Here is a 72,089-nt window from a genome sequence, read left to right as displayed (position 1 = left end):
GAAGTACAGCAAACCCATGGGGCTCCAGGGGAGTCTCCACCTCCATCAGACACTGTGCACACGCATGGCTAGAAGTTGTCCAGTTTCACATTAGATGAGCTCCATTGCTTTCAGTGACATTTCTTTCGATGCTGGGTTTTCTGTGGTTGCTGTGATAAAGGCAAGTTCTGTGTAAACATCAATGTAGAACAGGTATTGAGGGTGTCAGTTTGAGAAGATGGGAGAATTTGTGAAATGCTCAAGGCTCCTATGTCCCATAAGTAAGTAATTGTGTGGTTTTTTTTAAAGAATGAAATGAAAAAACTAAAATTTCTTTTAGTTTAGGTGTAGTATTTTTTCAAATAGTTACTAAGTTTGAAGGATATAAATACTTATATTAAGATGTTTGTACCTAAATACTTGTTTCATGGAACTGTTTGGTATTTCTCCAGGCTTTGGAGCATTATGAGAAAATTACGTAGACTTAAGGGCACTGTGAACCAAGGTGGTTTGGGGATCTCTGGTCTAATCTATGCTGTGGCTGTATTGGCCTCCCTTCTGGATGGGAGACAGCGCAGAGCAAACATCTGATAGCGCCGCTCTCTCCTTCTTTCTGTGATTCTGCTCCCCTGGCTTCGAAGCGGCCACACTGCTCGGGTTCTCCTTTGACCCCTCATCATTCTCAGACTCTCTTGGGAATCCCTTCTTCAAGCGTTTCCCTGAGATTCTGCTCTTGGCCTATTTCTCTCTCTCTCTCTCTGGACACACTCTCTGGGTGATCTCGTCTCCTCCTTCGAGTTCCATTCTCACATGCCAGTGACTCTAGACAGACGTTGCAAGTTCTAACGCCATTAGGGCCAGGCCATGTATTTGTGGGACAGGGACAATGGTATGTCATCATTTATTTCATTCAGCTTCCAAAAGAAACTATTGAAATTTCTATTCTTTTTTCGGTTTATTGGGTTTTTCATCATGTATCTTTTTTTTAGTTAAATTTTTTAAATTTTATTTTAATGGGGTAAGAACAGAACTTGAGATCTACCCTCTTCATAATTTTTTAAGTGTACAATACAGTATTGTTAACTATAGTCACAATGTTATACATCAGATCTCTAGAATGCATTCATTTTATACACCTGACATTTTATACCTGTTGATTAGCCACTGTCCCTTTCCCGCCCCCCGGCATCTGCAACCATCATTCTATTCTTTGCTTCCATGAATCTATTTTAGATACCTCACACCTCATATAATAAAAGTGGAATCACACACTATTTGCCCTTCTGTGACTGGCTTGTTTCACTTAGTAAAATGTCTAAGGTTAATACTGTGGCATTTTGCAATATGTCTGTCTTTTTTTTTTTTAATAGGTTTTTATTGATTTTTAGATAGAGAGGAAGGGAAAGGGAGAGAGATAGAAACACTGACGTGAGAAAAACATGAATTGTTTGCCTCCTGCATGCCCCGTACTGGGGATCGAGCCTGCAACCGGGTATATGCCCCAACTGGGAATCAAACCTCTAACCTGTTGGTGCCTGGGACCATGCCCCATCCACTGAGCCATACTGGCCAGGCAGATGTCCTTCTTTTTTAAGTCTTATTAACGTTCCACTGTGTGTATACACACATTTTTGCTTATCCATTCATATGTTAATGGACAGGTTGTTTCCACATAGTAACTCTTATGAATGGTGCAGTAATGAGGATGAGAGTGTTAATATCTCTTTAAGATTTTGATTTCAATTCTTCTGGATGAATATCCAGAAGTAGAATTGCTGGATGATTTGGTAGTTTTATTTTTAAATTTCCAAGGAACCTCCATACTGTTTTTCCAGTTTTTACATGGCCACTGATGGTATAAAAGGGATCTAACTCCTCCATATCCTCACCAGAACTTGTGGTGGTTGTTTTTTATGGCTATCCTCATAGGTGTTGAGTGATATTATGGTTTTGATTTGCATTTCCCTGATGATTAGTGACATTGAGCATCTTTTCACATACCTGTTGGCTGTGTGTATGTCTTCCTTAAAGAAATGTCTATTCAAGTCTTTTGCTCATTTTTCATTGGGTCTTTAGTGTTTTTGTTATTGAGTTGTAGGAGTCCCTTATATATTTTAGAAATTAACTCTTATCAGATACATGATTTACAAATACTTTCTCCCATTCTGTGGGTTGCCTCTTTACTCTATTGGTTGTTTCCTTTACTGTACAGAAGATTTTTAGCTCCATGGAGTCTCAACTGTCCATTTTTGCTTTTGTTGCCTGTATTTTTGGTGTCATATACATGAAATTACTGTCAACACCAATGTCATGAAGCTTTTTCTCTATATTTTCTTCTAGGAGTTTTACTGCTTCTGGTCCTTCATTTAAATATTTAATCCATTCGGAGTTGTTCTTGTGTATGGTATAAGATATAAGTCCAAATCCATTCTTTTGTATGCAGATATTCAGTTTTTCCTGAAGTATTTATTGAGGTGATTATCCTTTCCCCACTATGTATTATTGGCCTCTTGTTGAAGATCAGTTGACCATATGTGCATGGATTTATTTCTGGGCTCTCTATTCTGTTCCATTGGTGTACGTCTGTATGCCAGTACCATACTTTCAAATTACTATAGCTTTTTCATATATTTTTATTACACTGAAATTAGGAAGTGTAATGTTTCCAGCTTTGTTCACCCCACCCCCAAAACTGTTTGGCTATTTGGAGTCTTTTATGGTTTTATATGAATTTTACAATTTTTAAATTTTTCTGTAAAATATGCCATTGGGATTTTGATAGGGATTGCATTGAATCTGTAGAATGCTTTGGGTAGAATGGACATTTAAACAATATTAAAGACTTGTATGAAAACTAGAAAATATTGATGAAAGACATTAAAGATGATACAAACAAAAGGAAAGTCATCATGCATCTTTTTCCATCCTCACCCGAGGACATTTTTCAATATTTTGTTCAGATAAAGTGGGAGGGAGAGAGAGAGAGAGAAACATCGACGTGAAAGAGACACATCGAGTGGTCGCCACCTACACAACCCATCCAGAGCCAGGAACAAACTGCAACTGAGGTACGTGCCCTTAGCGGGAACCAAACCTGGGTCTCTCAGGACCGCAGGCCGACGCTCTAACTGCTGAGCCAAACCAGCCAGGGTATGCATCTTTTAAATATAGCAGCCACTGCTTTTAATATGGTTTATTTCATAATGGTGTCTCAAGTTTAATTGTTTCAACAAAGATATGCTTTATTTGCACATCAAATATATGGGAACTTTTGTCATTTCTCACGACCATTTTCCTCGAAACACACAGTCATTTTGGACTATATTCTACTTTCTACTTTTGGTTGAGCTAAGGGAACAAGAAAAGTTTACTTTCCTCTTAACTCTACTATAAGAAAGGCAACAGAGCAATTGTTATGATAAAGTGGCAACCAGTGCTGAGCCTCAGTCTGGGCTGGGGTCCAGCCAGGTGAGGACTAAGGCTCCCGGGAGAGCATGTGCCTCGTTCAGAGAGCACAGTGGCTTCCCATTGCCCGCTGACTGTTGCCATGGAAGAACAGAAATGCAATTAAGTAGAATTTTCAAGAGAGACTAGAAATGCAGAAATTTTTTTTTTTTGGGGGGGGGGGGTGCAACTTCCTGATTTTTCCATGTTTTTCACTTAATTCTAATTTAAAAACATTATCACGAAGTTCCAAACAAAACACATCTTCAGGATAGATATGACTGCAGAAGAAACTATTTTCAAAGTTCTGCTTTTGAATCTTTATCACTTGTCTTTATCGCTTTTCTGAGTTTCTGCGTTATAAACCAACTGCTAGACACCTAGATATAACCCAGGTGTCAAATGAACTCATCTTCCCCACCCCAACACCCAAATCTGCTGAGTCATAATTTTAATGAATGGTCCCATCATCCACTCAGTTCCTTAAGCTAGAAATTCATATGTCATTGTCCCGGTCTCGTCTCTCACCATCCAATCATCTGTTGACTTAACCTTGAAAATGTTTCTCCGACACATCTGGCCTTCTCTAACCCTACCTCCCCTTCCTTGATTAAGGCACTCATTATCTCCCACATAAACCACAGCATCAACCTCCCAACTGTTCTTCCTATTTCAACTCTTATCCTTTCAAATCTCTCCTCCACGCTGACCAGATTGCTCCTTTTTCTTGCAGAGAACAATCAATGCCTCTCATCCTCTGATGGATGAAGTCCACAACATGGCGTTTATTTAAAGTCTCCCTCTTCCTGGCTTGACCTATCTCTTCAGAGTCATTTCCTGCCACGCAATGTGAGTTCAGAAGGAAATGCTTGATGTTCCATCCACACGCTGTCTATTTCATGCCTCTTTGCTTGGAATAACACCACTCACCCTTCTCTTGCCTGGCTAGTTCCTACTCATCCTGTAAGAACTCAGTCTGGCATCACCTCCTCCGGGAAGTCTCCCCTGACCTTTCCAGTTTCCTTTTTGCTTCCTGAAAACCCCAAGGTTATCTCTACCTGTATATTTTTTACAGCATATTGTCCTTGATGTATATATTTCCTACCCAACAGACTGTGAGCTGCTATAGGACAGAACCTAGGTTTTAAAATGTCTGCACTTCCAGCACCCAGCACATGATAGAGACTCAATACAATTTTTTTTTTTTGCAAACAATTATGTCTGAACTTGTGTGTATGTTGGGGTGAGGGCCAGTTAGGCTGGCCATCCTTAGCTGAGAATTCACTCCTAGTGTCAACTCTTCTATATCATTCCTACTTTTTTTTTTTCCAGTCCTCACCCAAGGATATTTTTCCATTTATCTTCAAATAGAGTGGGAGGGAGGGAGGGAGGGAGGGAGGGAGGGAGGGAGAGAAAGGGAGAGAGAAACATTGACGTGATAGGGACATACTGACGGGTTGCCTCCCGCATGACCCCAACCAGGGCTAGGGACGAACCACAACCAAGGCACGGGCCCTTGACCAGAATCGAACCCAAGATTCATTGGTGTGCAGGCGGACGCGCTAACCGTTGAGCCAAACTGGCCAGGGCCATTCCTACTTTTTTGAGTTTCTTTCCTATCTTCATTTCTGGTTCGGTTTAGTTGTGTTTTCAGAAAACATTTATTGAGCATATACTATCACATGCCAGGATGTGGCTATTTGAAGAACTGACTCAGGATAGAGTCAGAAATGCCTGAATTTGAATCTGTTAGGCTTTGAGCAATGATCTAAGGATATGTCTCAGCATTGTTTTGGAGATTAAATGAAATAATAAAGGAAGCTTTTTGAACTAAGCTGGCATACAGCAAGTGTCCATTCAGTACACTTTAGTTCCCCCTCTGCCCACTTCAAGGAGCCAGCACAAAAGTTTCTTTAAAGGCTCGAAGACTTGGTCACCTCGGTTGTCATGGTAACGGCAGTGTCCTGTGGACACTGCTCTGTAAGCCAGGCCTGCCTGTTGACATCCTCCTGATAAGGAGACTTGCGGAAGAAGGGGGCGGTGGATGTGAAGAAACTCTTTAAACAAGAGCATGAATCTTTTCTCATGAAAATAATACAGCTTTTCTTTTCCCCTCCATCCCAGCCCTCACCTCTTCCCCATCAATGTCCTTCCCATGGCTGTTCTTTGTGCCTCAGCCTCCTCCCCGACTCTGCTCTCTGAAACCTCTCCTGAATAATATTCAAAGCTGCTGCTGCATCTGCTTTTGGCCTCCGCCAATTAGCCCTCATTGTCAGGTTGTAATAAGCTTCCCGGAGAAGTGGCATGATTGTTGTGCGCTTTCACTTGGTGCTGCTTCCTAGCACTGCACGGAAAACACAACAATACCCCCTCATGCCCTGCTGGAAGCAGCCTGGGTTTGAAAAGCTTTCAGAAGGCCATCTGCCATCTCCGCATACGAGCAGCAGATCAGACACAAGGCCCTGCATTAGTTAGCACGCCAAGTAAAAAGTATCAAGGGTCTGTATTCCTTTTCATCTCACCCTCCATTATCCACAGGCTCAAGGAGGAAATAGACTTGTGGCCACCCAGCTGGGAGACACACTGGGCCAGAGCAGGAGTCTTGTCCATGAAAGGGAGCGGGCCTTTCTTCTCGGGCAGTACATGGAGCCGGTGTTTGCACCTCGCACCAAGCTCCCTAGTGCCTGCTGCACTGTGGCTTTGCCGGGTTACCCTGGACCACTTGGGAGGATTCTATGCAGATGAGAGCCCCGGAGTGGAGGCATCATTACTAAGTGCACAAGGATGAGGCGAGGGCTGCCCTGTGCTGGTTAGCAACAGTGAAGCGCTCCCTCCATCAGCTCCGTTTACACCCTCCAGTGAATTTGGCCATGAATATTAATTTAAAAGATTATTCAAACATCCTTAGGGATGTCAAAAAAGATCATCTCAAGTAGAACAGACGGTTTTCCCTTTTTTTTTTTTTTTTTTTAGTGGAATCGAACAAAGCACATTCATTGTACCATCAATGGCCAGAAGTTTCAGCAAATCTTAATTGGCACTTGGGATCCACATCAGTGCAGATAATGGCACCGGCCGAGTGACTATCTGTTCCTGTGAGCTGAAACTAATATGGGCAGTGGCATTAGGATACCTCCCTGGCCCAGCAAAATGCCTTGGAGACTTAGCCTAAGAGATTCAGTGAGAAAGAAGGAGATGAACTCTGTCTCTCAGTAGCTGCTGAGAGTGGGAGGGCTCTGGGGTCACTAATGTATTGCTAAAAATTTTAAGTGCTCTTTCTGTGAAAATATCTTCAATCAGAGGAAATCCACTTAACTGAAATAAATGATCTGGCATAATGCAAAACCTAGTTTTAATAAACAAGCTTAAGAAATGGAGCGTTCGGGCAGTTTCTAAATGTTTTCAGTAATCTAGAGTGTTCTCTAATTTTCTCATCAAAGGATAAGTATTAATATTTTGACTCGTCCCTTGAAACACAACCCACCCATCGGATGCCTTGTACCAGCACTGTGTTTTTCTTCTTCATTCGACTGTCCCCGAAAAAGGGAGTAACAATGTTTTATAAATGTATATGAAATCTTCATAAAAGTGCGAATTCATTTTTCTAGAGAAAAATCCAGAGGAGACTCAAAAAAATCAGAGGTGAATTTTATTTACCTGAGCTCATGAGCTAAGGAGATGCTGACTTTTCCCAGGTGCCTTCCTGCTGAGAAGGAAGCCAGGTGGCTGTTTTCCCACAGGGAGACCTTCAGTTTATAAAGGCCCAGCTGGATCGGATCAGCTTTGGGTACACCAACCCTCAAGGCCTTCGTCTACCTGATTTGTTCCGAATATGAGGGTCCAGGTCTGTTTCCTTAGATACCCCAGGGGTTCCCTTGAGAAACACTTTAAAGGTTGGCTGAGAGAGAAGATGGTGTGGCAGAAGAGGAGAAAAAATCAAAAAGAGCAGGACAGCCTGGATGAACCAGCTTCAGCTGTGCCACAACCCGAGGAATAAAAATGTCAAATGGCCCCAAAGCTATGAGGGACCCTACTAGAAATAACATGTGCTCTAGTGACAGAGTGACTGGAACAGCTGTCCAAAGACATGCTTTGTTTCCAGAGATGCTTTAGGGTTCACTTTCAGTCCTCAACACTGGACACGGAAGGGGCTCAGTGGCGGCCCCCATGAATGGTCTGGGAGAGCAGTGTCCTCTGGGTGCCTTTCTGTTAGAGGGCGTGACCTGGGTCTTCCTCCACCAGCCTCCCTGGGATGCACACACCAGCCAACAGCCGCTGCTTCTCAGTCTTGACTGCTTTCTTCCCCAGTCATTCATTGCTCCCTTGTGTCTCCTCACGCACGTTCCTGTTCATTGTCAGCATAATGCCTCTGGCTCAGAGTCCTTGGCTGTGCACATACGTGGTTCTCTCATTGCTGGTAGCATGACATGAGCAAACGCTGTTGGGAAAAGCCTGCATTTAAAAACCCATTCTTGCCCTGGCCGGTTTGGCTCAGCGGTTAGTGCATCAGCCTGCGGACCAGAGAATCCTGGGTTCAGTTCCCGCTAAGGGCACATACCTCAGTTGCAGTTTGTCCCCGGCCCTGGTTGGGGTCATGTGGGTGGCAACCACTCGCTGTGTCTCTCTCACATCGATGTTTCTCTCTCTCTCTCTTCCTCCCTTTCTCCCTTCTGCTCTATCTGAAGATAAATGCAGAAATGTCCTCGGGTGAGGATAAATAAATAAATAAATAATAAAAACCCATTATTCCTTTCTTATCCTTCAGAATCTTCACTACCTTTTCCCAGCAGACAAAGGATGGATTTGTTCACCCGGGTAATTTTGCTTTCATTTTCGTTCTTGGTGGCAAAGTTGGTGGGTTTTTCTAAGGTCACAGTAACTAACGCTTCTTTTATAAAAATATGTAGAAGATATTTTTCACTGATGTTTCTTATCTGTTTTCATTTCAGAATTTTAAATGGCTTGAGCTTCATGATATTAAATGTTCTTCAACTTACATAATGGATTTCTGTCCCTTCTGCTTTAAAACAGTGTAAAGACAGGATTTCTGTAATACGAGGTCATTGACATATACTAGGAGAGACTCAGTCACACTTGACAGTAACTGTCGGCCCCTAAACACAAAATTTCTCAGCCAATGCCTTTCTGTGAAATATTCAGGGATTGCCCAAGGAGAGCCCACATTTCAAGGAATTTCTTTAAAGAACCATTTTTGTAGATTTTTTTTTTTTAACTAACATGAGCAGTAACTCCTTTATTGGTCCATTTTGTAAACTGGGACATTATCCTTTTTTCCAAAATACATAATCACTCAACTGTGCAAGGAATTTGGAAAATTCAGGCTAACTGATCACTTTTTAAAAGCAAATTCACACAACCAATCGACACAGACATTAGGTTGTGGAAAGCAGGAGAAGGGTGGGAGCGGGGAGGGGGGTCAATGGGGGAGAAGGGGGGACACCTGTAATACTTTCAACAATAAAAATAAATAAATACAAGCAAATGCATAGCACACCGACCATATTTTAAAAGCAAACTGTGTGTGTAATATTTATGTTCCAGTGACTACGTCTTTAAGGATTTTGGCTTTTTTAAACGTTTTTTTGGTGGGGGAGGGGAAGGGAAAAAAAACTAAAGCAGGTGTTGGAGAAAGATGACTAATCAGCCGTCACTTGTTTTCCTAAGTGTTCTCAGTTCTGATGATGATCAGAAAGTCAGTTGGCTTCTTTAGAATTTCTAGTTAACTCTGGATACGAGACACTACCTAAAAAACGAACCCATCACTCATCATAAATAAAACTAAAAGAGTCACAAAATTAAATATTTGGAGTAAGCCCAAATTTACTAACTAGCCATGCCTCTTAGATGAATACTAATAACAACAAACATTTATTGATAATTTATCACGTACCAGGCACAGTGCTAAGTACGTCACATTCATTTTCTCATCTAATCCTCACAGATATCATGTGATAAATATTACCCCTGTTTTTCAGATTGAAAACTAGGACTCAGAAAGATTTAATAACTTACACAAAGCAGAGCTGGAATTCCAGCCCAGGTCTGCGTGACTTCAAAGCCATTGTCAAAGGGCAGTGCATCAGGATAGAAATTACTAGATAGACAGCGTCACAGTATATTACACCGACTAGGTAAAGCAGCAAGGAGCCTGCATTATGGGTATTGAATAATGAAATATGGTCCCCTAGTTATTACACTTCACATCAAACTATTTATTTATTTATTTAGTTATTTATTTATTTATTTATTCATGTATTTCAGAATAATAGACTCAGGGTTCCTAATTCAGTGAGTGGACTATAATCCTCAGTCTATCCTTAGAGAAGGAGAAGAAGAGCTACATAGTATCTTAAAATCGTTTCTGTGTAGCATTTTAATCAAGTGTATAGAGATTCTACTCCTACTGTCTTGAATTATTAAAATTCTCATACTGACTTCATTTCTTCTTGTCTTGTAAATTAATCTCCAAAAGAGAGACAGGGAAGGATGGCCAACAAGGAAAAATGGAATATTCCTTTATTCATTCGAACGCTGAACAAGCATTTCACGAGAGCCTCCCATGTAGCAGGCTCTCAGTTCCGGCCGTAACCGCAGCGTGTCGCAGATGGAGGCAGCGGGCTCCTATTACCATGTGGCTGGGCTCCCCACACTGCCCACTGTCACTTCAGAAGACTCTTCCTCCTACCTTTGTTGTAAGAACAACACCAATCCGCTTGGCTTCATTTTTCACATTCTAATTAGAGGTAAAGTCATAGTAGCATCTTTAATTCATTGTACCTCATGCCGTCTCTTCTTCTCCCGTTTCGGTCGTTCCTTCCACAAATCTTCATCCACTTGTCCTTTCTCATTACCTTGTTCTTGATTCTCTACTGATTGCCCTGTGGCCTGTTCTCCCTCCCATGCCTCACTTGGTCTTCCCTCCCCTCTACCTTCTCTCTCACATCTATTTTGTCTTGGGTTCTCCTCCTTTTCTCTCCATTCTGATCTCATGGCCTGACCTTTGCACTTTTTGCTCCTAAATTATACTGTTGGCTTAAGGATTTGGAGCTAAAGCAACACCTTGCTAATCTGAGTTGAAAAAAAAAATGTTTTAAACGTTTTAGTTTTATTATTTTAAGTACACAGAAAGGAAGTCTTTGGCTCAGATAAATTTAGGTTTAAGCATTTACAATTTGCATTATTACCGGATAGTTAGAATCATTGCCGCTAAGTCTTACTAACTGTTCACATACAAATACTGCTTCTAAGGCTAGTATTTCTTTTGCTACTCATTTACAGAGCATGATTTTCCCTCGGTAGCACTGAAATAGAATATTTACATAGTCTCAAAACATCTAACCCCTCAAATACTTGCTAATTATTCAAAGAAAAAGGAGTAAGACACCACCATACTTGAGGCATCAAAGTTAACCGCACCAAGTGAAGAGACAGAGATTATGGACCAATGATAGGATGCAATGAGAAGAACACAGCATCACTTCTGTGACATTCCTGCTGACTTACTGATATTAAGAAACATTAAAAAAATAACTACCCCAAATCTTTAGAAGCATCAAGGTCATGGAAGTCCAGTAAGGACTGAGGAATTGCTCCAGATTGAAGGAAGCTATAGCCATATGACAAGTAAATGCAATGCATGGCTCTGCACCAGGTGCTTTTGCTGTAAAAGACATCGTCAAGGCAAGCAGTGAGACTTCAGTGTGCTTTGAAGATGAGATGATGGTCACGTGTGCATGTCATTGTCCTCATTTTGTCAGCTGTATTTGGATTGTGAAGGAGAAAATCCTTGTTTGTGGGAAATGCATGCTACAGTATCCAGGGCTGGCAGGGCATGGGTTTGGCAACTAAGTCTCACGTTATTCAGAAGAAAAAAGAAGAATCTTTCTTGGTGTACTTGTAAGTTTTCAGTAGTTGAGACTGTTTCCAAATAAAAATAAAATGACAGCACAGTCTGACTGGGTGGTCTTTACAATGTATGGCCTATCTTCCCTGCTGCCTTCCCTCTGTGCCTTGTGTGTCCTGGAACTAAAGTTGCCACTTTCGACACTCGATTTTTCTAAGATAACTTTTACATGCATCACTAAAGCCGCAAAAGGCAGTAGTGATGGGTTGATAGCTGTCCCTCGTCTCAGCACCGGCATTTTCACAGGCCTCTCACAATCAGCACTCATGTTGGGATTCATAGCTTACCTCCACGTATGAGAAAACTTATTTTGAATCAGTTTCGCCACTAGAGGTCAGCACTGTACCATCTCAAAGAGAATCTAGAACTGATCAAGTCCTTAGCAGTTTCCTACCTGTGCCCTTAAATGGCATTCATGGTGTCTTTGAGTTCATTCCCCTGACAGTTGTCAGACGTGTTATGAGGTGACATTAGTTGTCACTCTAGGTGATGTTCCATGTATCCCTAATGTTCTGGAAGGGTGAAGAGACATGACTGCAACCACGAGGAAAATTACTTCTCGCTGGGATATGATAGGGGCCATAGACAATTTGTATAGAAAGTAGTGTGAGTTTTGAGGTGAAAAGAGACTGTGGAAATCCAGGCTCATTCTGTAAAGTAGCTCAGACATGTCTACTTTTTATGAGATAAAAAAAGTAAAGACCCAGAGCATACATTAATTAATTAAGTCATTCAACCAATATTTATGGGCATGCTTGGCAAAAAGGCTACATTAATGGAGACCAGTTGGTGCCCCCGAGGAATGTAAGGAATCAGGCTCAGGAGGTCTCTATTCAGATACAATTAGTGCTGACAGACCACCGTGCAGGGTGGCTTTCCCTCAGATGTTCTTATTTTATCTTCCCAACAGACATATAGAGCAAGGGCTGCAATTCCTGTTTCTGTAGATGCTCATGGTGGCACAGCTAAGGCCAGTGGCTTTGTGTTGATGACACTTTTCTGGGGTGATGTTAACAGTAGACTGCGCAACCTTCACATAAAATCCAGAACTGAACTGCAGAGGAACTTGCAAGAACATGTTAAAAAGCTGAGCTGGGTTGTGGCCAATGATGCTTGTTAGAAAAAAAAAAAAATTAAAATGTATTTTAACATGAAACTCTTGGATGAGAGAAGCAACACTCTAAGTAACACGAATGCCCAGAGCCACAGGGAGCTCCTCTGAAGAAACTTCTAGGAATGAGAAGGATGACTCCAGAATACCTCTGAAGGCCCCATCAGTTTTCTCACAAACTGAATACTCCACGATCTTCTCTTATAATTCGCTTCATGTAGCACATAAAGAAAACCGACTTCAAACTCCAGAACTCACAATTCCGTCATCAAGGATGAGAAGCAAGGAGTTCTGGGTCCTTTCCGTAACTTGAGGAGCTATTTCTTCTACAGCTGTAAAGGGACTTGAACGGACTTAAATTCATTGTCATCAGCTTTTACACCAGACACAAAGGCCATTGCTGAGCAGGACACAGGCCCCTACCCCATAGGACCAAGCCTTTCTCTCCTTTTCCTGCATGACAGCAGAAGCCAGGGCACCTGGCCAGGGCTCTGCCTCCAGCTGCCCCCTGATCTGCTTTTGCTGGGATGAGTGTTATTAAGTAATAATCCACCCCCGGCATGATTAATTGTAACCATTTGTTTTCTCTGTACCGCAGGCCGACGCTCCAACCGCTGAGCCAAACCGGCTAGGGCGTAACCATTTGTTTTCAAACAAACCCCAGACATGCTTGGCCTTCATTCTGATTGTTACATTTGGTGAGATAGTGAAAAAGAAAGGGGGGGGAGGGCTGCAAAATATGACTTGATTTATTTTTAAAAACAACATTTTGGTGCCATTGACTTCTGATGCTCCTTCCATCACAAGCTAGTATGGTTCTCTTCTTTGTTGACTTCTAGGCATCCCACCAACACTTTACGAGACGTTTTCTAGTATTTCTCTTGAGATAATTGTATGAGGAAGGAGGAAGAAAAGTAGGACTTTGTCACAAAACTAAAGATTACTCAGGTTAGAGGTTTGGGAGAGGCTGTCTGCCATGGGCCCAGAGTGTCACTGGTTGTTTTTACTGGTATGCCAAGGACACAAGACCCTGCCTGGCTTTACCTGGGCCGGTTCTTAGGGTGTGTTTGCAGAGAAAAACAAAGGATGAGGTAATGCCCTGCCCTGTTGATGAGTGAACTTGCTTCCACTTGCTGTAAGAGCAGTCGATTCCCTGTACCATACCCACCGCGTGTGCACGCACCTACCTGGGGAGCCGACTCTCCACCAAGGGCCTTGAGGGGTGGGGCGCAGGGAACAGACACAAACCTGCATGAGGCTCACTGGTGAGCAGTGAGGAAGGGTCCTAGGACTGTGACCAGGCATCTCATACCCTCTCCCAGTAGTCATGAAATCCCAGCAGGCTAACTTGTTAGCCAGGAAGTAGTGCAAAATCACAGACCCAGACAGCCTTACAGAGGAACTCTCCCAAGTTGATTATTTTTAGCATAAGTGGTTTCCAGAGAAACAGAAAACCTATGAGGATTATGCTTGTGTATTATTTTAAATTAATTAATTTATTCTTGTTACAGATGTCTCTCCTTTTTCCCCACAGACTCCCCCCTCCCCATCCCGCTCCCCCAAGCATTGTTGTCTATGTCCATTGGTTACGCATACATGCATATACGTTATTTAACAATTTTTTTTTCTTTATTGATTTTAGAGAGAGAGGAAGGGAGAGAGAGAGAGAGAGAAATAGAAACATCGAGAGAGAACATCGATTGGCTGCCTCCTGCATGCCCCCCACTGGGGATTTGGCCCACAACCTGGGCATGTGCCCTGACCGGGAATTGAACTGGCAACTTCTTGGTACATGGGTTGATGCTCAACCACTGAGCCACACTGGCTGGGCTGCATATAAATTCTTTGGTTTATCTCATTCCTTCCCCCAACCCTTCCTCTGAAGTTTGTCAGTCTGAACCATACTCCTTTCTATGTCTCTGGATCTATTTTGTTCATCAGCTTTCTCTGTTCATTATATTCCACAAATAAGTGAGATCCTGTGATATTTGTCTTTCTCTGATTGGCTTATTTCGCTTAGCATAATACTCTGTAGGTCCCTCCATGTCGTCTCAAAGGATATGCTTGTGTATGGAGAGTAGAAACATCGACTAGCAGCCTAGCATTTTGGAGCCTTGCTAGCAACTCATGTGTGTTCTTTTACAGAATGTTAGTGATTACTGTAACTGTCCCCTGTGCCCTTCAAATAATTAAAACAGAACCCCCTTTATGCTCACAGAACCCAGTGATTATTCTTGATTTTACGGCAGATTATTTTAGAATAATTTAGTGGCAGATATACTCAGCTGAAATGATTGATCATGGTAGATTCATATATAGCAAATCAGCGAAACCCCAAATCATAGAGGCTGGAATGGAGCGGCTCAAAGACAACTCACTCAAGACAGTTTTCAGAACCTGTGGCAGGCATGTTACCAGGGGCACAATGGTCAAAACCAAGCAAACCATTCAAGGTTCACTCTCAAATGTGGGGAACCACTGACTATAACTCATTGGTATTGGTATTTGACAGATTTCTCAGTGTTGTTTTAGAGAAGCAGAATGAACTCTATCGCAATCCCTCATTTGAAGAAATAGGGGTCTATATAGTAAAGTGACTCATCCACCACAGGCTTATGGCCAATTTCAAATATCTGGTTACTCTACATTATCTAGCCAATAATAAACACGAAAATAAACTTTCTAACTACCAAACAGATGAACAGTTGAGTGAACAAATATAGACTGAGCCAGAACTGGAACTCAGGTTTCCTCTTTTTCAAACCAATGCTTGTTGTACTTTTGACAGATCAGGGCTTTCTAAACCAATCATTTGCACACCAACATCGAAGTGTTTGCCACATTAAATTAACCATTTAATTAACATCATTTTTGAATGTGGATTTGTTCTAGGCAGCATCTGCAAATTGAGAGTGGTTTTTTGATTACATAAAAACGTAACTATTGTAATTATTTTTAAAAGCTCATTTTCTACAACCAGAAGTATATACACTTTGGGAAACACTGATTAGACAAGGCTTTGGCTAGAGAAAAATAAGCACCAAGACTGCACAGTCATTCCCAATTATTTTCATTTGTGTCACAAAATTCAAAGCTTGATTCCACAGAGACTCTAATGTCCTTCTGAATTCTAATTTGAAAAACTATAAAAATACACTGGGGATTTCTTTTTACCTATTGAACAAATGAATGAAAATGACCCTGACCAAATTAGCCCACTACTGGTTATTACCAGGAAATTATAATCTTGAGAGAAGTATACATAAACAACCTAACTTATCAAATAGCACTATGGTATACTATTAAGTCTAGTTTTGAAATCAAGTTTCAGGAAATAGAATATATTCCTTACTCACCCAATTCAGGACAGCACTCATTCTCCAGAGAATTCAGTAACCTTTCAAGGGAAAAAAAATAAGTAAAAAGGAAAATGTGAGTTCTTATTTAGGAATGAGATGAAACACATTTTGCAAATTAATGAGCTTAAAGTATCAGGGAACACACCTGGTTACACTTGAAAGTTATCAAAATGCCTCCATTTAGCATATTTCACTTTAAAATATCCACAGTATGTTTAGAACCCTCTAATTACTTAAGACAAGTTAAAAGTTTTTATGTGCATAATGAGAGTATGTGAGACTGGAAGATCAAAATGATCTGGAAGTTCTCTATTTTCTTATTTAGCATTTCTTCCTCCCATAATTCATTGCTTTGTAACAACAGCTTTCAGTCTGGAGTTTCCCATTCTTTATGAAAAATATTTTAATTTCTGCTTTACTTAGATAGTTTGTCATTAATATATGCATATTCCAGATCACATGACTGTTGATCATAATTAAATATTTCTATGCAATTTCAGTGGTTTCTTTTTGTACTTGTATGTTTTCCTTATTTAAAAAAAAAACAACTTTCTGCCTATTTTTAAACGAGTTTTTATTGAAAAATATAATGAGCCCTAGCTGGTTTAGCTCAGTGGTCAGCCCGAGGACCAAAGAGTCGTGGATTCTAGTCCGCTCCAGGGCATGTACCCAGTTGCGGTTTGGTCCCCGGCCCTGGTCAGGGTTGTGCAGGAAGCAACCAATCGATGTTATATTCTATCTCTCTCTCTCACACACATTCTATCTGAAGATAAATGGAAAAATATTCTCAGGTGAGGATTTAAAAAATAATAATAATAAACTAAATAAATAAATAAATAAAATGAAAACTTATCAATTTATTTTTAAAAAGAAAAATATTATGGTATTATGGAACTCTGCATAAAATAAATATATAGTTTAATGAATGTTCGCTTCGACTGGTTTGCCAAAATTTCAACTCCCTTTTTACATTCACTTGGGTGTTCTGTTGTTGTTTTTTTTAATCACATTTTTGTTATTTCCAAAGCAGATTTTATTTATCATCAACACTGTTTTATCCAATCTGTGAATGTTCTATTGCTCTCTAAACTTTTGATTATCTTTTGGTATGTTCTTTTTTAGATAGTTTGTCTTCACCTTCTTTTTTTAAAAAAAATCTTTATTGTTGAATGTAGAATGTATTACAGATGTTCCTCATTTTTCCCCCACTGACCCCCTCCTCTCCACTCCCGCCCCCCCTCCCGCCTTTTCCCACACTGTTGTCTGTGTCCATTGGTTATGCATATAAGTTCTTTGGTTTATTTCTTCCCACCCCCCAACCCCTTTCCCTTTGAGGTTTGTCAGTCTAGCAATGGATTTGTACTTCTTAATCCCTTCACCTTTTTCACCCATTCCCCAACCCCCTTCCCATCTGGCAACCAACAAAATGTTCTCTGTATCTATGAGAATGTTTCTCTTCTACCTGTTTATTTTGTTTGTAGATTTAATTGTTGATAGCTATGTATTCATTGCCATTTTGTTTGTTCATATTTTTTTTAATCTTTTTCTTCAAGAAGATCCTTCAACATTTCATATAATAACGGTTTGGTGGTGATGAACTCCTTTAGCTTTTCCTTGTCTGGGAAACTCTTTATATGGCCATCGATTCTAAATGACAGCTTTGCAGAATAGAGTAATCTTGGTTGTAGGGTCTTGCTTTTCATCACTCTGAATATTTCTGGCCACTCCTTTCTGGCCTGCAAAGTTTCTTTTGAGAAATCAGCTGACAGCCTAATGGGAACTCCCTTGTAGGTAACTAACTGCCTTTCTCTTGCTGCTTTTAAGATTCTCTCTTTGTCTTGAACCTTTTGCATTTTGATGATGATGTGTCTTGGTGTGGGCCTCTTAGGGTTCATCTTATTTGGGACTCTCTGTGCTTCCTGGATTTGTATGTCTGTTTCAAATCCATTATTCAAAGGCCATTATTGTTTCAAACAGGTTTTCGATTTCTTTTTCTCGCTCTTCTCCTTCTGGCACCCCCAAGATGCAAATGTTAGCACGCTTGAAGTTGTCCCAGAGGCTCCTTACACTATCCTCATTTTATTGGATTCTTTTTTCTTTTTGCTGTTCTGATTGGGCGTTTTTTGCTTCCTTATATTCCAAATGGATGGTTTGCTTCTTGGATTTACGTACTCTACTATTGAATCTGTGTAATTATTCTTTATTTCAGTTAATGCCTCCTTCATTTCTGACTGTGTATCCATCATTTCTGACTGGTCCTTTTTTATGCTCTTGAGGCCCTCACTAAGTTTACTGAGGTTCTCACTAAGTTCATTGAGCATCCTTATAAGCAGTATTTTGAACTCAGCATCTGTTAGGTTGCTTATCTCTATTTCGCTTAGTTCTTTTCTTGGGGTTTTGTTCTGTTCTTTCATTTGGGACCTGTTTCTTTGTCTCCTCATTTTGGCTGCCTCCCTGTGTTTGTTTCTGTGTATTACTTAACGAGAGATACGGGGCTCGCTGAGACCAGATGCTGCTTGTTTGAAAGAATTTAGGAAAACCTGAAGCAGGATCCAAGACAGGCCAATCCTATGGTTAAGCAACTGGCAACAGCTTGGGTGGGCCTGAAAGTTGGGTGGGGCGGGGTCTCAGGGAGTCACCACAGTGGGGCTACCAGTGTGAACCAGTTTACTGGAGTCCCAGGTATGGTGGCTGTTTCATAGATGGTGGGACATCTTTCTTCCATCAGAAAGTAATCACTATCTGGGCGTTCCCTTTGTGATGTTAGTGATGTTGGCATTGCACCCTACCTTCAGAACCTTTTAGACATTATTTTCCTAATCATCCCTTCCTTTTGTGAAATTGTCTTTTCCCAAACTTAGAGATTATCTTTTCATTTTCTCAATGGTTTGTTTCAAAGAGCAGAAATATTTTAATTTTTATAAGGTTTAATCAGTTTTTTTTTCTGTTATAGTTGTTGGGTTTTGGAGGGACCTTTGTCAAATTTTTCCAACACTAAGGGGACAAAGGTTTTCTTTTCTGTCTTATTCTAGAAGATTTTATAGTTTTAGCTTTTATGTTTCAGTCTGTGATCCATTTTGAATTAATATTTTTGTATATGATCTAAGCTGATATCCAGTTGTTCCAGCACCATTTGTTGGGGAAAAATCCTTTCTCATGGACTTACCTTGATGCCATTGTGAAAATAAGTTGATCATATTACGTGTGGGTTTATTCCTAGATTCTATTGTTTCACATTTCTGTGTGTCTATCTTTTTACCAATTTATTTACCCAATTTATTTTATTGATTTAGCCCTATAATAAGACTGGAAATAAGGCAGTCTAAGTCCTCTAACTTTGTGGTTCTTTTACAAAATTGGGCTATGCTAGAGTGTTTGTTTTCCTACATGAATTTTAGAATCAGTTTTAGACTGTAATCATTGAGACAAGTGAGACTCATGGGGCCAGAACCACAATTGTCCAGGCTTTCTGTCTTGTATTGTATCCTCATCATTGTGTCCTAATAATTTGTTAAGGATTTTTGTGTCTATGTTCAATTTTATTTCTTTTAATGTCTTTGTCTAGTTTTTGCTCTAGGGTAATGCTGTTCTCGTAAAATGAGTTGGAAAATGTTCTTTCCTATTTTATTTTCTTGAAGAGTTTGTATAGAATTGATATAATTCTTCAAAATATTTGGAAGAAATTTCCAGTGAATTCACTGGGATCTGGAGTATTCTTTGTGGGAAGGTTAACCTAACAATGACATTTTATAGATATAGAGCTATTCATATAATCTATTCTTGAGGGAGCTTTTGTATTTTTTTAAGGGATTTGTCCATTTCATCTAAATTATGGAATTTATTGGTATAAGCTTTTTAATAATATTCCCTTATTAGCCTTTTAATATCTATAGGATCTATAGTGGTGTCCCCCTTTTCATTCTTGCTGTCTGTAACTTATGATGTTCTCTCTCTCTCTCTCTGGCTCTTTTTTTTTACAAAGATAATCTACTCAGAACTTTTAATTTTATTGGTCCTTTAAAAAAACCCTACTTTCTGTTTTCATTAATTTTTCTGTTTGTTTGTTTCATAGTTTTTTAATGTGATTGGCTTTTGCTCTGTTGGGGTGTAGCCTGTTCTTTGAAATTAAGAGATTCCCTGGTGATTCTAATGTGCAGCCAAGTTTAGGACCTAGGTTCTGTACCCTTACTGATTTTTTGTATGCTTATTTACAAATTACAGAGAGGGGAGTGATGAACTCTCCAACTACACATATGGGTTAGCTTTTTATTTCAGTTCTATCAGTTTTTGCTTCAGTGTTATTTTATAGCACTATTAGGATTTTGCATCTTCTTAATGAATTGACCCTTTTATCTTGTTTTAATATGGATTTCCATGATTGCTCATAAAGGCAAACATTAATAAAAATCTTTCTGGTCAGTCAGTTTTACTCGTCTTTCAGTTGCCTATTTATGTTATTTGAATATATATCTTTTTATCTCGAACTGTCAGTTTTCTTTATATTTTCAGAGCTTTAATGTCTTTGTCTAGTTTTTGCTCTAGGGTAAGTAATGCTGTTCTCGTAAAATGAGTTGGAAAATGTTCTTTCCTATTTTATTTTCCAGCCTGTGGTTTGTTTTTAACTTGATTAAAAATGTCTTCTCAGGCCCTGGCCGGTTTGGCTCAGCAGTCAGAGTGTTGCCCAATCACCAAAGGGTCTTGGGTTCCATTCCCAGTCAAGGGCATGTACCTGGGTTTGCAGGTTCGATCCCAGCTGGGGTTGTGCAGGGGGGCAACCAATCAATGTTTCTCTCTCTCTTTCTCTCCCCCTTCCTCCCTTCCTCCCTTCCACTGTATCTAAAAATCAATGGAAAAACAGCCTCAGGTGAGAATTAATAACAACAACAACAACAAAAAAGTCTTCTTGGGGGTTTAAAACTTTTAGCTCTTCTGTTTATAAAACAATCAAAATTTAAAATATTTTCCTTAGAATGGCACTGTTTTGCCTGGTTTATCAAATCCTTCCCTATGGCGATGTCATAAAGACATCTGTTTTCTAAAAGTTTAGTTTTGTTTTTCACATTTTACATTTACTTCACTTGGAATGTAGTCTTATTTGTGGTGTGACATCAGTATCTAATTTCATATTTTTATATGACTAGCCAATTTAACTAGAACCACCATAATTTTTCTTTTCCAAAGCCAATTAACAAAGTTATTGTACCATATACACTTCCAATAGTAATGAAAAGGCTTTCCCCACAACCTCACCATCATACGTTCCTTATCAGTCACCTTTACTATATACCAACTTACAGGCATAGTACTCTCTTAATTTCCCCTTTGTCTACTCTTGTGTCAATACCACATTTTGAAAAGTTGCTTTTAAAGTAATTACCACATTATCCAGTAATATATACCCCAAAGAATTGAAGGCAGGATCTCAAAGAGATATTTGCACACACTATGTGTATAGCAGCATTCATAATAGTTAAAAGGTGGAAGCAACCCAAGTGTGCACTGACAGATGAATGGATAAACAAAATACATGCATACAATGGAACATTATTCATAATGGCTTAAAAAGGAAGGAAATTCTCACACATGCTACAACATGTTATACTAAGTGAAATAAGTGAGTCACAAAACGACAAATACTGGATGATTCCACTTACATGAGGTACCGTAAATAGTCATATTTATAGAGACAGAAAGAATGGTGGTTGCCAGGTGCTGGGGGAGAGCAAAATGGGGAATTGTTGTTTAATGGATATCCAGTTTCTGTTTTGCAAAATGAAAAATAATTCATGTGATTGGTTGAAGAACAATGTGAATATATTTAGCACTTCAGAAATGTACACTTTCTTAATATACATTTTTATATAGTCCTTAAAAGGATTAAGGCCATACCTCAGCAATCTGTACCTGAAGTAAAAAAGCCAAGAAATAGGTAGTCATAAGGCTCACCCCTATAACTCAGGAGAATGTTACTACTGTGTACTCAACAAATATTGAAAATAAACAGGACCTTTTTTTTTTTTTTGTCAATGGCATCAAACCAGATTAAATTACACTCCAAAGCCTGGCACAAAACATTTCACACTGCGTGTATGACCTTGAGCAAAACATCTGTTTACTCTTATGCGTCGGTTTCTTTATGTGGGTGGTTGTGAGGATCAACATGGAATGCGGTGAGAGAAAGCGCTAAATACCAAAGTACTATTAAGGTATTTTCTCAACTCTAAAATACTATTAAATGGTCAGGTGCACTATGTATTTGGAGGTGTTGCGGAAAGGAACAATCTACTAGAGGTACACTTAGGGGCTTCCCGACTTGGGAATTTAAAAAATATGGAAAAGTCTGCTTTTAGAATTAAGGAACCACAGAACTGCATTGGCTTGTTTTATCTGTTATGTCCACAAATGCTCCTTTCTTATATTTGAATTTCTCTCTTGCCCGGCGTTTCTTTTTACCAACCTCCTTCCTGACAGCTGTCAGAATTTTCCATACTGGATATGCGACCTCAATTTTCAGGCTCCCGCAGACTGAAGCCACGCTGCGCTCGGATCCGCTTTCTCACGCTCAACTTCTCTTCTATGCTGTCATTGGTTGTTGCTTTTCCAGGACCCGCCCACAACTACCTCAATTGTGATTGGATGCCAACGTCCTTTTGTTATGGCAAAAGGTGGATCCCGGAGCTTGGAGAGAAGATGATTGGGGCGCGGGGCAGCTAATGCGCAGGCGTACCTTCTTGAGTGGGGATTGGCGGGACGGGGCGGGACTCCCGGCTCGGCGCAGGCTCTGTGGGTGGAGAGGGAGGAGCTGCCCATGCCAGTTTCTCCAAGTGTCCCGGCCTGAAGCATCCTCCAGGTGCCTGCCCCTCCCGGAGCCTCAAACAGCAGGTGAGGGCAGTCGCGGGCAGCAGAGGGCCTGGCCCTGGTGACTGGAGTGCGGCCTCGGTTCCACCAAGGGCCCAGAGGGCGGGGCGGGCTGGACTTGGCCCGGCGCACCGGGAGCCCGGGAGGATCGGCCACGGGCCTGGGCGTCTGGTGGGCAGCTGAGACCTGGCTCCCAGTAGAACTCCTGCGCAGCCTCTTTTTCTTCGTATTATTGGGCCCAGGGATTCCTTTAGGGGCGGGCGCCCGTGTTCCCTGACACATCCTGCGCCTTCTCCCCGCCATTCCTGAGTCAAAGGCCGCTGTCCAGCATCCCCGCCCTGAAATGGGGTGCGCGAGCGGCGTTTGGGTGCGAGGGGACCTGGCACATCTGGACTTGGCCATGGCTGCTGCTGTGGGGAGAAGAGGCCGAGGCGGGGTGGGGGCAAGTGAGCGGTACGGTGAGGGCTGGCGACGTCTTTCCAGGCGTTGAAAGCAGCTCCCGGGTTAGTTTCTTCATGGGCTTCTCTCAAGGGTCCTTCTGAACAAGTTTTTTTAGGGGGAGGTGGAGGGGTTATGATTGGTACCGAGAAAGGATACATTCTTGAAAGGCAGGGCTTTTGTTGTACAATGTATCGATTCCACTAGTATGACGTAACGATGTTAAAAGGACACGCTATGCCTTGGTCCCAACACTGTATCTGCACCTGAGGATCCACAGCTCTGTGTTCAGTGCCTGTACTCATTAAGTTCAATATAGATACACGTTTTCTGGGCATCTAGCTCCCATTGAGATCCTCGTTTGGCCAGACAGATCCTTAATTTGTGGACTTATGTAACCAGAACAAGTCAGAACTTGAACGGACCTGAACAAACCATGTTGACAGTGCAGCTTGAAGGAAATGAAATTTATCTACAGTTGCTTAGGTAGTAGTAATAGCAAAGGAATTTAGCATCAAGAGTTCCAAAATGTTTGATAAAGTTAGATTAGGACCATATTAAAGTTTCTTCCATTGCATAATGGAAAACGGGGCTTTATAGTTAGACCTAGGTTCAAATAATTGGTACAGACATTGGCTCAGAAATCTAAGGCAAGATACATAACTTTTCTGAGACAGTGTCCACATCTGTAAATTACAGTGTCCTTTTGTTGATTTGATGAATAATATGTGAAACATTTAGTATATTGATGCACAATGCCATTATTTTAGTAGTTTTTCTATAACTGCTAGCATTGATTATTATCACACACACACACTAATTCTCTAGAGGAGGAAGGGATCAGGGAGGAGAGAGAGAGAGAGAGAGAGAGAGATTGATTGGTTGCCTCCTGTACAAGCCCTGATGGGATTGAACCCAAAACCTCAGTATGTGCCCTGACTGGGAATCGAACCCTCGACCCTTCAGTGCATGGAACACTTTAACCACAGAGCCACACCAGCCAGGGCTGATCATTATCTTTTAAAATAACTTAATAAATGTACAGTTGTATTTTATTATGTATTTCTTTGATAACCAAAAAACTCTTGTTTACTTCTCTTTGTAAACACTTTGTACATACCCTTTGCTTACTTACCCATTAGGTGTCGGTTCTTGGAAACAGTAAAGCATGTGAAAGAGTCCTTACTGGGTCACATTATTTTAAAAAACAAGCTTATATTTTATTTCTCTATGTGTCTATGTTTCTTTTTCTCATTGCAGACCAGTTACCAAGGATTTTGTATCCAAGGTCCAAAAGTTTATTACCCAAGATGATGAATGCTGACATGGATGGTATATTCTTTATTTTCTTTTTGTATGTTCCTGTTTTTGTGGATGCTTTTGCTTTATTAAGCAATGAACAGAAAAAATATTTAGAGTTTCTGATTTGACTAATTTACTTATTTATATCCCTTCTAGTTCTGGAAAGAATTTAAGGCAGTTTTTGTTGTTTAATTGAAATGTTGGCAAGACACTTTATCTTTACCTTGGTGTCCTTATCTGCAATGTGGGGAAAGAACTTTTTACTTGACAGGCCTCTCGTATAAGTCAAGTTAGACAATAAATATGAAACGTTTTGCAGATCTTTAAGTGCTACACTACACAAAATTGTACATAATGTTAATAGTAAATTTAAACCTTTTTATTACAGCAGTTGATGCTGAAAATCAGGTGGAACTAGAGGAAAAAACACGACTTATTAATCAAGTGTTGGAACTCCAACACACACTTGAAGGTTAGTTTGCATTTTGTAGTTTTCTTGAATAACATCAATTAATTGAAATTGTAAGCCTTTGTGTTGCTAAATTTTGTTAGTGTGCACAGTTTTAAAAAGTATAAATTTCAAGACCATTTCAATAGTTTCCTACCCCCCTCCTGCCTGTAGCTTTGGCTGGTGATTTTAAAGAATAGATATGCTTCAGTAAGGAAGTCATATAGTGTCCTTAAGCTTCCCTCTTTAAGGTCTAACAGAATCCTACTTAGTACATGAGAGCTCCTTTTAATAAAGCCTCTACACTGTGTTACTAAGTCCACTTGTATTAAAAGCAGGATATTAACTTCAGAGATTAAAGGGGAATTGATCTGAGTTTTTTCATTTTCTAAATGCCTTGCATAAAATTACTAATACAGAAACATCTTTTGATTTTTAATGCAAATAAGAGGTTGAGGGGCTTTTGTTTTTGTTTTATTTGTTTATTTATTCATTTATTTATTTATTTTTTGGTATGTGCCTCTAGCGGGAACCAAACCCAGGACTCTCTGTTCTGCAGGCCGATGCTCCAACCGCTGAGCCAAACTGGCCAGGACATGGGGTTTTTGTTTTTAAACACCAGAATGAGTAGATCATGTTAATAAAAGCCATGTGATTCTCTGGAAGTCTGTTACTTCCCTTTTACCTTTCAGAGCCATGTCATTCACAAGGCCTCATACATTCACATTCTATCTCAGACACTCCGCCCCCACTCCACCCCTGCTGTTTTTCAGTATGCTTCTACTCAGGGTCTTAGCAGTCGCTGTTCCCCTCTGCTTTTGCTGTTATTTAGGCTCATTACCCCACTTTAGGTTTCCGGTCAAATTTCCTAGATCAAAATGGCTGTCCCTGACTATACTGTACAAAAGGGCAACTTCCTTTTTGCTTTCTATGACCTTTACCCTTCTTGTTTTTTCTTCTGATCCCCACATGGAGCATCCTAAATGCAGGTTAGAAATGTAAGCTCTGTGAGGGCAGGGACCTTTCTTTTTTGTTACTGTTGCCTCTAGAACAGTGATTGCCTGGCTCTAGAGGGCACCCAATACTTAACTGAGAAATGAATGAATGGAGGTGGTTTTATTTGATCATCAAGAACTGCATCTTTTGAATTTCTTGCTAATGTAAAAATACAAAGTGTTCAATTGCTTGGAAACTGGCTTTCTATATCCAGTATATGAATTCAGTTGTGTCCACCTGCCCCATTTTCTTAAACATTTCTAGTTGAAGACATTATGGTTTTGTATTGGTAAGACATGAACCAAATTCACATTTTAAAAACAAAGCCCATATTTAAAAAAAAAAAAAAAAACATTTTAAGAATTAGTCAACATAAATGCTTTTTACAAAGAGTAACATTTAGTCTACTATGAAATATCATTTTAGGAATTTTGGCTATTTGTACTGTTTACTTTGTATACCTTAGCTTATAAAATAATCTGAATTTAAAAATAGAAAATGTAAGGATTGTGTTATCTTAAGAATGAATCTTAAGCATTTTATAATGTGGAATCACTGCCATCATGTTACTGATAATGGACTTTTTTATTTTTAATATAGATCTCTCTGCAAGAGTAGATGCAGTAAAAGAAGAAAATCTGAAGCTAAAATCAGAAAACCAAGTTCTTGGACAATATATAGAAAACCTCATGTCAGCTTCCAGTGTTTTTCAAACAACTGACACAAAAAGCAAAAGAAAGTAAGGATTGATATCCTGTCTTACGGAATTGCTGCTGCTTTTTTTTTTTTTTTTTCCTTTAAAACTTGGATAGATTCCAGAAGTTATAGTACTTTTGTTTGTGGCTTCATTGAATATTTATGAAGATAATGTCAGATCTAGGCAAAATTAAGAGCATAACAGAGACTTCCATGAGTTTGTGTATTGTTAGCCTATGAAAACGTGAAAATGTATTGTAGAGACTTTATAATTAGAAATGCATATATTTATGAAACTTGATAATGTTTTATCAAATTTGCTTTGATTTATAGGTTTAGTACTGTCTTTTATTATATAGGAGATACAATAACCACCATGTTGTGAAAAAGTGACCAAAATCATGTACTGAATGCACAGCTTTATGTACCCTGTCTACCATCTTGTGCCTCTTCTCCATTTGCTCCTTCCTTATTTCCCTTCCCTGAAGGAAAACTTGGTTTCATGTTTGTAAGAGCAATTTTAGTAGTTATTCATGTATGAGAGTAACCTGAACTCTATTGGTGAAACTTAACCAGAAGTTAGGGCTTGTTATACAGCCATGTGCCCACATAATGATGTTTCAGTCAGTGACAGACTGAAGATATGACAGGTGGTATGCCGTTCAGCCTAGGTGTGTAGTGGGCTGTACCATCAAGGTTTGTGTAAGTGCACTCTGTGATGTTTGCACGATAAAATTCCCTAATGATGCTTTTCTCAGAATGTATCCCTGTCATTAAGCAGTGCATGACTATTTACTACTGGGATTTAGACAGGATTGTTGGTTTCTCTTTAATCAATTGAAAACAGAGACTATAAAAATGAAGACTTTTCCCCCCTTGAAGCTGAATTGTCAAATTGGGAAAACATGTTGTTGAATACTTCCTTTTACACAAAATAACTTGGTATCTGAAAAGATGAGTTCTAGCTGTGTGTATGTTCAAAATAGAAAATTTTGAGGAAGAATAGAAACAGGATGGGAAAAGTACTTGGTAAATAGTAGTAACCAACTCCACATGTTTTTGCTCCAGACTTGTACTATCTCTGGCACAGATTAAATCTGTTGGGGAATGTATATGAAAGTGGATTAAGTTTAACTAACCTTATGTGAACCACATCTAGAATAGCTACAAAGCGTTTGGTCTCAAAATATATTTATAGTATCCAGCAGATCAATTTTTGCAAAATCCTCTGAGTGTATTAGTATCAGAATCATGAATAAAATGGGAGAGTTTTACATGTATACTAATTGTTAATGTTCTCAGTATTTTATCTCACTACTTCTCACAGAGTTTTCTGTAAGTCCAACTAGTTGGTATGCAGAGTTTGTTATTTAACAATTTTTAAAATTTAGTTTGTAGATTCCATTTGCTAAGGAAATTAATATCAGATGTAATGTTAAAATGTTAAATAGGAAGAGATTCATTAATATAGATTAGAGTTATTAGATTTGGACTACTTTTAATCATGGAATAATCTTATGTTTGTAGTGGTATATGATTCGATGAATGACTTTAGCTGTATGAATATATAATCATACTGCAAAACATTTTGCATCCCTTTTGTGACCTAATTTACAAACGTTTGGAATTGTGTTGTAATTTTCCTTTGCTGTTTAATAAAAAGCTGTTTCAGAGATTGTGTGTGTTTCGATATAGTTGCCTAAGTAACTGGGTGGCGTAGTGGTATATCCAGGGTTGTTCAAAGCCACAGGTTAAATAGCATATCATCCCTGAGTACCAGTTACTGGATGTTGAGGGGAATAATTTTATTAAGAAAATGTTATAGGGTATTATACATTAATTGTAAAAATAAAAGCAAGGAACTCAAGGATCCAAGATTTCCAGGGGAAAGGTGGTTGTATTTTTTAGGTTAGGCTAATCTCCCATTACATGGAATGTGATAGAGTGATAAATAATATAAAATTATATAGAAAATTCTCTCCCAGCTAATGGTTCTGAGGTGAGTGCTGCAAGCTTGCAGAAACTGGAAGAGAGAGACTCTGGCACTCCTAACCATGACTTCCAAGTCACACTGTCACCATTCTATTGTGCAGAAGAAGTACATGGGCACAGATGCAGTTTCAGAAAGGCTACCAATTCAGATCTACTAACGTGTCTTCCTAGAGACATAATCAATGGAAGCAAGGCTATCTTTTTTAAAAATTCAAGAAAAAGGAAGATACTTTAGCCTGGTTTTAAGTTTAAAAGTCTTAAAAGGTCAAAATAAAAGCAAAATACGATTTTCTCCTTTGTTAGAGAAAATAACATAATGTAAGTGACTTAAAAGTCAGATTAGGGTGGAAAAAGGAAAAAAAAAACATCTTGTGACTGAGGAAGACTATGTCTGTCTGCTGCACGGGTCTAGTACACATATTTATAGGAGTTTAAGTTTTAGTTAAACCTGTCAGCACGGTACGTCCCCAGATGGCACATCCACATAAGTAGCAGTGTGTTGCCAAAACTGGTTGCTCAGATTTTACTACTGCAAGCTCTTGGAGTTTAACCAAATGTTAAAGTTAAAACAAATCTCCAACTAAGGAAGTAAAAAGAGCTTTAATAAATGTTTAGAAAAAATTGTTTACATACAAGATACCTGTCAGACAAGAAGGTTTCCATCATAAAGGATTTATCTCCTGAAGTAGTTTACTGCCAGAAACATTCTCATCTAGAATGATTCAGTATGTCTAGTTCATTTGGACATTCCAAATACAAAGCAAGAAAGGGGGTCCTTGCAAGATGTGTTCAGTGAGTAGTAAATAAATACAAAGTATGGTTAAGTATGTATAAAGATCGCCACCACCAATTTATGCACGTTCAGAACACAGCAATGGAATAAAGAACTTGTTTGCATTTTCAGTTCACTCTCTGAAATAAGTAGCCTACGTCTGGCTTCCTTTAGTGAAAGAAGCTGGAGACTCGTTTTCTTTATACACACTCTAAATGTACTATTGGGGAGGGGTTGTATGGGAACTTAATTGGTGCTCACCCAAAAATGGGGTGTGTATTTCCATGAAGGAATCCAAAATGGTACCCAACTAGTATAAAGTTCTCTATATAGTATTACAGTAATTTTATGGTCTCAGAGATTTAGATCACCTTCTGAAGGATGTAATCCAAATATAAAAACTTCTTAAAATATTTCCAGTGGAACAGCACAGCTCCATTTTAATATTGTTGTGACTTTTGGTAACTACTGTAGTTTAAAAAGGGGAGCATTAGTAATAGTTGCTGCTATCAACCTTAGAGGCAGCTTTGAAGCTAGATAAGATAATAGATTTAAAGTAAATTTGAATTTGAGGGGAAAAAAGCAAGACAAAAGTATAAAGTATATCTATAAACCATTAGAATTTCTTAATGATCAGAAAAATAATTTAAAGCCTCCTAATTATAACTTACCTATTAAAGAGGATATATATTAAAGAAGAATATATTTAAATTATATTTTCAAGAGCAGTGTACACATAAGCAGTACTAGGGCAAACCATTCTGGCATAAAACTATAAAACATTGAAAAAATGTTTTGATGAACTATTATCTTTGTATTCAAATGTAAAATGTGCTGCATCACTACGGACCAGTGATCCTGTGAATGACACTTAGACACTTCTGTTTTGTTGACCTGTACACCAACAAAGAACCTCTTAAAGGAATCTGTTATTTAAGTGAATGGACCTTAACTATAATTTGACACAAACTAGGTAAATGGGTCACACACAACACTTTCAATTGCTGACAGAATTAAGCAACTATACAGAATCTTTATTGCATTTAGCTCTGTACAACAGAACACTCTCTCATTGCTGTAGAACTACCAGTTATATTGTAGTATAGCCGTTTAAGGGAAAATTCCAATAACTGATTATTCCAATAGCATGGAAACTGCTGCATATTATTTTGCTCTGTACAAACCAAAACTTTCTCCAAACTATTAAAACTGTGTAACTTCTAAGGATATTAATCTCTTAAATCTGATATGTAACGTGCCACATTTCTTTTATTCTGAATTCAAAGGGCAGGTAACTTCAAAGTCTTTCCCCTGAATAGACTACAGTGGATGTCTGAAATTAGGAGTAACATTCCTAGGTATCAGAAGCAGGCTGTGCAGACTGAATCGAGCTCGGTGCCCGCACGCCGACTTAGAATGCACATTTCTCCGAGGAACGAGGGCGGATCGGCTACTCCTTCCGTGCTCTTCTTTTGCGTACGGACTTGGCCGGCCCATCTCCAGATCCTGTGCTCTCATCCGCTTCCTTCATCTAGGAAAACAAAAGAGGAAAATGTTCATTTTCATACATTGTATAAACTAGTACTTAGTAGTAAATAATATATTTCTTATTCTCTGAAATACATGTTCTAACAATCAAATGCTATCTTATAATGTTCCTGTACTTCAGGCAGTTGATCAAGTGGTATGTATATAAATTGATGTTTTAATTTGTTCACCTTTTGGCATGATTACATTTCTAGAATAACTCAGCTTATCAAATATGCATCTGACAAAGAATACTGCTAACAACTCAATCGCGGTTTTATTTTATGATTCAGAACTTAATTTCAGTGTCATAATTAAAGGTTACATGACATTCATTTTCATTGCCGGATTTTAAGCATTAACTATTCATCACAGTATTTTTGTAAGTAATGAATTGTTGAGGTGGTTTTTCAGAGGCTTTTTCAGAATTTCTGGCATATGGTACTTTGAGAAAAATTTAGAGAGCAAAGGGAAACATCAAATTTATGGTTTGGGTTTTTCCTTTCCTTTAATTCTTATCCTTTTGGGTAAGCATTTATACATAAAGTAAACTTATGCAACAATATAAAATAATGGAGTTATTATATTTTACACAAAAGAGTTATAATTATTTCTCAAGGTTATACTATACAATCGGTTTATTTTAGCTAACAAATGTAAGAAGACTAAATACTGGAAGATCGAATTAAGATATTTTTAAATGTACACAAAATATTTTGTGAAGCAAAATGTATCTAGACGATATATTCAAGTGAATGACTGCAAGTATGATTATTTAAAGAATGACAGCTGAAACAATGTTTAAAACTGCATCCTAGAAGAAATTCTCCTCACCCAGCTCCCTCTAAATACGGCTCTTCATTCTAGATAATGATCCCCCAAACTCCCTTAAACCTCAAAGGGCAGTGAAGACCAGTAATCAGGTATATGTACTGAATAAACTTTAGAAAACAAGCAAAAACAATCAAGTTTATTTGGGAGATTTCTTCAAATGGATAAAACAGAAAGTTTATTTCAACATATGCGACAGAACTGTACCCTCGCCCTATTTAACACGCACTCGGCAATAAGAGTGGTGACACAGGCTGGAGAAGCAGAGCAAACAGGCTTTTGGTACGTGCTGGAGAGAAAAAAGGAAGCCCCGGTTCTGAATTATACTCTGGATGGTTTCTGACTCCATAATAGCCGACTAAAACAAGGCACCGCGCAAAGTTCCACGTCAGGATATAAGAAGGGGTAGACCTATCAAGTTAATGGGAAAACTAGTTTTACTAAAGATTTGAGAAAAAATACCGGGTCACCCTGGCTGTCCTGGCTCAGTGGCTGAGCGTCGACCCCTGCACCAAGAGGTCACCGGTTCGATTCCTGCTCAGGGCACATGCACAGGTTGTGGGCCAAGTCCCCAGTGGGGGGCATGGGAGGCGGCCAATCGATGTTCTCTCTCATCGATGTTTCTATCTCTCTCCCCCTCTCCCTTTCTCTCTCAAATCAATAAACAAACAAACAAACAAAAATCACCAGGTCAGGCAGATAGTACTCAACTACCTAATGAGTGAAATATTTCCAAATGTGGAATGTAAATTACTGAGTCAGTGAGAATGTTTATACAATGACTGTTTTTGTAATGAACACAATTACCTTTCAAATATTCAAATGGTCTATTTATTATAACTTTCAACAGAATACTTTAAAGTCATAATTTTTTTCCTTTAATCCTCACCCAAGGATAATATTTATCCTCAAATAGAATGAAAGTGAGAGGTGGGGGGGGAGAGAAACATTGACATGAGAGAGACACATGAATTGGTTGCCTCCCACACTACCCCAACCAGGGCTGAGGACTGAAAAGTAACTGAGGTACGTGCCCTTGACTGAAATCAAACCTGCGACTCTTGGTCCACGGGCTGATGTTCTAACGGCTGAGCCAAACCTGCCAGGGCTAAAGTCATAATTTTTTATAGGTGCAGCTCTGTCTTTATATTTTGTAAACCACAGGCTTATTTTATACTATTTCATTAGGTATTAACATAATATAAATTATTGTATTTTCTAGCCTCCTTTTGCACACATTTAAAAAACCATATGGAGGCTCTTATGAAAGCTGAAAGAAATATGGCAAAAAAATCCTCCACAAACCAGATTGCTCCTTTTATTGAAACAATTTTTTGGCTAATGATCATACGTAGAAACTGGTTTATTTTCTGAGTTAGCTGCTCACCTCATCCTCTGATCCAGACTTATTTGATTTATTTCCTTCTTCTCGTCCTTCTATGATTTCAATTTCTTCCTCGCTCTTTTCCTCAGGTTCACCTTCTTCTTCTGGAATACAGGTTTTATTAAAGGCAAAGACCTGATGAATAGGATTTTGCTACTAAAAAGTATTAAATACAATAAAGGGAATTTATTTACATTTCAATGTTTAAAAGCAATATCTTCCATTAGAAAATTTTTTTAAATTAATTACAAATACTCATGAAGGTCAGGGGGTATGGTGGGGTGGGGTAGAGGGGTCAATGAAGGAAAAAAGGGGGGACATCTGTAATACTTTCAACAATAAAGATAAACAAACACTCGTGACCACATTTTATAAATAAATTATATTTCAGGAAAGGAATATTCTTAAGCATTTAGTATGTGTATAATATGAAAAGCAAATATCTATGTATAAAGTTTATATGTGTACATAGACATATGTAAATATACGTGTGTGTGTGTGTGTGTGTGTGTGTTTAGATTATGGTTTTTAAATCAACTGTTTCATCAACTAATTAAGTTAAAAAATAGTGCTCAAGACATCATTGAAGTTGTCAGAAGCTCAATCTGGTCTGGGCTTGGGACACAGGCAAACATCAATAGTTTTACATCTACCTAGATGTGCGTGAGGAAGTCTCAATGGAGAACCACCAAAGAGCCTCAGTTCTTTAATTCTAACATCTTCAGGGGTTTGGTAAAGGGTGGGAAGGGGGCATATGATTCAGTAATCCATTCAGGCAATGCCATTATTTGATATAAACTCTCTGATATACAGCAGCCATGGAAGACTTGGTGTTGATTTTGTTGCTGCAGGCACCTGCCTTACACCTCCTTCTGTTGTACAGAGGCCATGGTCTACACCACCCATCTCATCTGTATTCTCGGAGTCAAGAAAAGTCCTTGCAAAAAACTGTGGCATATGGGATCCGTAGTTGCTAGGCTTGTAAGCAACTGAACAATATTTAAGTATCTTTCTTTCTAGAAGACAAAAACTGTGAATAGGATGGGGCTGTTTGGGGTACAACACCCAAGAGGGATAATAACTCCTCTTTGCCACAGTCACACATTCTTGGGGATTCAGATGGTATAAATTTGACAATAAGTAGTACAGGAGCTAGTGTTTACCAGATAACCTACTGTTTTTCTGAGCTTTGCCCAGGGTTCCCGTTATAAACCTCTATCACTGTCTTACCTTTTTCAAGAATTTCACCATCACTTTGCTTTTTTTCCTCTTCCAAGTCGGCTGGTTTCTCCAGGGCTGCTTTCTCTTCCTTCACTTCCTGCTCTAGCGCTCCCTTTGTTTGTGGTTTACATATGTCAGTTTTTTTATACTCTGCATCTTCATATTTTTTCTGTGGTAGTTTAACATAAGCTATTTTTACTAAAAGCAAAGCAGTATTATTTTTTATTTATATGAGAGAGACATTGGTTTGTTGTTCCACTTACTTAGGCATTCATTGGTTGCTTCTTGTATGTGCCCTGACCAGGGATCGAACCCCCATCCAACCTTGGCATATCAGGACAGCGCTCCAACCAACTGAGCTACCCAGTCAGGGCCGCAAAGCACTATATTTTAAAAAGTTTTTTGCAATAACTGACATCATACACAATAAAAAATTTATGCAAAATTTAGTTTATTACTTTTAAGAACCACTTCCTCGATTCATGGAAGTCTTAAACATTAAGAGGTTTTTTTTTTTTAAGTTGAAGGAAATTAATTTTATTTACCTTTACTTTTCTTGGCCAACAAAATGAAGTAATTAATGCTATTGGAAGCCCTGCTGTCACAAGGTAAATGAGCCAAAGCCAGGGGTAGTCTTGAGCAGCTGTCATTAACTGTGTCAACACACCGGGCTACAGAGGGAATAAGCGTGAAAACAAAACTCATTACAGCCTTCATCAGGAAATACAGCCTACCCAAAACTCTTATTTTACCTAGGCATTTCTTATTAAGGAGTATGAACTTGTTAGGCTAAAAAATAATTCATTTTCCTATCTTACACTTTATAAAGTTTAAACTTTTAATTATTAGCATGCATCGCTGATGGAGACTTTGTAGTAGAACATATGTGACTACATAGGTGGAAACCCCTAACTTACCTGCAAAAATAATGACAATTTTCTTTTTCGGTAAATTTAAATTTCAGAATACAATTAGCCTTTATGGATATACACCGGGAGTGGCAAAAGTAGGTTTACAGTTGTGAGTACACAAAACACAGAGTTTATTCTTATATCATTATTTATTGTTATATTATTTTCCATATGAACAACTATAACCCTACTTTTGCCCCACCCTGTATTATCTGGTTCATTTAGAAGTATATAACTCTGATAGTTCATTCTGTACTTTTAAAGGACTTATTAATGAAATCAACCTGAGAATTATTGCTATCACTTAGGCCTGGAATTGATAAGGTTGCAAAGACTTGTAGATAAAGACTAGAAATAGATATATTAAGTCGTCTCATTTCTATAAACAGCAAATAATTACCTTATAGCACTCATAATTCAATGAATGAAATGAAGACTTACACATGCATATATAATTCATTATATAGTTTATAATGAATTTGTATCACAATAAAATAAAGCTAATAAATATTCTGTCTATATAAATCTAAGTACATTTCTATGGCACTTAACAATTATTACGTATTTATTTACCTTTTAAAGGGTAATTTGCATAACTATGCCCAGGACCAAGTCCTATCACTCCTATATGATCGGTACGATACCTCATTAGCATCTTCTGTCATTCTCTTCACTCCCCAACCAGCTGCGGCCCAGCGATCTGCTACTTCCTTTTCTGAACAGATAATGAAATTATCGAAGAAGATGTCAGAGGTCATAGACCAAAGCTCTAAACCAAGAGCAGAGAAAGAAGTCAGAAGAAATGGATGCTCATCTTCAAAATAATCTGGATTAGGAATTTTTCGAGGACTCCAGATTCCCTGAAAGAAAAACAATTTGAAGACATTTTCAAATAAAATAATTTCATTATAAATGCTACTTAAGAAGCAGTTGCTATTGAATGAAATCATCTATACTAATTGGAGAAAAAGAAAATTTTGATATTAATTCATTAGTAATTCACTGGAAATGAAATCTTGTTCTTTTTCTGTACATAATGTTCCTATAAATAATACTGACTTTAAACTCTGCAAAAAAAAAAGGGCAGAGTGAAAATCCAACACACACAGGAACTTGAGTAATTAAATTTCACAAGTGATTCTATTTTAGAAAAGTTTCTTTTTTCCCAATCCTCACCTGAAGATAATTTTTTCACTGATTTTTAGAGCGGAAGGAGGAGAGCGCACATGCGCGAGAGAAACAGCAATCAGTTGCCTCCAGTAAATGCCCCAACTGGAGATGGAACCAGCAACCCAGGCATGTGTGTGTGCCCTGACTGGGAATCAAATCTTCAACCTTTTGTTATATGGGACAACACTCCAACCAACTGAGCTACTCAGCCAGGCTAGACAAATTTTTTATATTTAGTAAATAAAGTATTTAAGGCAACATGATATTAAAATTGCCCAAATCAGAGAGACTGCTATTTGGCAAAAATGGAGCCACTCCTTTTAACATATACCCATGACACACATCATTATTCAACCATGGCTGAATTGCAAAACAGTTATCCAACATCAAAGTTCCATTAGATCTGGAACGATTAAACACAATCAAACTGAATCAGTTCGACAGTATGATCACTCACTGACTCACTATTCCATCATACATATCTACTCTGTTCCAGGCACTATGCCAGAACTAGGGGCACAGTGATGGGCATGGGTCTTGTATTATGAGGGAGACAGACATTAAAGAAAAAATTTCCAAAATAAATATATTGTGATATATTCTATAAAGAAAAACTAAAGTGAGCAATTAGAGTATGTAACTGCATATGTATAATACATGTTAGAAAATGTCAATGAATAATTAGATAAAATATAGGGTTAAATGGATAACAACAGACTTCTACTACAAAAAGGTAAGTACACTCAAAAGTGTACCTAACTGTAATATCTGACTCATATTGGGGAACAAAAATCAAAATTTTAATAATAGCAAAAAGTAAGCAGCACATTAAATAAACACAGGCAGTCATCTTGATCAGAACCTGCTTATTATATTTAATTCTAAAATAGAACTTTATTCCATAATGATCATCAATTAACTATTAGAGAAAAATACAGTATGAAGTGACTGATCTCGAGTTCTTAAATGTATTTCTCCAGAAAATTACAGATTTACATTAAAGATATAAATAATTAGTTGAAGTCTATCTACTTTGTCTTCTTAAGATAGCCAAGGTACACTATTACAAATCAATTTTCTAAAGTTAATGTAACATTATCAATAACTATATATGTAATAGAAATAGCATAACATTTTGACTCTGCAATGGAACTGGAACATACCTGGTAATCAGGATTATCTATCATTGGAGGTCTCCACACTCCCTTGTATTTTGGGTTATCTATCATGGGAGGTTTCCACTCACCACACCCAATCTGACATGCTGGATTAGAAATGCGAGGCGTCTCCCATTCTCCATCCATGTCTTCATTCCTTAGGATATTAGAACAAAGCAAATATAATAACCTCAATTCTCTCCTGTCAGCCACATATACTAGTAAGAAAAAGCAAGTGGAACATGAAATGGACCCGTGGAGATAAAGGGTGCTTACCAGTCCAGAGGTTTTTCAACACTGGGATCTGGAATATATATTGGCTCATCATCGAGCCAGCCGTCAGGTTTAACAGCACTTAAATCTTCTATCTGGGCAGGTTCACTTTCATCCCTAAAAACACAGTATTTTATGTTAATTATTAATATTCAAAGGTTTAAAAATGCATGTTGCAAAATTCAGAAGGTACCAAAAGTATTTCCTACCTTTCTGCCTCTGTGCCTACATCTTCTGCTAACTTGCCAGTGTTTGGTATATCGCCCTGTTGTGCTCTATGCATACATGCACATATGTATATATTCCTTTTATACAAATAGCATTCTATAAAGGTTGCTTTTGTCACTTAAAAGTCAGTCATTCAACAACAAATACATATTGGATATTGGCTATGTGTGAAGACTGCTCTAGGAGCCCTATTTTGGATGAGATTTAGAGCATTCGGGGTGATAGGGCAGTAGACTAGGAGCCCTATTTTTTTTTCTTTTTTAAAAAATTCTCACTTTCTATTGATTTTTAGATAGAGTGGGAGGGAGGGAAAGAGAGAGAAACATCAATGTGAGAGGGACATATTGATTGACTGCCTCGTGCACGAGGTTGGGGTCGGGGATTGATCTAATCTGCAGCCAAGGTACGTGTCCTTGACCAGGAATTGAACCTGAGACTCTTTGGTCTGCAGGTTGATGCACTAACCACTGAGCAAAACCAGGGCTAGGAACCCTATTTTATATACATATATATATGCTCCATTCTTCCTAATAGTTCCAAGTCTTTTATTTTGTAGAGATATATTTATCTTACCTATCTACAACTGAGGGACATTTAGTGTTCCCCAAAACTTCCTATCACAAATAACACATATCCTGGAATATATTAGAAATTAGTAAAAAGTTAGGCCTCTGTCAGCTATATGAATTTTAAATATTTTAAGTATTTTTTATTATAATTTATGGTGGGTTTTTTGGTCATATGTAAATCATTTATTCCAATGTAGTTGAAATTTGTTAATATTTTCTTTTATAATTTTTCAATTTTATATCATATTTAGAAAGGTCTTTCCTACACTAATATTTTAAACTATTTAATTTTAGTAATTTTACATTTTCATTTAAAAATAGCACTTAGTAAATTCTAAAATATATTAACATAATTATAGTATGTACTGAATAGAAATACTAATATAATTTTCCTCTTTATAGAAAAGTAGACATTTAAAACAAGACTACGTTATGATTTTCCAAACAAAACTTAACCAAATAAACAGAAATAATCAACTCTCTCTATGTGAAGACTTGTACTTGCCTGATATCAATGCCATCTTGAGTCTCTGGGGGCTCAGAGTAACCAGAGTTTAAAATTTAAGGAAACATTTCTTTTAGCACTTATGTATATAACAACTTCTAATACATATCACCAATCAGAATGAGGTTTCCATATGCAGTTTCTCTCATTTAAGTGCAAACTTATTTCCCAGTGTTACACTTTATGAGGAAACAATTATGAAGCAATGTTAGAATACCCACAAGAAGGATAGGGTCCTACCTTTTCTGACAGTATAAATTCACAGTGATATGCTAATAAGTGATTTTTCATTTAAAAACTGTACTATTGCCCTGGCCAGTTTGGCTCAGCGGTTAGAGCGTCCGCCTGCGGTCCGGAGAGACCCGGGTTCGGTTCCCGCTAAGGGCGCGTACCTCGGTTGCAGTTTGTCCCCGGCTCTGGTTGGTCGTGCGGGTGGCAGCCACTCGATGTGTCCCTTTCACATCGATGTTTCCCTCTCTCTCTTCCTCTCTCTCCCTCCCGCTCTATCTGTACAAACAGTGGAAAAATGTCCTCAGGTGAGGATAAAATAAATAAATAAATAAAAACTGTACTGTTCTTCCCACCTTGAACAAGTGACTTCCCTATTATACTATTTGCCTGAAAGCAAAGACATTTTCATTACTAATCAGCATCCCTCTTTATCTACAAGAAAGTTAGCCAGTTAACACTTTTGGTTCCAGGAGCAATACTCCATGTTCTGAACAAATAAGAACTGAAGAAATGGGAACAGACACTTTCCAAAATGAAGCACAGAGAGAAAAACTGGTGTAAGAAAACGAACAGATCCTTAGTGACCTGTGGGGTAATATAAAGCAGTTTAACATATATTAAGTGGTACCCACCCCCAAAAAAGAGATGAGGAAGCACATAAAAATATTTTTTAAAATAATGGCCAAATGTACCCAAATTTGATTCCAACTATAAATCCACACTCCAAAAAGTTCAAAGAACCCAAAGGAATGAAACACACACACACACACACACACACACACCACACACACACACTCTACATCAGGGCACAATAAAACCAAACTGTTGAAATCTGGTAATAATAAAATCTTAAAACCTAACAGAAAAAGTGACACATTAGGTAAAGAAGAACAAGGATGGTAACAGCTGACTTCTCATCAGAAACAGTGCAAGCTCCCAAGACAAGCCATGGCTGTTGCAAAATAACTGTCAATCTTCATCCAATAGTGAAAATATACCCAAACTGAAGGCAAAAGAAAGAAGTATTCAAATAAAAGTTGAGAGAATTCAATGATAGCAGACGCACACTACAATGTGTTAAGAAAAGTTTATCAGGCAAAAGGAAAACAGTAACAGATGGAAATTTGTATCTACACTAAAGAATAAGAGTACTAGAGCCCTGGCTGGTAGTGCAGGTGGTTGGAGCACCATCCCGTACACCAAAAGGTTGCAGGTTCAATTCCCTATCGACACATACCTAGGTTGCAGGTTTGATCCCCTATCAGGGCACCTATGAAAAGCAATCAATCGATGTTCTCTCTCACATCTATGTGTGTCTCTTTCTCTCCCTCTCCCTCTCCCTGCCTGCCTTCCTCCCTACCTCCCCCTCTCTCTCCTTTCCCCTCTCAGGTGAGGATTAAAAAATCAAAAGAATAAGAGTACTAGAAATGGTCAATAAAAGGGCTTTTCCCTTAATAACTGTCTTATTAAAAGCCACTGACTAAAGAATAAGTATGCACGGCCCTCACACACATACAGAGTAAACGTGTGATAAAGGCACAAAAGATGGAAGGGGGAATGTGCCTTAGATCTGAAGTGGTGCAACACTACTTGAAAACAGACTGAACTAAGTTAAAGATACATACTGTCAGCCCTAGAGAAACCACTAAAATAAACCAGAGTGAAGCTAATAAGCTAACAAAAAAGAAAAAAATAAAAGAATAAAATAAAATAGCTCAATCCAAAAGAAGTCAGAAAAATTTTTTTTTATAAAGGACCACAGAATATATGGGACAAATGGAAAACAATAGTGAGGTGATGGGTTTACATCCAACCATATTAACAATTACAATAATTTCAAAAAGCATTACCCTAAGTGAAAGAAGCCAGAAAAAAAAAGCTATACACTATGATTTCATTTTATATGATAGTCTAAAAAAGACAAAACTATAAGGGACAGAAATCAGATCAGCGATTGCCCCCAAGGAGGAGGAAACTGATTACAAAAGGACATGAGGGATCTTTTTGGATGATGTAAATATTCTATGTCATGATTATGATGGTGGTTAGTTACATCATTATATATATTCATCAAAATGAATAAAACTGTATATAAAATATATGAAATTATACTTCATTACATCTGACAGAAAAAAATGCAATTTGAATCCAGCAAATATACAAAGGACAATACTTGTTGACCAAGTGGATGGTAAGGTTACTCCAAAATTAATCAACATAATTTACCATACTAAGAAAATAAAGGAGGAAATCTTTATGGTCATTTCAATAAATGCACAAAAAAGCATTTTACAAAATCCAACACATGGTCATGAAAAAAAACCTCTTAGTCAACTAAGAACCGAACTTTATAAACTCACACTTAGTATTCATACACTCAGCCTGCCACTTCCAGACCCCCAACTCGGGAACTGGATGAGTTAATGTTTCTTGTCTTCAGCTGCTAAATATTTAGGAAATTTGTGACACAGCAACAGATAACTAATATAGTGAGTTAAACACAAAAAGACAGATAATCTATTTAGCAATATCATAATTGTTACCCAGTCAGCAGGAAAAAAAAAAAAGGTTCTTAGGAATAAAGGTAACAAGATCTTTATGGAGAAACTGCAAAACATACTTGAAGGACAAAGAATACCTCCATAAATGGAGAGACAGGTATCTCTCACCATCTGAACTCAAGCTATGGGAACTCAGGAATTGAATACATTTCTTTTAGGGAAAATATTCATAATCCTGTAGAATGAAAATGACACAAATACTCAGCTAGCAAAATATTAGGGTTAAGCAAATTGATATGCGTGAATCCTATATAGTTTTATAAGATGTTGAAGATATATCTATTTTAAGGCTAAGTAACGGAAAAGACTACAGCTATGTAAAATTTGCACACACGATAAAGATTAAACAAGAAATTAAAATAAAGTGTTGGTGTTTGAGTCATGGAATCTCCCTCTGCCCACCCCCACCCCCAGCACTGGGAGGATAAAAATAAAAGTACATTGAAAAATGCAACAAAATTAAAGTATGTATTAAATTAAAATGAAAATTAAGATAATTGAAAAGCAGGTAAGAGCAAAATCCATTTTAGAATAGTATTTCCCCCCAAATAATCAAATTAAGTCATTCTGATGTTTAAAAGAATACATTTCATTAGTAGTAAACTTCACTTATATGTTTTGTGTCATTTCTCAATTATGTTTTACTACCGAATTCTTTGCTTACCAGTCCTCCGGCTTGACGGCAGAAGGGTCAGGGATTTTTGCTCTTTCATCCCAATCATCAGGTTTTTCATCGCTGGGATCTTCTATTTCTTTGGGAGGATTTACAGAAGGAACCACATCCTCTAGTAGGCTTCCTTTGTTTACAGTTATTTGATCAACTAATACTTCAAATGTGTCATCTGGATACATCACTAAAGAGCAATTTAAATATATTATAGTTATCATACTGATAGACATTTAAAAAATAATCTTCTAAATAATAAAAGTATCCTAAACATCATGGGTAAAATTTTCTCTCAACCAGAAAGAGTAGTTACCATTGCACTAAACTAAAATATGCTGAAATCACTAGATTTAGTGATTTGTAAAATCAAAGATAAAATTTTAGGTCACAATAATAATTTAGTAAAATGTTCCATTACTTCTCAAATAAAAAATATCAACTACCTAGCTCAATTTTGGACTCACACAACCAGTCAGCTTCACTCTTTTATAGTTACAACCCAATCTTGTTCAGTGTTTTAAAATAATTAAACAACCTCAAACTTTAAGTTGCAAGTACACTATAAAAATTTTCATTTTTTCTGAACCATTTGAGAGTAAGTTACTGACTTCACTGACATCATTCTTGAATGTTTTAATGTATATTAAATGTGGACATACTCCTCCTACATAACCCCAATCTAGGAAATTAACATCAATACACTATCATTTCCTAGAAATCCTTAAAGATAAAGTTTACTGGCATTTCAAATTCAATGGTTCATTGATTGTGTAAAATATCTTAAAGGTGACTGAAATTATTGAAGCTTACATTTATCATTATGCTGAGGTAAATTCTAGCTCTCTGAAGTCCCATGCCAAACACTTCATAAAGAACTCCCTAATCCTTTGTGATGACAAGAAAGAGGCTCTCTCCTCCTCTGTAAACATGGAGGGAGGTCACTGGGTAAAATTTATATTGTGGGAAGGAATGACACATGAAAACAGCTGCCTAATATTTGCTTTCAACAAGCTAAAGAAGTAGGAGCTGCCAAGCGATGTCTGGATTGCCCCGACCCACCACCTCCCGCAGAAACTGTCCTCAGGTAATGCCAGTCTCCAAGGTTTCCACCACGATGCCAGATTATACCAAACCCAAGGATGCAATTCATACACAAACGCAGATATTGCAAACAAATCCTCAATATTTTCTCCACTATTTCCTCTTCTATTAACAGCTGAGATTATAACACAATATTATAACAACAAAGGAAAAAAGTCAAGCTAAGCCCTGGCCAGTCTGGCTCAGTGGCTGGAGCACTGGCCCACGAACCAGAGTCCGGGGGTTTGGTTCCCATTAAGGGCATATACCTCGGTTGCAGTTTATCCCCGGCCCTTGCTGGGGTCGTGTGGGTGGCAACCACTCGATGTGTCTCTCTTACACGGATGTTTCTCTCTCTCTCTCTTCCTTCCTCTCCCGCTCTGTCTAAAGATAAATGCAAAAATGTCCTCAGGTGAGGATAAAAAAAAGTCAGACTTGAATTTCCATTCCAGTCCATAGGTTACTATTGCTTCCTAGAGCAAGTTACTCAAGCTATGTTAAAGCAAAACACAGAGAAAATGCTCCCCTCACATGATGGTTCTAAACAAAGTGCCTAATATAGAGCCTGGTACCTATGAGATGATTAATGACAATTAGTTCTTTTTTCTAGTCTTTCTCTTATATGCTTGCATACCATGATGTGCCTCCAATTTGAATCATGTTTTCTTTCTTTCCCCATTTGAATATTATAAGCATTTCTTTCCTATTGCTAAACATTTCACAGTTATCATTTTTTATTGTATAGAAAACCCCTATTGTAACACTTGGGTTGTTTCTAATTTATAGTGTATTTGCACACAGGGGTTATTTGGATAAATTCCTGAAAGTGGGATTGTGGTGTCCAAGGACACAGGCTCTTAGGGCCTCTAATAGATCCCACCAAATTGCTTCTGACCAGGTTTGCACAGTCAAGTCTGGTTAAATTAATTTGTTCTGTCTTAGTTATAATTTCACATATTTTACAATTTATGTTCCCCAAAACGTCCAGTACTACCTTCCAATTCCACATATGGTCTTTGATGTCAATGCTGACATTAAAGATTTGGCCTTGGCGGATCAAATGAATATTTCTGCAACAGCAGTCTTTGGGGAGAAAGCTGAAATACTTTAGTCTTGGATGGAGTTGTCCTGTTGGGTTCTGACATGCTGTGATATTATGTAATCCTGGGCAGAGCACAGCTCTCAACTGTATGTACTTGGGAAGAGGACAAAAAATCCCTATGATGTTCTGCCCCCTCAACATCTATGCAAACTTCTATTTACATAAAGTTAAGCATGTTAATGTATGGTTGCTCCATACTTTCCCTCTCAAGGTTTAAATAGGTACACCACCACCACGAGGTAGGACCTAACAATAATCTCAACTGCCTGTAGAATAAAGTCTAAGCTTTCCAGCCTGGTCTTACAGACTTCTTCCTCTCTGATCTTATTTCCAGTTTTAAACTCTTACAGTACCAGTAATGTCATTGTGCCTAAAATACCCTTTTGCCTCCTCTTCCACAGTCTACCTGCACTTCAAGACTTGTTCAAATACAATCTCCTTCACTAGGTTTTCTCAGAGTCACCAAACTGGAAGTGATACTGCTTTTGAACTCAACTGCCTCATCTGTACCCCTCATATGGTGCTTGAGTTTCTACCTGCACTTAAATTATTTCCTAAAAAGATAAGCTCTTTAAGGGCAAGATCCATATGTTTCTCTCGGAGCCCTTGCCGTGCAAGTATCAGCAGTCAGCGAATATTTTTGATTGAACGAATTAAAAGGATATACCCAGGGTATATAGATGAGTCTTCCGGTCTGTAAAGAACTTTTTAAGGTCTACTTCTGGAGGTTTGGCATGTTTCTCTTCAAAAACTCCAGTTTTTGGATGTTTATGTCTGAAGATAAAATGAAGTTTATAATCTTCTCCACATTTATCTGGTCCAAACATGATGGTATAGGGTGTTTTATCATAAAAATTTTCCTTCAAAGAGAGATGAATGATGGGATTAGTCCAGAATTAGGGTGTTTGATGAATTTCTCTATCCTATCCAGTAAGTAGAGTTTATAAAAATGTATTAAATGCTAGTTCACCAAAGAATTATTTGACACAAGGGACAATAAAGGATGCTGGAAAATGACATTTTATTTCAAAATAGATTTTTTTTAAAGCACACACTGCACTTCTTTCAGAGAGATGTAGGAGGGAAGCTGAAACCACTCTAGCAACATCAGAGTAAGCTTTAATCACTTTATGTAAATCTGCATTGCTAATAATTTATTAAGAAAATGAAGCATAGAGAAAAGCATACTTAGACCTTAAGACTACAATGATTATCCATTACTATTATTCAGCAATACGCTAGAAAATGACCCTCCTGAGCAGAGTGAAGAAACTTCAGACACAAAGCAGACACAGAGACTATCTTTACTACTCTTTTGCTACTAGTAAGTTCTCATTTGACAAGGCCTCTGGTTAAAAGCAATGGGATCTGGAGCTGGATCCTGGGGTTCAAATCCTGCCACTGCCACTTAAATGAGGTGCATGTGGCCCTGAGCAAATTCCTTAACCTCTCCGTAGTTTTTTTAGCACCTCTGAAGTATGGAGATAATAACAGTACCTATTTTGTAGGGTTTCTCTGAGGATTAACTGCGTTAATCAGATAAAGTGCTTAAAAAATACTTGGGCCCTGGCCAGGTTTGGTTCAGCGGTTGGAGTTTGGCCGGCAGACCAGAGAGACCGGGGTTCGGTTCCCGCTAAGGGCACATATCTCGGTTGCAGTTTGTCCCCGGCCCCGGTTGGGGTTGTGTGGGTGGCAACCACTCAATGTGTCTCTCTCACATCGATGTTTCTCTCTCTTTCTCTTCCTCCCTCTCTCCCTACTATTCTACCTGAAGATAAATGCAAAAATGTCCTTGAGTGAGGATTTTAAAAAACCAAACTTGGCATTCAATGTTATTATTGTCATTGTACCTTCAGGTGACTGTCACCTGAAAATACCTAAAACACGAGCTTGCACATTACTACATATAGCCTCCCCTCTACCTGGTGCTACTGGTGGTATGTGAGTCTTTCGTCCAGGTTTCACAGCCTGTGCACAGCCATGCATCTGACGTATCTCAGTCTCAGACACCTTACTTCTGCTGTGTGCAGAAGCCCTGACACAGCCTCCTAAAGGAGAATGCTGGGAGAAATGTCCCCGACCTTGAGGGGGGCCTAATACAAGCTGCTTCATTATGAAAACGCTTTTGGTTATTTTTGTGGGCTGTCAGCTCCTGAGCTGGCCCACCTTTTCATGCAGTTCTCCGATCATTTTGTTTGACTGCTTTGCTCTGTTATCTTATCTCTCTGAACAAACTTAAGATTCTCATTTGGTAAAGAATATAACTCTAAGCTGATCTCTCAATGACATTTATAATCACCATGTTATTTCTTATTTATAGACATGGCAATTTTTTTTATGTTGCTAAAAAACCAATTACAAAAATGGATGCCATCAAGTAATATGCTGTGCATGAAACTTGAAGGTCACTGTAAAAGCCACATAAACTCATGTTAGATAAAAGATTTTCAAAGTTCTTTTCAATTTCAGTTGAAAATAAAAATTTCTGTTTCATCAATTACTCCTTAAAATACTTATTAACTTTAATACTTATCAACATTAAAATATCATACCAGATTCAAATCATCAATGTCTGCTAGGAGTTTAATGTATGCACCTCCACAATCAATACCATCTTGGAAATTTACTTCATATCTAAATAAAGGGAAAAAATCATACTGCTGATAAATAAAAATGACTAATTACTCTTCAAAGTCTTATATATCACTCTCCATTCACTTAGACATAAATGTTTTACATTGCCAGAAAGCCCACAATACACATATCCACAGTCTAGAGGAAATACAAAGAAATGTATTTTTCTATGTACATCTTTAAAATAGTAAAAGTAGAATCATTATCAACAATTAAAAAGCCAACTAATTTTTGAGATAATTTTTCCATCAAAACTGATGAATTAAGAATAAAATACTTTGACTAAAACTATAATAGGAAACTTCAAATTCAGATAAGGTATATACTATATATATTCCTTAATAGACTAAAAAACAAAGACTATGAAGACCATAGGTCCAGCAACAGATTTCTAAGAAATTTCTAGTGATCTTAGATATCCAGTTCATTACCACTTTGTCTTTTAGTTCAAGTATACCTAACCACGTTAAATAATTGTACATTTAATGAAATACTTCCAGCAAAAATATTTCATAATCTCAATCAATAACCTGGAGCATTTCAGACTTTAACAGCCAGGAGATGAGAAACACAGTATAACAGCTAAAGGAGCAATCTGAGAGGACAGTCTGTTTATGAATTTACAACACTGAGTAATTCTCAGGGGGGTGGGGGGGTGGGATTAAGGAAATAGTCTTGTTGAGACACAGACTCACTGCACAGCACTTAGAAGTGATTTTTGGTAAAGCGATGAATTACAAATGTCATAAGTCAATAAGGGAATGGCTATAAGTCAATGAGTGAAAACTGAAAAGGTTATAATTTGGTTTATTGAATTTTAAAAAAAGATGAAAACTAGAGAAACAACAAGAACTAGTGGTAATTTTAGTGGACTATTGTTTATAATCTTTCTGAAGAAACTTTAGTGACAATAAAGTAAAGAAAAAAATAGCATACAAAACTTTGAGAGTGTGTACCCAATTAGTGTATATACTTGGTACTGAAAATAACAGGAAATAGACTAACATTTTAAGTGATTATCTGAGTTGCCAGATCATGGTGATTTCCCCTCCTATTTTCTACTCTACTTTATGGTGACAAACAGGTACTTTTTGTCAAAATAATAAATGTGGTTATTAAAATGTTATTAAATTAATTTATTAAAATAATAAATTATTTATTATTAAAATAATAAATTTTGACCTGAGATTTATTTTTGATTCTGCCACTTACTCTAGTGACACCGAGGGTAAAGGCAAGTTATTTAAGCTCTAAGTCTCTATTTGCTCATCTGTCACATGGGCACACTGCCCACACCTACACCTCAAAAGGACTGTCATGGTGACTAAAGGTATCATGTGCAGTGAATGGCAAATAAACACTCAAAATGTTAGCTTCTCTATGATCAGAAGAAAGGTTTTGTTTTGTTCTTTTTCATTTTTTAAATAAAGGACAGTTTGTTTTCCTCAAAACCTTACCAATATTTTTATTTTAAGCAGTAGCTGACAAAGAAATTCATGTCTTTGATGACTATAAAGTAAAATAAATGGTGCACAATGTGAATTAAGTGTACACATTCACCATTTTAGGTAAAATAGAGAGAGATAGCTTTATTACAGGTGATTTGAGGAAAAAAGAGTTCTGTAGAAAGCTAAGAATGACAGAAAAATTTGTAAGTTGTATCTATGAATATAAACATAGCTTAGTTATTCTATTATGTCTAGACTCAATCACTATGTCTATTACTTTTAAATTAACCTGCTTTTTACTCAAAACCCTGGGGTGTTTGTGTGTATATGTGTATTGTGTGTTTAAGTAAGTAAAACCGAAAAGGAAAATCTGGATTTTTATCCAATTTTATAACCATTATAGCTATATTTAGAAGTCAAATTATATAAAACTAATATAAATTTCAGAAAATATTTAAAAACATAAAACTTACTGGATTATCAAAGGTTTGTCAGCAAAAACGAAGGGTTTTGCTAACGCAGCAGATATTGCATGATGCTTTGCTCTGGATTTCAACACTAGTCCCCTGTCACCAGGTACTCGGTTTTCTTTCAGTTCTTCTATTTCCCATCTTCCTAAAATATAAAGCAGAACTAATCAAATTACAACCAAAAACACCAACTTAAAATTATTTATCAGCAGTGGTGACCAATAATATTTTTCCATGAAGTCTTATTTGGAAAAAATGAAGCAAATTTTTAAATCAGGAGATAATATCTGCAACTGTAGGCACACCTCCTATTTCTCCTACCAGAGAATGATTTCAGTTTCTTAGCTAAAATTGTAGAAACGAATAATAACTAATACTACAGTATTGGTCAAAGCCCTTCTAAAGCTGGCTTAATTTGGATTTCTCTGAAAGACATTTTAATCAATGAAATTACAAAATATGCTTTGTATTTTTAAAATGAGATATTTTAAAGTTACATATGAGACAAAGAACATCTTTAACACAAAATGTGCAGTTTGCCTCAGTCTTATTTTGAAATACGTGGTATTCAATAGCTACTTTTCTTACTCTGCAGAAGTTATTGTGGGGATTTAAATTTTAAATTTGAAAATTATATGCCCAATGAACACAATTTATAGTCACGCTTCTCCGGCGAAGCCAATCCGCTCTCAGAACTTCTGGCCATGAGTCGCAAGCAGGGGACAAGCATTAAGCTGCACCACTACAAAGTGGAGTTAGGCCTTCTCTGGGCCAGAATTTCCCATGTTTAAGATCAGGAAGCTCTTAAAATTAGATCATTGGCTGCATACAATACCTTTAGCCCAAACTGTGTATTGGATTTTTCTCCTTTCCTCTTTTTAGAAAAGAAAATAACAAACTTATACTAATTTTTGTCCTAATTTTGAAAATTGTAGGATTGCCAATTCCAAAAACACTTAATTTAACAAAAATTAGCTATTTTCCAGTACTATGCCAACTTAAAACATTAACAGGCACTTTTGAATCAGTAATGCTTTTTATATTATTATTTTTCTTTTTAAAAAAACTCACAGTACAAGAACCTGGACGTCTTATGAATTAGAGAACGGTCTTCTGGTCTATCATCATGCATTTTGAGGCTTTTAAAATTGCATTTAAAAAAATTTATAGGTTTTTTTTCCCTTTCCCACTCTAATTTGGTTATCATACTTTTTTTTTTTTTGGTACATGCTCCTAGTGGGAACTGAACCCAGGACTCTCTGGTCCGCAAGCCCGATGCTCCAACCGCTGAGCCAAACGGGCAAGGGCTGGTCATTATACTTTTCTAAAAAAGATTAATTCATTTGGTACTTCTCTCACACTGATGATAAATTGTATTATCACTACTAACCTGTGGAATGACCAAAACAAAAAGGTTTTCTTTTAAGAAGTAACAACTTTATCTAGGATTTTAAGAATATTTATAAGATTTTTAAAACTATGTTGTCTTTTTTGCAGTTATGTACAGACATTTATCAGGTATGAAAAGGTACCATCTAGCACTTTCCTTTTAGAAAACTTGTCTCAAAGTAATTATTCCTCAATGACAAGAGGTTTTCCCAACTTCAAATAAACAATAACTTTCTATAAACAAATCATATACCCAAATGTAGACAATACCAGGTAATATAAATTCTGATGTAAACAACATTTCAAAAAGAATCTGGCCAGTGTGGCTCGGTGGTTGAGCGTTGACCCATGCACCAGGAAGTCACTGGTTCGATTCCCAGTCAGGGCATATGCCGGGGTTGTAGGTCAAATGCCCAATGGGGGGCATGCAGGAGGCGGCCAATAGAAGTTCTCCCTCATCGATGTTTCTATCTCTCTCCCTCTTCCTCTCACTCAAATCAATAAAGAAAAAAAAAAAGAATTTATATAGTTTTTTAAGACATCCTGAAAGCTGGTCACTTAAAGAATTGATATTTATTATACACCTATTGTACTTTTATTAACAACTTAACCTGAAAAATTTAAATAAGTTTATTCCCATTGCAAATCCTGTATCTCAGTACCTAATGTTTTAGGCAGGTCTGCTTACTCCTGAAAATATAGAAATGAATCTTACTCAAGTGGCACTTGACAGAAGCTATCATTAAGGACTGTGAATGCTAAATAGTCCTACAAGGAAATCTGATATTGGTGGCTTAAGTATGGATTACCCCGGGACTCCCAGAAATACTGGAAAGGAAACAGGATAAAAGAGAATGTTCTATTGTGAAGACTAAGGCCCCATATATATTTTCATAGAAATTTCATAGAAATATAATCTCAAAAGCAGGTGAACTTTGGGTCATACTAGTTATACTGAATATTTAAATAAATATTTTACCATTATATTTAGAAGTCTCCATGTCTAAATCATCTTTCTTTGCTTTTGATAAGACCCACCTGTAGATTAAGGTAAAAGCAAATGTATGTCATTAAAAATAAAACCAGCAATTTATAGATATAATACATATTAGAAACACAATAAAAGAATACCCAACAGTCACTTCTCATTCAGAAACAAATACTCAGAGGCTAAATAAGGACATCAATACATCATCCTGCAAGCCTAGAGTTAAATCAAATTTGCAATTTATTAGCTGTATGATAATGGATCAGATACACTAAGCCTCGTTTTCCTCACCTACAAGACGAGATAAAGATAGTACTTACCTACCTACTTAGGACAGTGTTGGCATATAATAATAAGCAATAACTCTTATTGATTTACCATTATTTGGAATGGAAGAGTAAATTAAATTTGTCATGTGAAATTAGATTACTAATATCTGCCCTAAAGGATGAAGAAATATTATAAATTTTACTTTATTTTCATAATTCATTTACTTTCTGTATATAAATAACTATTCAAATTAAACATTTTTATCAATAATAAAAATGTGTTAAGGTACTGGTTTACACTGTCAAATAAAGCACTTTAACATTTTTTTTATAGTTCCATAGTAGAGGTAATTTTCATAGGCCAATAACCAATAATTTCAAAAAAGCTGATCAAGTAAAGGAAAACATTCTCTGGAATGAGTACTCACCCAGCCAACCTTCCACTATCAAAAGTTTCTGTAAAATATACTTCTCCTATAGGTTGAGGTGTCTTATATTTAATCTAGAAAATAATGTTTTAAAATCTAGTTATTCATCTTCACAAATATTTTAATTAAATAATCTCATTAGTTAACAACCTATTATGTAATGGACATATAGGTAATATAGATAAAAGGTAACATGGTTTCTGACCTCAAGACTTTGTATCCTGGTAGTGATAAGATACAAGAGAATATGAGATATGATGATGGAAAAAAAACACTTTATGTGCAAATAGAGGGTGTACTGATTCCTTCTAACACAGAAGGAACAGGAAAAAGTACTAGATAAGGCCTCATGATACACTTAACATGCCCTTAAAATAATTCTAACAGGTGACAATATTTGAGGATATAAATCATTAGAAGCAAAAGAAATAGCATGATATGTTTTATAAGATGAAGAATTTAGTAAGCATGTAGACTAGTTTAAAAGTAATTTCACTGATGCATGACTAGAGAATGGTGATACTAGGTTGAGATATTAGAAACCTAAGGAAGAAAAACATTCAATAGAGAAAGCACTGCAAAGCACATTATCTGCATAGCTGCTGTGATGATGATAACAATAGGGGGTGGGGGCGGCGGGGGCGGCGGCAGAGATAAGGGGGTTCTTTAAATCCTGACAATACCTCTATGAGGAAAGTACTGTTGTTGTACATTTCATGTGTGATGAAACTACAGGAGAGAGAGAGGCTAAGCAACTTGCCCACTGTCTACAGTTAGATAACTATAGGATATGAGTCCAGGCTGCCAGGCTCCAAAGCTTGTACACTTAACCACTACACTATATAGAACATACCAACAAAAGAACTTAAAAGATTAGTTTACTGACAAATTATCAAGAATTGATGATGAATGATTAAATTTTGCCAAATGTGTTTGGTCCGTTCTGAATCAGCCTTTGTGATGTTACTTATATGATTAAGTATGAGAGTTCTTCTCTTAGCCTTTAGAGAAAAGGATGCAGAAGTGTGTTTTCTATTTTCACTGTCCCTACGCTGGCCGGATAGTATAACATTTTCTGTCTGTTACAGGGAGGAAAATTGGTAATTAAATAAGATTCCACATAATTATTGACAGGGTCAAGGTTCTGCCAACAACACAGTCATCAACTACAAGTTCCCGGCTTTCTCTGTGTTCATGGATCGGCACCAGAGAACACGGGCAGTAGTGTCACAGAGGCATCACTCTGTCAGACCATTTACGTCACTAGCAGTTTATTTTGCCCTTTATCTATACTTTACCACATCTAGAGTACTCATGCTACGCAATTAGAAGGGTCAAAAATAAAAATTGTTCTTTCCCACTTCTCAGCACCTTTTCAAATTATCACCAATTAGAGTTAAGAGGGGTAGGTATCTGCCAGTTTGTTTGAAGTATTCACCGCCAAGCACCCTGTAGCAGGTGTATCTAATTCAGACATTAGTACTTTGATTACTTACTTTCTGTGGTTCATAGAACTAGGTTTTAAAAGAATGTGCTTGTGCCCGGCCAGTGCGGCTCAGTAGCTGAGCACTGACCCATGCACCAAAAGGTCGCTAGTTCGATTCCTGGTCAGGGCACATGCTCAGGTTGTGGGCCCAATCCCCAGTGGGGTCATGCAGGAGGCGGCCAAATGATGTTCTCTCTCATTGATGTTTCCATCTCTCCCTCTCCCTTCCTCTTTCTTTAAAAAAAAACAAACACACAAATCAATAAATAAAAGAATATGCTTGTGGAACTTAAAATTTAATGGGAGAATGAGTATTCACTGTACAAAGCTGAACAACACTTGCATTTGCAAATAAAAACTCTAGAAGAAGTCTATGCTACATATTACTCTCACCCTCCAAGCAGTAGCTGGCAGAATACAACTGATGCTCTCTCACCATCAAAAATTTCTGAAAGAAGTTCCGATCGCCCTACTGTTATATGTGGACATTTTCCACGCGAGAGCTCCCATGGACTGAGAGCTACCAGTGCTGAGACAGACACAGCTGTTTGCTAACTGCCGGCCTCATCCTCACTTCCCTTTCTAATTTACCCTCCTATTTAGTATTTTCTTTCCTCAAAGCAACAAAGAAAAGCTACCTACTTTACTTCCAGGAGAACTGCCAATAATACGAAGTTTCCTGTACCTAAGGAGAGCTGGCGGCGTCCGAAGTCAGATGGAAACCCTTCTGCATAGCTGGAAGCCCTTGCCTCTCAGCCAGGGACCAACTCCTCCCGCCTGGACAGGAGAACCTGCCCACATCGATGTGCTGATACACCATGCTAAGTGCCATGCACAAACTTCGGTCGTTCACAGGCACTTGAAAACACAAGTAGTAGGGAAAAAGCAGTTTTCTATTTATTTAGAAAATGAAGACTATTTTGACTGAAATAAACCTTAAGAGATTAGCCACTCCTATGTATGATGTGAAGTAATCATTCACAGTGGGTTTCTCAATAACCTTACCTCCGAGGACAGTTCATCTTCATTCACATCAGTCTCTTCTGAATTCTCATCAGAGTCTGCCATCTCAACCTCATCAGCCATAAATTCTGCATTAGCTGAGATGCAGAGAAGACCCAAACATAGCCAAAATCCTTGGGAATGCATACTGATTAACTGTGAAATTAAAAGTTATTAGTGAAAATAATACTAAGTTGTGAAAAATATTTGTAAGTATACTTACACAGAAATAATTTCTCCTTAATACCCCCTTTTTTCCAGGATGGATTTTAAAATAAATCATTGAGAAAATTACTTAAGCCCTGGCTGGTTTGGCTCAGTGGTAAGAGTGTCAGCTTGCTGACCAAAGGGGTATAGGTTTGATTCTGATCAAGGGCATGTACATGGGTTATAGGTTCGATCCCGGCCTGGTCGGGTGGGCTCTTGTGGGAGGCAACCAATCTACGTGTCTCTCTCCCATCGATGTTTCTCTCTCTCTCTCTCTCTCTCTTTCTCTCCCTCCCTCCCTCCCTCCCTTCCTCCCTCTATCTAAAAATCAATAGAAAAAGATCCTCGGGTGAGGATTTTAAAAGAAGGAAAATTACTTAAATTATGCTTTGACCAAGTAAAAACACAAATTTTCAATCTCACAGGTCACAGATTCTAGAGCTACAGACCTGCCTCGAAAACCAAAGAGCCAAGGACACAGACTTACAGATATACAGAGCAGTGATCACCAAACTCAAATAATAAGTGCACTCATTAACGGAAAGAACAAAGGATGATTCCTAAGTGTTTGCTTAGGTTGCTTTATATATCACAATATTGCGTAAGTTCATAAAAACATACAATTGGAAATTTTATCATTATAAAGCCATAATACATTGATCAACACCAAAAATTAAATAAAAAGAATTTTATCACAATTTAATGTGATAGTCTTTTGCTGAAATCAAATCACAGCTTACAAACCAAACTAAATATGGGACTTTTATTGCAATCAGTTGACTGCAATGGATGAAGTTCTTTTGCATTTATCATTCCTCTAGTACTGTGATGGCTCAATTATCTAACCACGTCTCTATTCAAATACTACGAAACGTCTATTCCTTAGAGCACTAATTGAGATGAGAAGAAGCCAAATATAATTTGGCTACCTCTTGACAAAAATACATGATTTATATATTATGCCCTCCTCGCATGTTAACAATTCAAATTTTGTTTTTTGGTGCCAATGGACTTGTGAATACCAACTAACTGTAGACACTAAAATAGGCTGGCGGTCTTTGGTTAAAAGGTGATCAGTCACACAGATGATCCAGAGTATAGTTCTATTACTATTTTTCAAAGTTATCATCAACATAAATTTTTTTAAAAAAGTAAATTTCTTAGAGAGAACTCTTATCCAGAACACCTCTCCAGGCCTACATGGGCTGCTGAAGAAACTCTGGACTGCCGAGACAGCATCCTGCCCCCACCAGATGGCTGTAATAACAGACAGACAATGACAAGTATTGGGAGGGTGGGAGAAATTGGAACATTCATATATTGCTGGAAGAAATGTAAAATAACTCAACAGTTTTAAAAAATAGTGTGGCAGTTCTTCAAAATGTTAAAAATAGGATTACTATATGACCCAGCAATTCCACTACTAGGTATCTACCCAAAAGTAAAGAAAACAGATTTCCACACAAAAACGTCAATGTAAATGTTTTAAGAAATATTTTTCTCAATAGCCAAAAAGTGGAAACAACCCAAATGTCCATCAACTGATGTCTGGACAAACAACAAGCGGAATATCCATAGGATCAAATATTACTTAGCAATAAAACAGAATGGAGTACTGACATACTATAAGGATCTCAAAACCATTTCACTGAGTAAAAGCAGCCAGTAGTAATAATAATAATAAAACCTACATAGTATAATGATCCAATTTAAAAGACACAGGTGCCCTGGCCAGTTTGGCTCAGCGGTTAGAGCATCGGCCTGCGGTCCAGAGACCCGGGTTCGGTTCCCCCTAAGGGCGCGTACCTTGGTTGCAGTTTGTCCCTGGCCCTGGTTGGTCATGCGGGTGGCAGCCACTCGATGTGTCCCTTCACGTCGATGTTTCTCTATCTCTCTCCTTCTTCCTCTCTCTCCCTCCCACTCTGAACAATAAATGGAAAAATGTCCTCAGGTGAGGATATAAATAAATAAATGACACAGGCAAATCCACGGAAATGGGAAATAGGTAGGTGATTACCTAGGGAAAAGAGTGGAAAGAAAGGGTTAAAGGATACAAAGATTTGGAGGAGAGGGGTGATGAGAATGTTCTAAAATTGGAATATGGTAATGGTTGCATAATTGTAAGTATATTGAAACCCACTGACTTTCACACATTAAACAGGTGCATTAAACAGGTGACTTGAAGTTGCAAATAAGGTATCAATAAAGCTTTTTGTAAAAAAGAATCATCAGACTATAAGAAGTTCTTTTCCATATAGTTAACTCAACTGATAAGAACCCTTTCTATTGAAATCAAAACTTTACATAAATGTGTGTGCTAGTTTGTCTTGATTTCTTCTAAAGGTCTTTGGCTATTACTATAACATTGAAAAACATGAAAATGCATGTAAAAAAAAAATCAACACCACTCTACCATAATATGAACATTCTATATTAAAAGATGTGTTGTCCGGCCGGTGTTGCTCAGTGGTTGGTCATCGACCCATGCACCAAGAGGTCACAGGTTCAATTCCTGGTCAGGACACATGCCCAGGTTATGGGCCCAATCCCCAGTGTGGGGGGCGGGACATGCAGGAAGCAGCCAATTGATGTTCTTTCTCATCAATGTTTCTATCTCTCTCTCCCTCTCACTTTCTTTCTGTCTAAAATCAATCAATAAAATAAAATAAAATAAAAGATGTGTTAATACCACCATCTCTAGGAGAAAGATAACAATAAAAAGTGATGCATGCTGTCAATGTTAGAAGAGTGTGAGCTCTCTGAACAATAAGAAAGCAGTGTAATGGACAGGAAGTAAATGAAGGAGAGCAATTTGACTCGATAACAAGAGGTAGGGTTTTTTTTTGTTTAATTTTCACTTATTGGCACAGAAATAAGTATATTTGCAATTGCTTATTAATTGTTAATAACTCTAAAAACTTCATTGTTCTAAAAATTTTAGAGCCTTCCGTGATTTATACAATGTTAAATGTGTTTTGCTTGACTCACTGTCAATAACATTTGAGTAAAGCAGAAATGCATAAAATAATAATAGCAGTGATAATGAATAATATTACTTTAGACCCATATCTTCTCTTCAAAATGAACACATACATTGGGTTCTTAATAATTAATTCGTTGGAAAAAATGTCCTAAGTGCTTTGTTTGAGCTCTGGTGTTCTGGCCTGTCCGAGAAGAATCAATGGGAAGCAAGCAGGCTGTGCTCTCTGGAACCCTGCTCAGGTAACTTAATCTTAGCAGCCCAGGGAAGAACTAGGATAGGCATTATCACGTCCAATCTACGAAGTGGAATCAGAGAGATTACAAAAAAACTGGTCAAAGTCACATGATTAGAAATGCAAAGCAAGATTAGCATCCAGAGAGGTTACATCAATGTGCCATGCTCCCTCTTATTTTAATTCTACCCACTGCATCATTTTATGTTTACTGATAAAGCAATGGAAAGAAATCACAAAAATGTTAACAGCATGCATTTTCAAACCTCTTAGAAATTTTGAAAATTTACATTACTACTAGTACTAATCCATTAAGATATTTACCCAGATATGGCCATATGTACTTTACTATACAAAGTGAAATACTTAAAAATAAACTGCAAATGGTCACACACCGTTCTGCAGACACTGCAGTTTTAAAGGATAAATGTTTCCATTAAGAAAATGATATAGTCCAAGGTTGTTGTTGCTATTTATGCCCTTTTAAAAAAGAATTGGAGACCCAATGGTTTCTGCTTAATTCTTCAGTGTCCTATCATTACTCAGTGATGCACCAGCTGACAACTGAGAATTACATCATAAAATTCACAATATTACTTGAAAGTTTATTATACTATGGTGCCAACATGACATCAATCTCCAAACAAAACTGTGGGGTTTGTCACATATTGTTTCTTAAAAGAAGTAAGATATTGCCAGGCCTGCACAGGAGCTTTGTGGTAACTAACTTGTACAGTTTTTTTAATTGTGGTAGAATACACATAGCATTCAGAACAATTTTAACTGTTCAGATCAGTCGTGTTAAGTACAGTCACACTGTTGTACAACTAATCTGCAAAGCTCTTTCCATCTTGCAAAACTAAAACTACACACATCAAATAATTTCCACATTTTCCCCTCTCCTAAGTCCCTGGCAACAACAATTCCTTTATAAGTCCAAACAAGGTTTGTTTGTTTTTGTTTTCTGGTGGAATCTTTAGGGTTTTCTACATATAAGGTCATGATAGCTGTTAACAAAGATAATTTTACTTCTCCCTTTTCTTTATTTTAATCCTCACCCGAGGATATTTTTTATTTATCTTCAGATAGTATAGGAGAGAGGGAGAGAGAGGAAGGCAAGGAGAGAGAGAGAAACATTGATGTGAAAGAGACACATCCACTGGCTGCCTCCTGCAGACCCTGACCAGAGCCAAGATGAATGAGGTACGTGCTCTTGACCGAAATAGAACCTTAGACTCTCTGGTCCACGGGCTGATGTTCTAACCGCTGAGCCAAACCTACCAGGGCTATTTTTTTCAATTTGGATGTCTTTTTATTTATTTATTTTCTTGTCTAATTGATCTGGCTAAGACTTCCAGTATAGGTATCCCCAGCTTTCTAAAAGTGGGGGATACTCTTTGCTTTTCACCATTTTGACCTGTGAAAGTTTCCATAGCAACAATCTACTTTCAGATAGTCGGGGAAACATATACTACATTGAACAGAAGTAATAAAAGCAGGCATCCTATTTTGTTCTAGGTCTTCACCACTGACTATGATGTTAGCTTTTCATATATAGCCTTTATTATTTTGAGATAGCTTCTTTCTATTCATAGTTTGAGTATTTTTTATAAAAGGGTGCTGAATCTTGTCAAATGCTATTTCTGCATCAATTGATAATCATGTTTTGGGTTTTTTTTTTGGCTCCATCTGGTAATGTATCTTATGTGAATGATTTTCTTATGTTGAATCACCCTTGCTTTCCAGGATAACAGTCCCATTTGGTCATGGTGCATAACCATTTTATTGGTAACAATTTTTGCATCACTATTCATTAGGGATACTGGTCTGTAGTTTTCTTATAGTTTCTTTGTCTCACGTTGGTATTAGGCTACTGCTGCCCTCATAGAGTGAGTTTAGAAGTGTTCCATGCTCTTAAACTTTTTGAAAGAATTAGAGAAATATTGGTATTACTATTTCTTTCAATAAACTGGTATTCATTTTTCTTTCTGCTGTCATTAGGCAAAGTGTTTTATATGTCCTATTAGGTCCAAATGGTTTATTGTATTGTTCAAGTCCTCTATGTCTGTATTGATCTATATGATTACTCTGAGTTATATAGTTTTAGTGCAGCAAGAATTTGTTCATATGGTATAAGGTGGGAAATTTAGTGCTGATGCTGCCGTCTGCCCTTCTTATAAATGTATAAAAGATAGCAAGCCTGAGTTCTATGCTTCTTGTGTATTCCTCATCCATACAGGTTGCTAAAATCACCAAACATCATCTGCATCTTCATTTGCATGTATCTTTCATCTTGTGTATGTTCTCTGCACTGCTTCTGGGCTCTTCAATAACAAATTAAAGTACAGGTAACTTTGTCCAAGTATGAGATGCCATTCTCCCTAATCTCTGAAACCAAGACCAAGCAGCCTAATCTACCTCAAAGAATTTCACCAACTATCACCGAAAAGCCCTGCTCAATCTTCACTGCCAGCCCCAAATCACAAATTATAAAGTGCAGTTCATTTACTGCTATTGAAATAATGCACCATTCCTCAGCAGGGGTAGCTAGAGCACTAAAAATAAGATGATCACAGGATATTCAATATTTTTGGAAAAGTGTGGGAGAGATTACCAGCTGATCACCAAGCTACTTTTTTCCCCAGGGAACAAGACTAGACTATATTTTCTTTGGCGTCAGGTGTGACTCAGGTGAAGTAGAGTTGGGGAGGCCCTATGACGCATTCCTACTCTGAGTCTGAAAGCCTGAGAGCCAGGAGAACCACCGGTGTAAATTCCAGCCTGAAAGTCAGCAGGCTCAAGACTCAAGAGAAGCCAATGTTTCGGCCCGGCCAGTGTGGTTCAGTGGGTTGAGCTTTGTCTCATGGACTGAGAGGTCCCAGGTCAATTCCTTGTCAGGGCACAGGCCTAGGTTGCACCCTCGATCCCAACAGGGGGAGTGCAAAAGGTAGCCGATCGATGTTTCTCTCTCATGGGTGTTTCTATCTCTCTTGCCCTAAAAAAAAATCAATAAATGGACATGGACAACAAAGCCGGGACAGGGCAGGGGGGTGGGAGGGGGGTGCCAATGGGGTAAAAAAGGAGAAACATCTGTAACAACAACAACAAAAAAATTAAAAAAAAAAAAAAGGTGACAAATCCTACCAAGCCAAAAAGAAAAAAATCAATAAAAACATATTTTAAAAGAGAGAGAGAGAAGCCAATGTTTCAGTTCAAATCCAAAGGCAGGAAAAGACCGAAGTCCCAGCTCAATAGTAAGGTAGCAGTAGTTCTCTTTTATTTTCTGTTCAGGCATTCAACCGATTAGATGAGGCCCACCCACATTGGGGAGGGCAATCTGCTTTACTCAGTCTACCATTCAAATGTAATCTCATCTAAAAACACCATCACAGCCCTGGCCGGTTTGGCTCAGCGGTTAGAAAATCGACCTACGGTCCGGAGAGACCCGGGTTCGGTTCCTGCTAAGGGCACGTACCTCGGTTGCAGTTTGTCCCTGGCCCTGGTTGGGTCGTGTGGGTGGCAGCCACTCGATATGTCCCTTTCACGTTGATGTTTCTCTCTCTCTCTTCCTCCCACTCTATCTCAACAAAATACTGAAAAATGTCCTCGGGTGAGGATTAAAAAATAAAAAAATAAAAATAAAAACACCATCACAGACACATCTGAATAAAGTTTGATCAAATATCTGAGTACTCTATGGTTCAGTCAACACACACAATTAACCATCACAGCCATCCACTCCTCAGGATCTCCAGTAACTAGAAACTATGTTAGGCCTCTGGGTTTTCTTCTTTTTTCTATTTGAGCATTACATTTACTAAACATTTTGTTAACTAAAATTAAACTTTTTCTAAATCGGAAGAACCTAGAAACAATAAAAATACCTTAAGAAATACAGCAAAAGTAGGAAAAGAACCATAACAGCAGAAATAATCATTAAAAATACAACTTTCTGGCAGTTTACGTAACAGTGTGCTACAAAGCATCCAAGGAGTCGGGATCTAATGTTATAAATATGAGAAGCTACTGAAGGTCTGAGATGAGTGAAATGATGAGGATGAAATCCTGAATATGGGAATGAATCTGCACTGGGATTTAAAACCTAACTACACACTAAAGACGGACTAAACAGCATCATATTCAAAATAATTTTTACATAAACATTATTATAATACATGTACTTATTTATTTAGGATTTATACTATTTCTACATAGTTCCAAAATAAGAGCTTGGGGCTACTTGCAAAACACAAAACAAACATAAATATAAGTTCACCCAGGACTGGAATTCTCTATCATTTCTGTATTTATAGTGCCCCAGAGAGTGCTGGAACATGACAAATACAAAAAGATACATGTTTATAAAATAAATGAATGAATGCATAAATGGCAGGGGGAAAAAGGTTCCAGGGAGGAGGGAAATAGATATTACTAGGCAACCAACTAAGAGGAGTTTCTTGTAGCAGCCTGGCAGTGGTAAATTTAGCAAAAAGGTTTCTAAGTTATTGAGGGGGAAACAAAAATAAAATGAGGGAGTATTCACTATCTATAAAAGTCTACAAATTCCTTGGAGGTAAAAATCCTTTTCTAGAATTTAACTCCTAGAAAAGTTTATGGACCAATTCCTTACACAACAGATGTCTTTTGGTTTTATGAGAGATAAATAGTTATGGTAAATACACCTGAAGTTTGTTAGAACATTGTTAAAACTTAACACAGTAAAAGCATTTCTATAGTGTAAGAATATAATGGTCTAGAAAGTTTGCTATTTTGTGATCTACTTTAGTATGGGGAATTAATCATATTTTAAAGTCCTACTCTACATCTATATAAAAACATCTCTTACTGTGAGTTATTTCAGAATCTTGCAATAGACATGCCGCATTTGAACACAACTCAATTCATAATTTACATTTCCAGAAAATAAACACAAAAATTAAAAAGTTTTGTGTTACTACATCACAAAAATAAAAGTGGACAAATTTTCACCAAAATTAAAGGGGATTCTTGGAATTATCTGTCTATTTTAGCACATGAAACTTCACTTTGAAGGATCACAAATGAGGTGGAGAGGTAGGTAACTGACATTGTTGACAGGCAGCCTTCTTCCAAAGAAGCTGTAAGATTCGATTTGAAATACAGCTAGCTGTTTTCTCACAGAAGAAACTAGCATGCTTCAGAATTCATTTTGTGATGGCTAATGTTTCCAGAAATTCAGGGGAGGCTAGACAGTAGATAATAAAGTCCATCATTCATACATTCATTTAACAAATATTTATGGTGGTCAATTATGTGCCTGGCATTTGTCAGACACTGAATTTACAGTAATTAGCAAAACATACTTGGCCCTTGATCTCGAAGAACTTACAGTAGGATGGAAAGCAGAGGCTACACAGTTGTAAGAGTTGGTAAGTGGGGAACTGAATTGACATGGTAGGGGAAGGGACAAAGAAAGCCTCCTGAAGAAAGTTACCTCTAAAGTGCGATGCAAAGGATGGAAGGACTGATTTCCCTGGGGAAGGACAAAGGGAACCGCGTGTGGAAGGACCTGAACGGGAAAGAGCGGAGCAAGAAGAGTAATGTTGTTTTGAGCACTTACTGTGTTTAAAGCATGTTAATACCGATCTTGACAGAACTATGGTGAAGGTACTATATCCCATCATACATTAGGAAAGTCAAGCTCAGGGAGATAACTTACCAAGGAATACAAAATAGAAGAGGCAAGACTCAAAGTTGGGTTCAAGCTCTATATGCCTTTCACGAAGGCTCTAACGTTAGAAGGTTTAATAATTTAATCCTCACTACGTGGTATTATATTTATAATACAAGGGTTAAATGTTCTCTTATTATGTTCTGTCCTTTAGGCATACATTCCAGTTTCTGTGGGTTTTACTTTTTAAAACCTGTATTTTGATGTGTATCCAAATTATATTTCATGCACATATATTTAGTTAGTTAAATGGCCTTTAAAATCTTTGCAGCAAAGATTTTAAAGCACCTTAAGGCTACATAAAAATATAAAAACTAACAATGTCATGGTGTTACTTTACATTTCTATGATACTTTAAAATTTTACAGAGTGTTCACTTAAATTTCAGAATAGTTAAGAAGACACTTGCATTTCTTAGTTGAAAACTCAAGAATAAGCAGTAAGGCTTACTTCTGAAACTATAATGATCACATGCTAGATAACATAAACGGCTCTAGGTATTTCCTTTCCTTAACAAAAGCTTCTAGAAAGAATGCCATTAGCTGTTCATACTTCTAATTTCCTATGGTAGACAGAATAACAACCCCCCAAAGATGTCCACACCCTAATCCTTGGGTCCTGTGAATGTTATCTCATACAGGAAAAGGGACTTTGTAGATGGAATTAATGTTGCTAATTAGCTGACCCTAAAGTAGGGAAAGTGATCTGGTTATCTAGGTGGCCCAATATAATCACATAGGCCCTTAAAAATGGAAGAGGAAGTCAGTGCGGGAGGGGGGAGCAGAAGAGATGTGAAGAGCCAGAGGGACTCCACCTACCACAGGATCTTAATGATGGACTAAGGGAATGAGCCGAGGAATGTGGGTGGTCTCTGGAAGCTGAAAAGAGCCCTCAGATGATTGTCAACAAGGAAACAGGAACCTCAGCCTACAGCCACAGGAACTGAATTCTGCCACCAACCTCAATAAGCAAGGAAGTGGAGTGTCCCCAGAGCTTCTAGCAAAGAATGCTGCCCTGCTGACTGACACCTTGATGCTAGCTCAGTGAGACCTGGGTCAGACTTCTGACCTACAGAACTGTGAGAAAATAAATTTGTGTTTCTTTAAGCTGATGAGTTTGTGTTAATTTATTATGGCAGCAATGAAAAACCAATACTTTTATTGGTGCTCATTACTTATGGCTTCTTTGAAACTGTTTCTACCAACCAAGTCTTAGCTGATAAGTGCAAACAGCATTTTTTAGTCCTACTGCTCCTCCTGACCTTGCTGACTGCCTCCTCCTTGAAGCCCTCTTCTTCCCTGACTTCTAAGGTACCATTCCTGATTCTTGACTCTCTTTTCTCTACCTCTTTCATGGGCACTTTCTTTATCTAATCTTCTGTAAATATTGCTGCTCCTTAGGGTTCTATCCCCAGGCTTTCTTCTTATATTACCTATATTCATGACTTGCATCTGGAAAAGCCAGCTAAAAACTGGCTTTTCTTATTCACATCTTATTCACAGTTCAGAGGTCACTCATTCTTTAGTTTCAAATCATCATCCATCTTCAAGGATGTCCCAAAGCCTCCATTAATTTGAATTTGGAATTTCCTCCCCAGGCTGCTTCTCTGTCTCCTTAATTCCCTCCTCCCATTAACAGCACCTCCAGTCAACAATGATCTTAAAACTATTTTTTTCTCACTGAACCTGTGACATTGGTAACTAAATACATTTGGGTATTTCTTAAATGTTTCTCTCTGTCCCCATGCCTCAGCTTTAAGAATGGGAAAGGAACCCGCCCTTTCTGAAAAGGATTAGTAAACTCCCACTATACCTCTTCAATTCCACTCTTGCCAATCTTCAAATCTTCCAATCTACCCTCCACCACTTTCTCTCTAGTCTGAGTTCTCTAAAAACAAAACCAAAAAAGCAACTAATTTCACTAATTATAAAAATGTTCAATAGTTTTCTGTAGTTCTCAGCCTAAATTCTGCCTCTTTAAAACTCACTTCCTTAGGGCACAGACTGACATCCCTCAGATGGGGGTGGGGGGGTGGGAAGAGATAAACCACAGAACTTATATGCATGTATGCATGACCAATGGACATGGACAACTAAGCCGGGGACAGGGCGGAGGTGGGGTGGGGTGGGGGGTGCCAATGGGGTAAAAAGTTAAAATATCTGTAACAAAAAAATAAATAAAAATTCATAAAAAAAAATCCCAATTTTGAAGTGAAAAAAATAAATAAATAAAAATAACTTTACTCATAAAAAAAATAATAATAAAAAATAAAACTCACTTCTTTCACTCTCTTCAACGCTCACCCATTTAACACATTCACGCTTTCCTATACACTATTCTTATAACTGAGATGCCTTTCCGCTATGCAGGTTTAATGGCCAACTGGGGACTCATCCAACACTAGTGCGCCTCAAAAATAGTGTTTGAAAGTCACTATTATTTAAAATTTTGTCATGCAGCTCCAGGAACTCAAGTACAGAAAGATGTAACAGAAAATACACTGAACTTGGCACCGTGGCACCAGTTTCTCGTCCTATTATTTTAAAGGAAAGGGGTTAAAACTGCTCTGGGCCTGTTTTATCATTTGTTCCGTAAAAGGATCAAAATACATGATCCAACGGTCCATTAAAGTTAACGATTCTAGCTTTCTATTTTAAAGTAATAAAACTTATTAGGTACTGAAAAGAAGCAATAAGGCTAACTTAACAACACTGTTCAATTTCTACAGATCCATCAACATACAACATTCACAAACACCATCGCTAACTTTACCAACCAGATAAATAAAGAATATAGAATACCTTATTCTAAAGATTTAGAAATAAAGTGTAAATGTGACGGGAAGATCGAACCGATTAGATGTGAAGGCAAAACTGTATAAACTGAAAAGAAATCAAACTTACAATCACCGAAAGGAGGGCTACCCGAGTGATTCAATGACCTAGGGTGGTGTAGAAATGTTAAAGCAAGCAAAATCTTGAGGCTAGCCCAGGGTTTTCATTGGCTTTTACATATCAAAATGTTCCTTTATAAATGAACTCTTTTCTAATTTGAGACTCCTCCCGGTGGCCATTCGAGATACTTTCTCTCTCCCTCTTCTGAGCTTTGTTGTCATTTGCTTTTAAATCCCAAGCAAATGCCTCCTCCTTGTTACTTGGGGAAACGTTATAAATAAAACCAGCTAGAGCGTCTGACTGATCATAAACAGGCTTTAGGCGATAATGAGTCTCTAGTAATTGGGCTTCTTTGGATTTCACCCAACCCAGTCTGTCCGTCCCCAGGGCGCACGCCGGGCTCCAGGCAGCATCCAGGGAGTGGCCAGGAGTCACAGGCCCCCGCCTCGGTGAGGGTTGGGTCCTTTCGCCTTTTCAGAGGCAGGGATTGAGTAAACTGAGCCTGTGTCGGTTTTGTTCACGTTTTTTGAGAGAAATAGTCGGTGGGATGAGCAGCTGCGATGCCCCCACGCCCGTCCCCTCCACACCCCTCGGGAGCGCGCACCCGAGCTCGAGCGTGGAACGGGGCTGAAATGGTTAACCGCTGGGTTAACGGACTCGTCTCCCCGGGGCCCCCCAGCCCTCGGGGCAGCCCGGGCCGGAGGGCACCTGGCCGCCCCCGCGCCCCCGGGCCCCAGCGCAGCAGGTGGACACAGCAGTGCCAGGGGACCCAACGGACCCGCGGTGGCATCAACTCCCGCCGCCCAAGGCCGGGAGAGCCCACCCGGGAAATCACCCGTGGCACCCACACCCCCGAACTCAACGTCCGCTCCCTCACCTGGCCCCAACCTGTTAAACCTGGCGGGTCGCCAAAGAAAGGGGTGCGTCCCAGGAACCCCCGCCCCGGGGCAAGAAGCGATGACTCCGACTCCTCACCCCAGCCGGAGCGCGAAGGGCCGCGGGAAGGTGGCTTACTGCCCACGCACCTGTCTTGCGGGCCCGTTTTCGGCAGTGGCAGCTCATATGTCCGAGTTGCTGCCACTTGGTCCCCGCGTCTCCCGAGACCAGTCCCGCCCGCGGCTACCCGGCAGCGACTGCTAACTGCGCATGCGCGTGCGACGGCGGCCCGAGGCGCGAGCCGCGCGCACCTGCACCGCGGGGCTCAACGGCCGCCCACTGGCGCGTGGCCGCGCGGACGGCTGCTGGGTGGGCTGGGGGCGGGGGTGCCTCTTGGTAGCCCGGCGACTCCTCCCCCCCGCCGAGCGCCTGCCCGCTCCGCCGCCGGCGGGCTCTGCCTCCCGGTGCCCGGGATGGGGTCCTGAGCTCTTTGTAGTTCGGGCGTTTGAGCAGCGTCGGGTTAGTGCCCCCGGCGGTCCCTCGAGCTCCTTAGGTCCGGAGAGGTGACCGCGGTCAGCAGGAAGCCTTCCTGTGTCGTGTGTGTGATAAACACAGATACCGTAAATGTTAACACAAACACATTATGGTGTTGCTTTCCGAAAGACTCTTAAGAATTGCTGGCGTTTATTGTGCTCGCTGGACTCGTAAGGGTTTTACATCCATGATCTCATTTAACCGTCACAACCACCCAGGTGAAGACACTGAAGGTAATTACTTGCCAGGGGCTTTGACCAGTAAATGTGGAAATAATAGGGTGGAAATCCAGGCCTGCCTCTTTCAGAACTTGTAGTTTTAACCCAGCACACCAAAAATGAAATACAGTGCAAATGTACAACTGAATCACCCCCCCCCCACGTTGGATTTTGCAGCTTTTACTAATATTTTATAAGAAATCTTGACTTTGAATTTGCTATAGTCATGATTTAATTTTATTGGAGGAATAAAGTATTGACTTGTGATGCCCCTGTTAAAAAGTATCAGATTAAGAGATTGATAAGGATTCAGGCACAGTAATTATTGGCTAGACATCAAGAACACTGCGTCAGCCGTAAGGCCACCATCTCTAGACTGTGGCCAATGTCACCTTCTGGAGTGTGTTTGAATAGTGTTTATTGCTTAAAAACATTATTTTGAGGTAGTTTGTAATATTTTTTCTTCAGTCTTTCCAACTTTTATTATTCAACATAATTCCGTGGCCCATAACCAAGACACTTCTTGCTGGAAAGGATTTCTGAGGGATATATTCAATTTGCAATGAAGAAATTGAAAACTAAAAAAATCTTGCCCTATTCCTGACCTTGGTACAAATGCCTCCAGTATTTCCTCATTAAATAAGAACCATCTAGGATTGAGGCATGTATATTTTATCATGATTGTCAAATTTTAATTAGCAAATTAAAACACAGGACACCCAATAAGATTCTAATTTCATATCAACAAATAATTTTTAGTACTTTTTCATATGTGTAATTTATCAGGCAGTCTTTTTTAAAAAAACAAAACATTTTATTTACATTGAAATAAACAATGCAAAATTGACTTTCTTCACCAAAAATAACAGCAATATTTTCTGTATTATTCCTAGATACCATGTTAAGGGAGTATCCATTCTTGCACTCCTGGTATAAAAAACAGGTTATGGTGTGTTATTTTCTTAGTGACTTGGGAATCTACTAATATTAAATTTAGGAATTTTATATTAATCATCATAAATGATATAGGTCTGTGGCTTTCTTTTTGTGCTATCATCAGGATTAGGTATTCATGTTGTAACTGCTCATTTAAATAATTTATAAAATTTTCATTATTTCCTATATTCTGAAATAAATTTAAAATATCGGGACTACCTGGTGTCTAAAAGTGTACTTGAATCTCCCTGTGCAATGAGCTAGGCCTGGTTTTTGTTATTTCTCAAAAATTAATTTCTTCTATGAATATCGATCGGTTTAAGCCTTCTGTCTCTACTTGCATCACTTTGGGTAAACTGCATTTTCCTAGGAAATCATTCGTCTTATCTGGGTTTTTAGGAAGAAAACTAGCATCAGCAAAACCAAAACCTATCAACTCATATAAACTTCTTCATAATTCATTGCCTTTGACTGGATATTAATACCAACACACAACCTAAAAATGTATGCCAAGGTAAACACACACACACACACACACACACACACGTAAGAAGATGGTTTCCATGGGAAAATGCCTGCCCAGATTTAGCTCCCATTGTTTTTTCATAATTGTTGCAATTCTGCCAGAGGGTGGAAGGTACATATAAGAGTACACAACAAACCCAAAGATATTTTTACATACCCAAGTTAGTAGAGGGTCTCTCTTTCCCTTCTACCCACGAGTGTGGTCACATTTACGATTATTTTACTATTAGTAATATCACCATATTACTATTTACTTCAATAGTAAATAGTGCAGATGTTGGTGGCTTATCTCAATACCGAAGAGGCATATTGGCAACAGAGAATTTCACGTATGTCTCAATGTTTGCAGAGCTGCTTTTCATTTGAGAAAGGTGTTCAAGAAAAACAGATTTCACTAAATCTGGTATGAAAGTGGTTTCTACAGACTTATCTGCTACATTGAGTCTTAAACACATCATTTGCCTTCATATGTATGATTGAAGAAAAAGTGATTTTTAAAAAGCAAAATCAGCACGAATGCTGTAAAACAAGTGCCCAAACCATCGGCACTATTTGCTCTGCTAAACTCCGAGTGTCCAAGGTTCTCCAAATCTCCCTTCCTCTGACCTCAGACCAGAGACCACAGGTGATGAGTGAGATCCTCCAAACACCCAGCATTTGGGAGCAGGAGGGATGAGGAGGAAGCCGTGGACATCTCTATCTCTCCTGGAGACATTAGAAACATTTTCTAGAAATGCTTTGTGCTGACCACCAAAACTCTTATTCTGGGATCATTCCATTAAGAACAGCAGCTATTGGGTTGAATCTTTAGGGCTGTCCTCTAACTTCTCTTTTCCTTCTAGCATCTGCCACGCTCAGGGTATTTCAGCGAAAATGCAAATGCCTCTTTCTGAGTGCAAAGCAGCATTCCCTCGCAGTCATCTCGGCTTTTCAGTAACAGTCCGGGAAATGCGGACAGCGTCCCTTAATCCCGGTCCGGTTTACGGCCCCACCTCTTCAGGTGTTTTGTTTGAGTCTTGGGTGGGAGGCTAAGAAGTCCAAGTAGGCACCTTTTCAAGGAATGTTGCCATCTTTTCAAGAAATGCTGTACCTGGACTGTGCTTCAATGTTTCATATTAGTCTGGCAAATCTAATTTTAAAAATTCAAACTTTAAGTCAAATTTAAATTTTTTATAACATACATAATGTCTTTTTTCTTCTCCCCAACCCTCACCACCAGCTTTGAGATATAACTTCTTTTCCTCTAAAAGAAGAGAGTGAATGGATACATGAACAGTTCATCTTGCATATTCTCTATATACACTAGTATGTGAGGTAAATACACTGGCATTTACTGAGGTAAATGCATGGAATTTTGGCACTCAAGGATAAAACAGCAGTATGAATTAAGATTTCCTTTTTATTATTTTATTGCTTTATTAAATTAAGATTTTCATACTTAACAATAGATAAAAGAGAGAAAATAGCTCATTATTTCTCAAAATAAACTAAAACTCAATAGAATAACAAGGAGAATAGTAGATATTAATAGATTCCTATAAAAAACTGATACACCAGGCAGAGAAAAATTATAGCAAGGACTTAAAAGACTTGGACAAGTAAATTTAAAAGCCTGATATGAGAGAGTAGTGTACCCAATAAATAGGAATATTTTAAGACAGTTTAAAAGGGCAATACTAACATTTATAAAAACAAATGAATGTAACATTTTAAAATGCATATAGAGACTATATCTTCTTTTCAAATTTGTATGAAACATAAGAATTCATAACAGTTCTCAAATTTTATTACACAGAGATCTCTAACAACAACGTTATAAAATAAGCAACCAACAATAAGAGATGGTAAAACCAGTATTTAAAAAATAACAAAAAACATGTATATTTCCAAATAACCCATGAGTTAAGAAGGCAGTAATAAGCATGACATCTTTAGAACCGAATGACTATCAGGATATATACATATCAAGATGTTTGGAAATCAGCTCCAATGGCATTTAGGGATAAGTTTATAGTTTTAAATACATTTATTTAAAAGACAAGAATATATTATGGCACTGTTAGATGCTGGCTTGCTTCAACTTGTACTTTCTGTTTCTTTAGATTTCTTAACCAAATGGATCCT

At 38.0% G+C, this 72,089-nt stretch overlaps 2 protein-coding genes across 2 annotated transcripts; one reads left to right on the top strand and one right to left on the bottom strand.

Moving 5' to 3' along the window:
* The first annotated feature begins 22,530 nt into the window (after nucleotides 1-22,530).
* On the top strand, nucleotides 22,531-28,228 carry SCOC (short coiled-coil protein). The gene is made up of 4 exons (XM_036240593.1): nucleotides 22,531-22,699; nucleotides 24,374-24,445; nucleotides 24,804-24,887; nucleotides 26,460-28,228. Exons 1-4 carry the CDS (start codon nucleotides 22,531-22,533, stop codon nucleotides 26,600-26,602), a joined length of 468 nt encoding a protein of 155 aa, XP_036096486.1. The 3' UTR covers nucleotides 26,603-28,228.
* Nucleotides 28,229-30,334: 2,106 nt separating this feature from the next.
* CLGN (calmegin) lies at nucleotides 30,335-68,014 on the bottom strand. Its single transcript, XM_036240428.1, has 15 exons — nucleotides 67,902-68,014; nucleotides 54,854-55,006; nucleotides 52,363-52,436; nucleotides 51,657-51,715; nucleotides 49,292-49,433; nucleotides 47,289-47,370; nucleotides 45,404-45,596; nucleotides 42,552-42,741; nucleotides 37,797-37,910; nucleotides 37,527-37,677; nucleotides 35,838-36,053; nucleotides 34,828-34,953; nucleotides 34,292-34,451; nucleotides 33,065-33,165; nucleotides 30,335-30,850 (listed from the first exon to the last, which is right to left on the bottom strand). Exons 2-15 carry the CDS (start codon nucleotides 54,995-54,997, stop codon nucleotides 30,770-30,772), a joined length of 1,833 nt encoding a protein of 610 aa, XP_036096321.1. The 5' UTR covers nucleotides 54,998-55,006; nucleotides 67,902-68,014; the 3' UTR covers nucleotides 30,335-30,769.
* Nucleotides 68,015-72,089: the final 4,075 nt, after the last annotated feature.

This window comes from Molossus molossus, unplaced genomic scaffold (assembly GCF_014108415.1).
Source record: "Molossus molossus isolate mMolMol1 unplaced genomic scaffold, mMolMol1.p scaffold_m16_p_4, whole genome shotgun sequence".
In the NCBI taxonomy this organism is placed as follows: Eukaryota; Metazoa; Chordata; class Mammalia; order Chiroptera; family Molossidae; genus Molossus; species Molossus molossus.
This window is presented reverse-complemented; position numbering and strand designations above follow the sequence as displayed.

What these genes read in the sequence shown, in the direction of transcription:
- SCOC (XM_036240593.1), top strand. Translation starts at nt 22,531, where the DNA reads ATGCGCAGGCGTACCTTCTTGAGTGGGGATTGGCGGGACGGGGCGGGA. An exon ending in CCCGGAGCCTCAAACAGCAG is followed by an intron (nt 22,700 to 24,373) that starts GTGAGGGCAGTC and finishes TTCTCATTGCAG; the next exon opens with ACCAGTTACCAAGGATTTTG. An exon ending in GATGAATGCTGACATGGATG is followed by an intron (nt 24,446 to 24,803) that starts GTATATTCTTTA and finishes TTTTTATTACAG; the next exon opens with CAGTTGATGCTGAAAATCAG.
- CLGN (XM_036240428.1), bottom strand. Translation starts at nt 54,997, where the DNA reads ATGCATTCCCAAGGATTTTGGCTATGTTTGGGTCTTCTCTGCATCTCA. An exon ending in AAGATGAACTGTCCTCGGAG is followed by an intron (nt 52,437 to 54,853) that starts GTAAGGTTATTG and finishes ATTATTTTCTAG; the next exon opens with ATTAAATATAAGACACCTCA. An exon ending in GCCGTCAAGCCGGAGGACTG is followed by an intron (nt 37,911 to 42,551) that starts GTAAGCAAAGAA and finishes CTGTGTTTTTAG; the next exon opens with GGATGAAAGTGAACCTGCCC.